The sequence below is a fragment of the Lathyrus oleraceus genome, chromosome 2 (assembly GCF_024323335.1).
Source record: "Lathyrus oleraceus cultivar Zhongwan6 chromosome 2, CAAS_Psat_ZW6_1.0, whole genome shotgun sequence".
In the NCBI taxonomy this organism is placed as follows: Eukaryota; Viridiplantae; Streptophyta; class Magnoliopsida; order Fabales; family Fabaceae; genus Lathyrus; species Lathyrus oleraceus.
In genome coordinates, this window is record NC_066580.1 from 266,923,977 (window position 1) to 266,996,065 (window position 72,089).

The 72,089-nt window shown below is 40.8% G+C and overlaps 1 protein-coding gene and 2 long non-coding RNA genes across 4 annotated transcripts; 2 read left to right on the forward strand and 1 right to left on the reverse strand.

Annotated features, from left to right (window-relative positions):
• Positions 1–21,025: 21,025 nt before the first annotated feature.
• LOC127119104 (uncharacterized) lies at positions 21,026–22,485 on the reverse strand. Its single transcript, XR_007802630.1, has 2 exons — positions 21,909–22,485; positions 21,026–21,828 (listed from the first exon to the last, which is right to left on the reverse strand). It is a non-coding gene; the product is annotated as an uncharacterized LOC127119104 (long non-coding RNA).
• Positions 22,342–28,014, forward strand: LOC127119105 (uncharacterized). Its single transcript, XR_007802631.1, has 3 exons — positions 22,342–22,480; positions 23,275–23,341; positions 25,876–28,014. It is a non-coding gene; the product is annotated as an uncharacterized LOC127119105 (long non-coding RNA).
• Positions 28,015–28,334: 320 nt separating this feature from the next.
• LOC127119103 (uncharacterized) lies at positions 28,335–55,652 on the forward strand. 2 transcript variants are annotated; one of them, XR_007802629.1, is made up of 2 exons: positions 28,335–39,627; positions 53,576–55,652. XR_007802629.1 is itself a non-coding variant. In XM_051049303.1 (2 exons), the coding sequence occupies exon 1, from the start codon at positions 47,003–47,005 to the stop codon at positions 50,207–50,209; it is 3,207 nt and encodes a 1,068-aa protein (XP_050905260.1). In that variant the 5' UTR covers positions 46,497–47,002; the 3' UTR covers positions 50,210–53,016; positions 53,576–55,652. The 2 variants fall into 2 exon arrangements, 1 of the variants encoding a protein (XP_050905260.1); XM_051049303.1 differs by lacking the exon at positions 28,335–39,627 and adding an exon at positions 46,497–53,016.
• The last annotated feature ends 16,437 nt before the right edge of the window (positions 55,653–72,089 follow it).

The following is a 72,089-nucleotide window of genomic DNA, read 5'->3' on the forward strand; positions in this document are numbered from 1 at the left end:
GGGTTCCTGAAATCAGACTGTTATCAAGGAAGAACCCAGAACCCGCAGGCATTCGCTAGCACCTCGCTAGGTGAACATGTAGCGAAGCTTCGCTAAGCCTTCGCTAAGCGAATCAGTAGCGATCGTGACAGTAGTTTTTTTGTTTGCTCTCTAACCTGTTTTGCGTTTTGTTGTGACATGTTTTCTATTGCATCCATGCGCTGTTTACCTGAGACTGTTATTGCTATGATTCTCTTGTTTGGTGTAACTCTTGATTGCACCCCGTCTTGTTATTCTAACTTGTTTGTTGAGTTTTTGTGAGGGCTCACATGACTCTTGAAGAGATAGGTTGCTTGGTATTCCACTTTATTTGTGGGATACCATTTGGAGATTTATTCTGATTGCTTTGCTGACTTGTTTTCTTTGATGGTGCTAGCCTGAGAGATCTCCGGGTTTCTTATTTCTTTAGTTGTTGTTACTTCGGATCTTTATCCGTGTGGTAGATCTCTTGATCCCTTTTACATCTTTCTCGTATTTTACCGCTTTCTTAGCTGGAAGACCTCGATAGGAGGCAATGTTTTTGCGTGTTTACTTTTGTGCCCAAAGACCTCTAAGAAGAGGCAACAGTGCTAAAGACCTCCATGAAGAGGCAATTGACGGATAAAAGGGATTAGTAGTCAATCCCCCTTTATTCAGTGTGTCGTTCTCTATGCTCACACTACGAGTCGATGCTTAAGAACAAAAGCCCAAGATCTTTTGTCCGGTCAGTCAGTGGAGAGGGTTCCATCTTCCTGAATCCCAACTTTTTGTCATGAGCTCACCCTATCCAGGGTTAAGAGCTATGAGGTCTTATCCTCATTACCCGTTTGATCTGCTCACCCTAACGTTCAATGTCAGTAGTTAAGAGCCCATTTGATTACCTTTCCATGGCTTGTTTATCGAGGTTGATATGACCCCTCTTGACTAAAGCCCTACCCACGTATGTTTGAGCCCCCTTGTTGGCGTGTTTACTTTATGCATGGTTGTTTTGTATGGTGTGATCGTCTCGCCATAGGATGGCTAGGCTTCGTATAGTCTCTCGTTTGCATGTCAATTAAGGTAGCACGGTTCCTTCGTCTAGGACTTCCTTTTTTGCATGAGCATTCCTAAAACATAAACAAACTCATTGATTTTTCTTCTCCTAAGAACACGTTAACTCTTTCTACTACAGGCGAGCAAGTCTCTAAAGGTCGAGCATCCGGTAGATTGCGTAGTAACGTCGTTCACCTTAAAAAAACACAAAACAAACAAATAGGTCAGCCGAGCTACGAAGACTCTGATTCTCATATTTAGATGAGATACGTATACAGTGGATGCGACATCCGTGCGAGTCATTTTCTTTTGACCCCTCTTTTAGTAAATAGTACACTAGATAAACCCACACCCTTTAGACAAGAACAACAAGAGTGGATCCCGTAGAGTACTACGGATGCGTAGGGGTGCTAATACCTTCCCTTCGCATAATCAACTCCCGAACCCAAGATTTGGTTGCGAGACCTTGTCTTTTCCTTTCCTTTTTCCAGGTTTACTTCGAGCGTTTCCTTTCCCTCCTTTGGGATAAATAACGCACGGTGGCGACTGTTCTGTCATTTCTTTTCTTTTTTCGCCGGTTGTTTTTTTTCGCATTCCTTTTTTAGGTTGCGACACTAAGCTCCCTGGTTAAAAGCGCAATGATAGTGGCTCAGGAATTTGCGAAGGATTTCTTGGATGGATTAGATTCTTGAGTACGAAAGACGGGTACAATTCTGCATATGTCATAGGAATAGGGTCAAAAGAGACCTTTTTCCTTTCGAAGTTTTGTTGGTGATGATTATTTTTGTTTTAGTTGGTTCTTTGTTGTGGTTGTTGGTGATGTTGTTTTTGTTGAATTGGAACTGATTGATTGTTGGAATTGTTGGAAAAAACCGCAATTACTGAGGAAACTTGATGCTGATGTTGACGAGGTTGAGAAATCTTTCTGACATGAGGCCTCATCTGCCTCCCTACTGATACTTAATTAGTTTCTCCCTCCTTCCTCTTGGAGAAACTCCCACCATATTTCTTTTTGGATGATGCTTCTTCTTTAGAGAAACGTCCTTCACGGACTCCTTCTTCTAGCCCCATCCCCATGTTTACCTTTCGGTAAAATTATTGGGGGCACTCGCAATCGTGCATTCGTAGTAAAACAAACTTAGCGTCTTCAAGAAGATCTTCTTCATTTATTTCTCTTCAAGAGGTGGAATTATCTGGGCAGCCAGTTCTCTCTATCTGCTTAGCAAAGGCCTCACCTAAGTCATTAAGTACATATGCTTGCACTGTCTAAACCCATGTACCACCTCAAGGAAGCTCCAATTAAACTGTCTTGGAAATAATGAATCAACAACTAATCATTATCAATCTGAGTAGACATTTTTCTAGCATACATAAAAAGATGGCTTGGCGGGAAAGTATTCCCTTTGTACTTTTCAAAGTCTGGGACCTTGAATTTCACCGGGATCTTAACATTGGGGACCAAGCAGAGTTCAACAGCATTCTTCCCAAACAAGTCTTTTCCTCTCAAGGTCTTCAACTCTTTATGCAGCTCGAGGAATTGATCTTTCATCTCATCCATCTTCTCATATACATATGGGCCCTCAGACGGCTCAGAGTGGTAGATAGGTCCTTAACACGAGGAAGGGTATGAACAATCGGAGGAGGCACTAATATGACTGGGCTAGATGCCTACAGAGAAACAAAGGTGGGTACATATCCTTCTGGCATAAAGTTTGATGGCATTCCCCAAGGGAACCCAGCAGGCACAGAAGGAATGGATTGACTGAAAGCAGCAATAGGAATAGTTGAGGTAGCAACCTCAGAAATAACTGTCCTCTGGGAAGAGTTGCAGGAGTTGGTGAAGATTGATTTTGTGCTGCAATGACAGATTCCATCATAATCGTTTATCTGGCGATCTCATCCTTCAGCTCTCGGTTCTCTTTCTCTAGATGCTCCATTATCTTCGGTTGATTAGCGAGGGTGTTATAGCGGTGAGTCAACTAGACTGAATCATAGAAGAAGAACTGATAAGACATCTGGCGGAAGAAAACCTGTTATGCAAATGATGCATGAAATGCAATGTTTTTGTTTGTTTTTTTAATTTCAAGGAACATATGAAGTCCTATTTGCAAATGTATATTTAAATAATAACAATAATGATAATTTGACCATACAATCTCTTTTTATTCATAATATTTGGAAGGATTACACTGAGTACAATTTCAGAAACCAAAATACAAATACAAGAGAAAAGGAAACTATTATCCTAAGGATCCCTAACAACTACATCGGATGATCTGGCTACGGGTGCATACTTCCTTCGGATGTGTCGAATCTCGGACTCAAAGGATGTCTTCATCTGAGCCTTCTCAAGAACTAACTAATCAGCAATCTTCTTCCAAGCACCAGAAGGTTGAGGCATACTAGAGGAAGGTAGACCCTCTGGCTTTCTCTGGCTCTTCACTGCTTGGTCTTCAAGAATCTCAATAAGCGTATCTTTGTCTTTCGACTAAAGTTACGACTCTTCATGCTATCGGCTCAAAGCATGGAATCGCTCTTCCCACATATCTCTCTCTTGCTTCATCTTGGTGAGTGTGTCTTCCAAATCCTCTACATCTTGGTTAGGTAGAGTTGATAGCTCATCCATGACCAAAGACATAGGTATTTTATAGCCGTACGACATCTTCAGCTCCACAGCTCACTTCTTCACCCAAATAGTGTAAGCTTCCAAAGCTACACAGTTGGTGGACCAAGCTCGGATCTTCCTTTCCTATGCATATTATGCCAAGCATATATCATCCTCTACTTCAAATGTTTGGGATCTTTACCCTCTTGAAATAATAAACTCTCTAACTGAGTGTTATTAGGTTTATCTCTCAAGGGGAACCCAAGTTGACGACGAGCCAAAGTAGGGTTGTAGTTGATTTGTCCTTGCGTACCAATGAGAGGAACATTAGAGAACTCTCCACAACTATAAATAATGTCCACACTACTCAAAGCAGAATCATACTAAACAATATCATCATGAGTCAGAGGCATGTGTCTCTGAGACCACCGTAGATATTGCTTTATCTCCACGAAAGTAGGCGTCTGAGGCAAGTCCAAAATAAACCACTTGCACAGGAGAGGAACACATCACAAAATAGTCTCACCACCTTTAGAACTTCTCAAGTGCAAATAGAAATATATGTCACCCAACAAAGTCAGAACAGGATTCCCAATCAAGAAGATTCTAATGGCGTTAACATCAACAAAACCGTCAATGTTAGGGAACAAAGTTAAACCATAGATGAGCAATACAAAAATGGCTTCAAAAGCATCCATACTACTGGCTTGAGCAAAGACATTAGCTTTTTCAATGAGGAACTCAGAAGTCAACCCAAGAATACCTCTTTTATTCACCAAATGAGCATCAATCTTAGATTTCTTCAGATAAAGAGCTTCAGCTATGATATGAGATCTGGGAATCTCCTCTAATCCACTAAAAGGTACTTTGACAGATATGGGTATACCCCAGAGATGGGCATACTATTCCAATGTAGTCACAAGCTGATAATCAGGAAAAGTGAAGCACAGGTAGAGAGGATCATAGAACTGAACCAAGACACTCATAAGTCATTCAACCATATCAGCAGATAATACAGACAAAAGCTTCCCATAACGTTGCTTAAAGTCCAAGGGATCTAGTACAAAAGATGACGACTTCCTTAGCTCTTTTAAATCATGATATCTAAAATTGTACTTCTTAGTGTTCCTTCTTCCATAATCCATGGTCTGAAAATATTTGCAAACAAGACCTCAATTTCCTTGAAATTCATTTTTCTGTGATGAATGTTATGATGTGCATGTATGCATGAATACAACAATCACACACAAGGGATCACACACAAGACAAACACAAACAAAGGTTAAGGGTGTAAGAACAAAATTAGTTCTACAATAGTATTCCAGGATTTTGATGATAACAAAGGATGAAACCAAAAATGGCACCCTAACGAAATTTTTCTAAGTGTGCAGGACTCTGAACAGCAACAAAGGATTCTGATCGTTTTATCAGATACTAACTTTGATCAGATACAAAGTACTAGAAAATCAGACGCATCTGAGGAAGAAGTGCGCCCAAGAAGTTCTGAATATGAGCAAAGCAAGACAGTAGAAAGAACCAGAAGCTCTAAACATCCACTGGTCTTAGTTCTGATGATCTAGAAGACTGGTACTCTAAGAAGCTCTGATGTAACTTCAACATAATCTCCTTCTGACGGATGACTCCGAGACAACAGAGACTCTGATGAAGATTCCCCAAATCCAGAAAGAGTAACGGAAAGAAATTCTCATTATGGAAATGAAGTATTTTTAGAAAGAAGTTATTCAGGGAGACAAATTGGTTATGGCAAGAAACACAGAAGTAATGACATTGAATGCTCATCAAAGACCAATATTCTGTCATCACTCCAACGGTCCTTCTCACTACTATATAAAGGACAGCCTACCTCATTGAGAGACACACAATAACGCACAGAAAAATCCTTTACTTTCTCTCTCAGTTTTTCACGAGCTGCTGCTCCTACGTGAAAACTCTTGCTTAAATATTCTGCTGTAATACTTGATTACTCTTAGAAGCACTTTCTATTACAAACTTATTTTGCTAAATTGCTTTTGTTCCTCAAGTGACTCTGCATAGTCTGTATACTTGAGAGGACTAAGATATCATTCGCTTAGACGTTTGGTTGTATAAATCTTTCAAGATTAGTGGATGAAGTCCTTTTTGAAGGCGAAATCACCTTGGCCGGATGGACTGGAGTAGCTTTGTTTTATAAGCGAACAAGTATAAAATTCTGTGTGTTCTTATTTTTGAAAAAGCTTTTAATTTCTAAAACAATTCAAACCCCCCCCCCCCCCTTTCTTGTTTTTTCTCACCTTCAGTTGGTATCAGAGCTCCGACTCTGTTATTGATTTTCTAATCAAACACTTAACAGTGTAGAGAGATCCAGAACGAGAAAAACTATGGCCAACACCAATGAAAGAGATAGTTACAATGCTAAGCCTCCAGTCTTTGAATGAGAGAAATTTGATTATTGGAAAGATAGAATTGAAAGTTTCTTTCTGGGCTACGACGCTGATCACTGGGACATTGTCACAGTTGGATACATACCACCTGTAACAGATGCTGGAGTTGCCATCCTCAGAAGCAAAATGACAGATGATCAGAAGCGCGAATTTAAGAATCATCACAAAGCCAGAACGATACTTCTCAATGCCATATCCTACAATGAGTATGAAAAAATCACCAACAGGGAAACAACTAAAGAAATACTCGACTCCCTGAGGATGACTCATGAAGGAAACTCTCAGGTCAAACAAACAAAGGCTCTGGCTCTAATCCAGAAATATGAAGCCTTCAAAATGGAGGATGATGAAGTTGTAGAGGTAATGTTTTCTAGATTTCAAACTCTAATTGCAGGTCTCAAAGTGCTAGACAAAGGATACACAACTGCGGACCATGTCAAAAAGATAGTCAGAAGCTTGCCAAAGAAGTGGAGACCCATGGTCACAACCTTAAAGTTGTCAAAGGATCTAAACAACATCAGCCTTGAAGAGCTTGTCATCTCTCTCAGAAGTCATGAGATAGAACTAGAGGAAGATGAGCCTCAGAAGAAGATCAAGTCTGTTGCACTAAAGTCCAGATCTGAAAGGCGCAAGTCTGACAAAAACAAAGCCTTCCCGGCCGAAGCAGAAGACGCTGATGACTCTGAAAAAGAAGATTATGACGATGAGGGAGAATTATCCCTTCTGACCAGAAGAGTAAAACAACTCTGGAGAAAAAGGAATAATAACTTCAGAAAACCAAGATCCAAAGGAGATCGATCAAAATCAACCTCAAAAGGTAAATCTAACAAAGATGTTATGTGTTATGAATGTAAGGAAACCGGTCATTACAGGAACGAATGTCCCAAGTTGAAGAAAGACGGTTCCAGAAAAGAGAACTTCAAGAAAAATTCCTTCAGAACCAAAAAGGGACTGATGGCTACATGGGACGACAGTGAATCTGACTCATTAGAATCAGACTCTGATGAACAGGCAAATGTGGCACTCATGGCTACCAAATCCAAGAATACTTCAGACGAAGAATCTGAATTTGAAGAGGTATTTTCTGAACTTTCTCGATCTGGCCTAGAATCATGTATGTCTGAAACTCTAAACTCATATCAGAAACTCAAACAAAAATTTAAAGCTATAAAAGGTGTTCTTGAAGAAACATTAGAAGAATGTGGCAAACTTGAGACAACAATTTTAGAACTAAAAGATGAAAACAAAACTTTGATTTTAGAAAGAGATTCAACAAAGAAAAATTGTTCAAAACTTGAAGAAGCGTTATCTCAAGCTCCACAAACTTCAAACACAATAATTTATAAATATGAAAAATCTTTTCAAAAGTTTCTGAAAAATGGGATAGAGAGGAGCAGAATGGCATCCATGATTTATGGGGTCAGTCAGAACAATAGAAGAGGAATTGGGTATGATCCTAGTGAAGATAAAACTTCTACTAATGACCAACCTTAATCTCCATTTTCATATCACTATACATATACACAAGCACAACAATTTAATAATGCTAGAAAACCCAAAGTAATAAGAAACTCTGGGAAAACTAATCACAAAGGACCCAAAAGACTCTGGGTACCAAAGGATAAGATTGTTTATGTTGCAGATATCTTATGCAGCAAAGTTAAAACACCAGTCATGGTACCTGGACTCTGGATGCTCGCGACACATGACGGGAAGAAAGTATATGTTCCAAAGCCTGGAACTTAAAGACGCTGGATTCGTAGGCTTCGGAGGAGATCAGAAAGGAAGGATCAGAGGCTCTGGAACTATTGGTAATGGTACTCTTCCCTCTATATCTGATGTTTTATATGTAGAAGGATTAATGCATAATCTGTTATCAATAAGTCAATTAAGTGATAATGGATATGATGTAATCTTCAATCAAAAAACATGTAAAGCCATAAATCAAAACAATGGTTCTGTCCTATTCACTGGCAAGAGGAAAAACAATATTTATAAAATAAATGTATCGGATTTAAAAGAGAAAAATGTAAAATGTTTGATGTTTGTTCACGAAGAGCAATGGGTATGGCATAGACGCTTAGGCCACATTAGCATGAGAAAGGTATCTCAGCTAAATAAACTCGAGTTAGTCAAAGGTCTACCTAAGCTGAAGTTCTCTTCAGATGCTCTATGTGAAGCATGTCAGAAAGGAAAATTTTAAAAATCATCCTTTAAAAAGAAAAATATTGTTTCTACCTCTAAGCCTCTGGAACTTCTTCACATTGATTTATTTGGTCCTGTGAAAACAGCATCAGTCAATGGAAAGAAGTATGGACTATTCATTGTTGATGATTTTAGTCGCTGGACATGGGTAAAATTCTTAAAGCATAAGAGTGAGTCTCACTCTGTATTCACTAGCTTCTGTTCCAAAGTGAAAAACGAATTTGACTCTAAAATCATCAGAGTCAGAAGTGATCATGGTGGGGAATTTGAAAATAATTTTTTTGAGGAATTATTTGATTCTAATGGAATATCCCATGATTTCTCCTGCCCTAGAACTCCACAACAAAATGGAGTTGTAGAGAGGAAGAATAGGACACTCCAAGAGATGGCCAAAACCATGATCAATGAAACAAATATGGCTAAGCACTTTTGGGCTGAAGCTGTAAATACAGCGTGTTATATTCAGAATAGAATCTCCATAAGACCTATTCTGGAGAAGAATCCCTATGAACTGTGTAAAGGAAGAAAACCCAACATTTCCTATTTTCATCCTTTTGGATGTTCCTGTTTTATTCTAAATACTAAAGAACATCTGAACAAGTTTGATTCTAAAGCACAAAAAGGTATTATGTTAGGATACTCAGAACGCTATAAAGGCTATAGAGTATACAATTCAGAAACCAAAAAGGTGGAAGAATCAATTCATGTCAGATTTGATGATAAGCTTGACCCTGAAAAGGCAAAGCTAGTTGAGAAACTTACAGATCTGGAGATTACTCTTGTAGTTTCTGACGAGAAGATCAAAGCTCCTGAAGCAGCTGCCACTCAAACCTCATAAGGAACTAAATCCCCAGCAATCCCAAAGAAAGCTAAAAGTCGCCTCAACATATCTGAAGAGTTGATTCTGGGAAACAAGGATGAACCTATCAGAACTAAGTCTACCTTCAAGGCACCTGAAGAAACTCCTCTGGGACTAGTATCTCTGTTCGAGCCTACTTCCTGTGATGAAGCACTTCAAAATAACGATTGGGTTCTAGCCATGCAAGAAGAGCAAGATCAATTCACATAGAATGACGTCTGGGATCTGGTTCCTAAACCTAAAGGCACTCACATTATCGGAACCAGATGGGTGTACAGAAACAAGCTGAATGAGAAAGGAGAAGTAGTCAGAAATAAAGCTCAGCTGGTGGCTCAAGGTTACAGTCAACAAGAAGGCATTGACTACAATGAAACCATTGCCCTAGTCGCCAGGTTAGAATCTATTCGCTTACTTGTCTCATTCGATGTAAATCACTCTATCAAACTATATCAAATGGATGTCAAGAGCGCATTCCTTAATGGTTATATATCAGAAGAAGTGTATGTCAATCAACCCCCAGGTTTTGAAAATTCAAATTGTCCAGAACATGTTTTTAAACTTAAAAAATCTTTATATGGACTAAAACAAGCTCCCAGAGCTTGGTATGAAAGATTAAGTAATTTTCTCCTGGAACATGATTTTATTAGAGGGAAAGTTGACTCTACACTCTTCTGTAAAAACAGTAATAATGATCTCATGATATGCCAGATATACGTTGATGATATCATTTTTGGTTCAGCTAACGCCTCTGTATGTCAAGAATTCTCTGAGCTTATGCAGGCAGAATTCGAAATGAGCTTAATGCAAGAACTAAAGTTCTTTCTAGGAATTCAGATCAATCAAGCTTCAGAAGTCACCTACGTTCATCAAAGTAAATACATAAAAGACATTCTGAAGAAGTTTGAAATGGCTGAATGCAAACCTGCAAAGACACCCATGCATCCAACTTACGTTCTTGAAAAAGAGGAAGTTAGTCAAAAGGTTTGTCAGAAGCTCTATCGTGGTATGATAGGCTCTCTTCTCTATCTAACTGTTACTCGTCCAGATATTCTATTTAGCGTGTGTCTATGTGCTAGATTCCAATCAGATCCCAGAGAATCTCATTTAGCAACAGTTAAGAGAATTCTCAGATATCTGAAAGGAACTCCTAACCTGGGCCTGATGTATGAGAAAACATCAGAGTATAGACTTTCTGGTTTTTGTGATGGATATTATGCAGGAGACAGAATGGAACGAAAAAGTACATCTGGAAATTGTCAGCTCTTGGGAAAGAATCTGATATCCTGGGCCAGCAAAGGACAATCAACCATAGCCTTGTCTATTGCAGAAGCGGAATACATCTCAGCATCACTGTGCACTACCTAGATGCTCTAGATGAAGAATCAATTAGAGGATCTTCAAATCTTTGAGAGTAACATTCCTATCTTCTATGACAATACTGCTGCCATTTGTTTAAGCAAGAATCCTATTCTGAACTCCAGAGCTAAGCACATAGAAATAAAACAACATTTCATTAGAGACTATGTTCAGAAAGGGGTAGTAATGCTGAAATTCATTGATACAGATCATCAATGGGCTGACATCTTTACAAAACCTCTTGTTGAAGATAGATTCCTCTTCATCTTAAAGAATCTGAACATTCAAAGTTGTCCTGAATAAAATGTGCCTCTGAGTGAGCAAAATAAGATTTTGATGTAAACAAAGTGGAATCTGCATCTGACTCTGATACTCCTACCAAGGTAGAAGTCATCTGAGTTTGAAATCACCAGGACCCAACCCTTTGGTATTCCTGAAGATCAGATAAAGCAAACACGTGGAGCACCTTGCGTCTGACCTTGGAACTTCTAGACAGCTGTCTAGCAGTAATCAAGGAACAATCTCTTGAGATCTCCTCGAGCAGTGTACTGACTATTGGGATTAGACATCATTTATGAGCTGTAATCATTTTCCCTCTAACGTGCTTACTTGGTTTTTGTGCTAAACTCTCTTTTGTGTGTCGTTTTGCATGCACCCTAATTTGGGTATTTAATCACTTCTCTTCACACATTGCACACTTTTCACTCTCACAAACACTCTCAACCCTCTGCAAGTTACTCCCTCCCTCAAGGCATTCCTGCAGCGTGCATTCTTGTTCTTCATCCTTCAACTCAGTTCATCAACAACATTCATGGATTCCCAACAACAATCAGTGTACAACTTCTCTCAACAAATGGATTCCAACGAACAAGCTCCAAGTTCAGGCAACCAAAACCCAGCAGTTACTGGTGTCGTCTCAACTCCCATCTACAAAGAGCCTCATATTCTTGATCGTGAGCCACACATCAACCTTGTAACTCCGTTTGAGAAACTGGAAGTCTTATGTGAATCTTTGGTGGACTTTGAAAACATGCACAAAAATGGTATTGACCTCACTGAAGAACTGAAGAATCAAGGTTGGGGAACCTACTTCCAACGTCTGTATGGTCCTGTTTACACAAACTTAGTGAAGGAGTTTTGGAGATTCGCTGACGCTGACGACCACTACATCATCTCCTATGTTCTGGGAGTCAAAATGGTGATCACTGAGAAGTCCATTGCTGCTCTTCTGGGCATGGAGAAAGATGGAGGAAGAAGGATCTACAACATTAATCCTAGGGAAAAATATCTGTCCCATGAGATTAATCCAACTATCTTCAAACAGAACGCTGAAGGCAACCACTCCAAGAACAAGGAACTACATCAGAACCTCCGGGTCTGGCTGAAGATCATCTTGGGCACCATCCATCATCGCCCAGCTTCAAACTCCTCAAACTACATCAACCATACCAGAAGTGTATTCTGCACTGCATCCACAAGGGTCTGAAGCTCTGCCTCCCTGCTCTTCTTTTCAAGTACCTCAGAGACTCTGTAAGGGACACAAGAAACAACATGAAGCCCAGAAACTACATCCCTCTAGGAAGGCTGATCTCTGACGTTCTAATAGAAAGCGGTCTCGTGGATCACTTGATAAAGTTCAGACTCATGGAAGACGTGATGATCGACACTGGAAGAGCTCTAAACGCCAAAAATCTAAAGAGCATGGGGATTCTGGATCAAGTAAGGGCCAAACCCACTCTGGACACCTCCTGGGAAGCTCTCAAAGATCAGAGGAAGATCCCAAATGGACTCTATCTGTTCTCAAAGATCGACCCTCCAGAGGTAATCCTATATTACTTAGATGATCTGCGAAAACAAGGGGTAGATATCTCAGATTTCAACATAAGCCAGCTGCCAGATGAGCCTCCAAACTTCATGAAGCGACCACGAGGGCCATCTGAGAAGGCAAAGCAAGTGAAGAAAGCAAATCTAGGAGAATCCTCCGGGTCAAGACCTCCAGTACCTCTGACTGGATCTTCTGGTAAGTCTGTCTCTCTAGCTCCTTCTGTACAACTTCATCATCTTGCTTCCTCTCTCCATTAACCAACCCTCGTCTATACAAATTCAGAAACTCCTCCCTCAACCACCAAACCATCTAACCAACCATCTCGGAAATTCAAGCTTGCCACCACAACCTTACCTGTTTTAGAAGCAGAAATGTTGAACGAAACCACTTCACCCTCTTCATCTTCTTCTCCAGAATCACCCCCTACTACAACATTTCCACGGATACTAAACCATCTGACCCTCCCTCTCCAACTCTGGCCCAGCTCCAAACTCGTGCTCTGGCCTCACAACAGCCAACACAATCCACACCTAAACCAGAAGTCACTTCATCTCCCACAGAACAACCAAACCCAACCACATCTGACCCTCCACCATCTGAAACAACTCACGTTGAAACTCAACCAAACACCTCTGACAAACCCCCACCAAATACATCTGCTGAACCACAAACTCCCACACTCAACCTAAGCCCTCCCACTTCTCCACCCCCAGCCTCTGAACCAGAAAACACCCTGCCAACCCTTGAGGAAGCAATAATGTTGTTTGCAGAAGCTTCAGTTGACAAGGTCAAGTCTCTGACCATCAACTCTGGCATCAGTGATGATCCTTCAGCTATAAGGACACACTGGAATAGAGTGATTGGCTGGATGACCGCTAAAGCCTTCAAGCTAAAGGGCCTCTCTGAGCAAGTTCGTAACGACTTCATTAGAGACGCTGAGATAAGACTACAGGAGCGCCTAGCCAGAGAAGTTGAGGAGCGAGCCCACAAAGAAGCAGAAGAGAAAGCCAGGTAAGAAGAACTGCAAAGGGTCAAGGAAGCTGAAGCCAAAGCTCTAACTAAGGTTGTTGCTGCTGCTGAAGCTGAAGCCAAAGTTGCCGTTGAAGCTGAAGCACGCCTTGCTGAAAAATCTGCCACAAGGGTAGAACCGGATTCTCTGACTCAGAGGGAGTCTTCCACTTTTGTCCCTCTGGTTCTAAAGACACTTGAAGATCTTCAGAAAGAGTAGAAGGAAGTCCGAGCCAGATTGGATCAACATGAATCAGTTAATGTCAACATTCAGAATCTGCTGACCCAGCTGCTCCAGAGGATGCCTCCACCTCCAAACCCTTAGGCACCTAGGACTTGTTTTCTTTTTTCTTTTGCTTATTGCTCTGATTTGGTTATTGCCTTCTGCTTTGTGTGTTTTGCTTTCTGTTCTCTAGCTCTTACTTGCTGTCTGTGTATCTGGATTTTGTGAATGTATATATATATATATATATATATATATATATATATATATATATATTATATATATATATATATATATATATATATATATATATATATATATATATATATATATATATACATATATGTCTTTTTGCCCGTATTTTTAGTCTTTTTGATTCTGACAAAAAGGGGGAGAACTAAAAACAGCTCTGATGAAAACATATCTAACTCCTATCAGTACTCTGCAAACATTGTTTCTAATCCTTTATCTTAGAAATTTGCAGGAGAGTATCTAGACACACCATATCATGGAAGGTCCGGTAAGAACATCCGAACTCCCAGACTCATCTCAGGGGGAGCTCACTTCTATCTGATCTAAAACTCTTATCTAAGAATGTTTCATCTCTGAATTAAGATTGTTATGTCATCATCAAAAAGGGGGAGATTGTAAGACCAAAATTAGTTCTACAATAGTATTCCAGGATTTTGATGATAACAAAATATGAAACCAAAAATGGCACCCTAACGAAATTTTTCTAAGTGTGCAGGACTCTGAACAACAACAAAGGATTCTGATCATTTTATCAAATACTAACTTTGATCAGATACAAAGTACTAGAAGATCAGACGCATCTGAGGAAGAAGTGCGCCCAAGAAGTTCTGAATATGAGCAAAGCAAGACAGTAGAAAGAACCAGAAGCCTTAAACATCCACTGGTCTTAGTTTTGATGATCTAGAAGACTGGTACTCTAAGAAGCTCTGATGTAACTTCAACACAATCTCCTTCTAACGGATGACTCCGGGACAATAGAGACTCGGATGAAGATTCACCAAATCCAGAAAGAGTAACGGAAAGAAATTCTCATTATGGAAATGAAGTATTTTTAGAAAGAAGTTATTCAGGGAGACAAATTGGTTATGGCAAGAAACACAGAATTAATGACATTGAATGCTCATCAAAGACCAATATTATGTCATCACTCCAACAGTCCTTCTCACTACTATATAAAGGACAGCGTACCTCATTGAGAGACACACAACAACGCACAGAAAAATCCTTTACTTTCTCTCAGTTTTTCACGAGCTGCTGCTCATACGTGAACTCTTGCTTAAATATTCTGCTGTAATACTTGCTTACTCTTAGGAGCACTCTCTATTACAAACTTATATTGATAAATTGCTTTTGTTCCTCAAGTGACTCTGCATAGTCTGTATACTTGAGAGGACTAAGAGATCATTCTCTTAGACGTTTGGTTGTATAAATCTTTCAAGATTTGTGGATTAAGTCCTTTTTGAAGGCGAAATCACCTTGGGCTAGTGGACTGGAGTAGCTTTATTTTATAAGCGAACCAGTATAAAATTTTGTGTGTTCTTATTTTTGAAAAAGCTTTTAATTTCTAAAACAATTCAAACCCCCCTTTCTTGTTTTTTCTCACCTTCAAAGGGATGGATCAAGTCATCATCAAGATCAATCATCCATTTTGGTGGATTATGGTTTTCACCTTATCAACACCCAAGTTCCATTGATATTGACAAGACTTGATCGGATCAACCGAGAATCAAAGGGGTTGTTGTGAGTCACGAGCATGGAGTCAGGTTAAGAACCATCCCAAAGGAGTGTACTAAGGATAAAAACCTGTAAATCATGTTCTAAAAAGTTCCCAGAGTCTTAATCCAATCTGTCGAATATTATAAGTTAGGATGACGGACTCATCAACCCATAATATTCTCAAGAGAAACTCGTCTGAGTGTAGTATCGCGTAAAAACTGTGATCAAGTCTACACCTGAACAGTCTCCGCACTACATCCTAAATAGGTCAAGTGGGGTTAAATGTTCTACGGCCCTGAGCTTCTCGGACCCCAAATCAGAGAAAATAATGCATATCCACAAATAACTTATGTGACATCAGTAACTCCAAAAAGGTCTCCACTGAGTAGATGGGTCTCAAGCCAACTTGTTAAGGACTACTCCAAACAAGTTGAACATGACTATACCATCCTCCTATCTTAATTGCACTAAAGTTCGGGTTAGAACTTATCTCACCACTCAGAGATCACCAAGCACAACAGACAGATTATATCACACAAACAACATACAAACATCAAATATACAAATATATACACATAAAAAAGTATGTTAAACCCACTGAGGACTACTCCGCAGCAGAGTCGCCACTTAATTTATGTAGCGGTAAATTCATGACCATCAAGCCATGGATAAGCTTAACATCAATAAAACCAGAGTCGCCACCGCGCTTTTATTGTTTCCAAAGGAAAATGGAAAAGTATGAACAAAACCCAAAGATAATAATTTTTCAAATCAAAACTAATAAAATGCCAGAGATTACAGGTAAGAGGGTTGGTTACACAGAGGGAAGGTGTTAGCACCCAAAGTGTCCTTGGTACTCCTCGGGAGCCCTTTTTTATGTATGCATATGTGTTTAGTATAAAAGATGTTTGATAAAAATAGAGTGTGGGGATGAGAAAAGAATCCATTGATTATATTTTTGTGTTTGACAAGACCTTCGGTCTTGTGCCTACGTACCAACATAAAATGAAGATCAAAACCTCGTAGTTCGTAGTAAAAATTTCAAAGTTGGTGAATTTCTTTTAATAAAAGTTTTAAATGAAAAGGCACAAAGGGATAAAAGTTTGAATGTTGTTGTTTGTTCTTTTTATCATTTTTTAAAATTTTACGTCAATATGATTCAATTTATTTACTAATTTGGTTTAAGAAAGAGTGTGAAAGTTCATTGGCATAAGGCCAAAGTTTCTATCATTAAAATAAAGTCTAAGTTTAAAATCACAAGCAGAGAAGTTTTGAAAAGAGGGAGAGATTTTGAAATTTAAGAAGTGGGAAGAGATGAAGAGACTCTCCTAAGCACACATTTAAAAGTTAAGGGTTGAAAAGAACTGACCAATGGGATGCAATTCAATAGACAAGAATGTCATATAGAAACCAATTTTCCCTTGGACTTTGAATCAAGTAATAATTAATAAGCAATTGGAAATATCTAGACATCGTGAAGATTAAGGCATCAAATAAAGATAGCCATATCCAAGCAAGCAATTCCCATAGCTAGTAGTCTTCTTTTGTCTTCCAATGTATCAGATGAGATATTCCTTGATCAACTCAGAGCAAAGCATCAGACACAAGATCAAAATAACAATTAAGTACAAAGACAGAGTAATAGATGGATTCAAACAAATCCCAAAACTTGTATCAGATGAAGGCTCGGTTCAAGATAGCTTAGTCTCAGAATGTTGGCATTGGGCAAATTCTTCTTGCATAGGGAATGTTTCCTAATCCTAAGTCCAGAAATTCAGATCAAGTTCAACAGTCAAACATATGTTTTTTAGTGTTTTTGTTGTTATTAAGTACTTTAAGGTCCTAAGACCACAAACAAAATCAAAACACACAAACAAATATATACAATCACAAGATATGGCTCAAATGAGCAAAGTGAAAATGACATAAACATAAACAAGTTATATAAAATATAAATGGCAATGAATGATAGATGACTAGAATTTAAATTGCATAATAGTAAATGACTTGAAAATAAAGCAATATTAACAAGAGTTAGTCATATGTTATTCAAAATTTAGTCAAGTGTTAGTGGTGATTTTATTTAATTGATTAAGTCATTCTTTGGAGAACACTCAATCATTCATTCACAAGTATGAATCTTTAACCCAAGACATCTTCTATGAGAAGGGCTCCAACTTGGATAATTCAACAAGTATGCCACTATCTCCCATGAAAGGAAAAAAGGTCAAGTCTCCGTACAATTCCATGAAGAATGGGAGTCTTGCAATCTCACTTACTAGAATGTTATGGCTTGAAGGTTAAATTTATATCTATGTTAAGCAATCGTAATTGGACTTGTGTAGAAGTCACAACTATCTGAGGTCGGGCAATAAAAATTTAGGTGTTAATGCATCTTAGAGATTTGGTATGAAGAATAAAACTCCTAAAACATACCACACACTAAAAGAAAAGTCAAAAGGTAGGGACCTATCTCAGTCATACTTGTATTGATTCATCTGACATAAGGTCATTGATGAATCAACTAGCCTTTAGACATTAGAGATTTCATTGGTCAAATGAGGGAATGGGAAAGAATATGGATAAAGATGAAAAGGGAAGGGAAGATAGAAACACATATTGATCATGGGAGGAATTTCATCAAATCAAAACCATTCATTCATTTTGGGAGATGAAATATACATTTCATCAATCCCCTAAATCCAATGGTTTTGATCCAACAAAAGTCAAATCAACCTTGACCAAGGCCCAAACAGAAATTCAAACATCACAAGACCATAGCAATGGCTCAACAATATTTCTAAACATTTAATCAATTAAAATTAAATTTAAAAATGAATTAAAATACATTTTACTTTGGTCAAAACCTAAAATCCCTTCAAAACACCAAATAAATGACCAAGGGATTTACCCTAGGTCAAATAAGGTCAAAGGACCTTAGACAAAAAAATTCACTATTTTTGAAAAGTCTAAAGTATTTTTAAACAATTAAAAATATGCACAAAAACATTCAATTCATGAAAAATTTCAAAATTAATCTAAAAAATAATTTTAATTCAGAATATGGAAAAGAAAAGTATTTAAAGGTTTTTGGTGAAAGTCCCATACTTTTTGGATTAAAAATGAAATTCCTATGAATTAAATAAAATAACGGGATTAAATGAAAAAATCAGAAATTAAAAAGAAATTCAAAAAAACAAGGGCCATCAGATCTCTCTCATTAATTGAGGTGGCAGATCTGATGGCCACGCGCGTGCAATCCTTGTTGGACTCAAGTAAATGCAACACAGCTTGGTACTTAAAAGGAATGACTCATATTAAAACAAATTAACAATATCAAATGGTTGTGAGGCATGCCAACACATCACCGGAGATAGGGCTCCGGTCATCTTCTCCAGTGGACCTCACCGGACTGGTCCACCTTCAACTTAATACAAAATGAAAAACAAGGACACTATTTCAAAGAGAAAATGCTTAGGAGTTCGAATCTGGCTTCAATTTTGTCCAATTCCAAGTATATTGTAAGATACAGGAATTTGAATTTTGAGGATCATGAACTGAGTTGCTTCGATTTGACCTCAAAGCAACGCAATCTTGTTGTCTACATTGGTAGGACTTCAGCCAACCAAAAATCAAAGAGAATGGTGAAGAATTGAGAGAGAATCGAAGAGATGAAGTTTCTGAAAAATCACTTTGAGGAGCTTGAATCTTGCTTGATCTTGCTTCCAATTGGCCTTGACTTGACTTCAGAAGCTTGCAGGAGTTGAATTGGATCAAAGAATGGTTTGGATTCTTGGAGTTTCAACTTCAAAACAGAAGTGAAATTGAAATTCGATTTTCAATTGAAAACCTTCAAGTTTATCCTCTAATGGTGAAGGGTAGGTTTGCAGGATCAAAGCTTGGGCAAGGTTTCCATAATTCTGAGCATGAGGCAATGTATTTATAGGCTGAACAATTCATTTCCACACACGTCCATCGAAATGCCAAAAATTGCAATTCTCACTTGCATTGATGCATGGGCATGTGATAGGCCCATGAAGTGATGTCAAAAGGTCCAAAATTTATCATGAACAATGTTGAAAGTGTGTCATGAAGTCATGCATTTGGAATTGGGAAATGGTAATGAGATCCATCCAAATGAAACCTTGAAGAAAAGCCATGCGCAAGTCATTCAATCCTTGGCTAAATGAAGTGATTTTAGACTTTTTGGAAAGGTGAGATCAAGGAGAACAACTTTCATGTTGAACACTTTTCCATTTGAAGCATGGATCATGATGAAGATTGAGGTGGAAGTTTGGAAAATCAAACATATTTTAAAATTTTCAAAGTATTAAGTCAAATGTTCACTTCTTCCACCTTAAATAACTTTTGCTATGAGCTTCAAATGGAAAAAGTTCCTTCATCAAAGTTATATCTATTTCAAACCTATTCAATTTGGTCACAAATATGAACTCATTTGGATTTGGCATGAAGGAGTTATGCATTTTAAAAGTTGAGGAAAATCTCTTGTTCAATGGTAATGGCCCAAAATGATCTATAATGTTTCCTCTTGGAACGTGCCCTTGAAAGTTGAATTTGAAGTTTCTCAAAGAATAAAAGTTGTAGAGGACATATTGAAATTGATAATTAAACTTTGATGGTCTTTGTAGCACCTCAAATTTGCACCTCCCATTTGTACATACATTTCATTTTTAGGTCATTAACATTGCATTCACATTGCATGTCATGTTGCATTTCATCAGTCAAGACTGATCAGGAGATTCAACTGTGCAAGGCAACAAGAGCATTTTTCATGAGATCAAAGCCCTAGGGTGGTTCCAATGAGCTTACATGACCCAAGGATCATTTGGAAGCAATTTGGCCAAGTGTTGAAAGCTCAAAGTCCACAATGCAGTTTCAGGTCATCTGGGACCCACAGAAGTCAACTGCAAAGTCAACTGAGGGCTAGGAGGTGGAGAGATGGTTTGAGACACTTCCTTCATGTCCCAAAGAAGTTCATTTGCCAGTACAAATACTTATCTTGAAGAGTTTGAGGTCAGATCAGAAGTTTCCCGAAATGGAAAAGTTTTGGTTCAAATTCAACTTGATTTTACATCCTCAAAGAAGATTCAAATGAAATTTTGTCCAACATGAAAGTTGAAGATCTTTCTCTCCCATTTCTAAAAAGTCCAAGATCATGAGCATCTGGTGAATGGTTGAGAAGTTATAGCCAGATGATTGCACAATGTCATACCCTGAAATTCGCCCCGCCCTTCAATTTGATCTTATAGGTCACTAATCCCAAATATTTACATATCATCCTCATTCATTCATTTCATTGAATAAGCATGGTTCGCCACAAGCAGGCATCCTCTTGGCATCATGTTAATAATGGTTCTGATTAATTATAACTTCGTGTTGATTTCAATTTCAAATTAACGTTTGAAGTTTGAATTATTTTGGAGTTAGATTTGATCTTTGAAAATAAATTTGGTTTTAGAAATCATTTCGTTCCTTTTTCGAATTAATTTTGGGAATTCAAGTTGAGTTGGACGATCCAAGTTAATTACTGAAAAGTTGATTTGGTTGTGGAAATTTAATCGTGATTGCATTAAGCCCATTCTTTTCTTTTTTTGTTAAGTCCATAAGTTTGGTCCAATAACCATTTTCCAAATTAATCCATGTTTCTTAATCCATTTTTAAATCCTTAACCATTTTTACCACATATCCAAATTCATTTTCTAATAATTCAATCCATATTATCCATTTACAATCCATTATCCATTTCTACAATATAATTCATAACCTTTTTTTTCATTAAGTAATAAAAAGAAGAATGATAAGGAGGTGAGCTACAAGCTTCTAAAGTTGCAGTACAGGCTACGGTAAGCGGCAACACGCTTCCAAAAGCTGCAACAAAATAACAACAAGCTCCGACCTGCAGAGCGCAAAATGGCACCAAACCAAGCCTGAAGCGGTGCAAAACGACGAGCCACCAAGCTAGAACAATGATTCAAGCCACAAGCTTCAACAACAGCTTAACATATTTTTAAAGACGGCAAGGTGAGCCAAACAGCAAGCTTCAAAAAGCTGCATAATTCCAAAGCTTCGAGCCAAACACAGGCCACAAAATTGAAGTGCAACACACCAGCCGAGCCAATACCAAAACCTGCATGACGAGCGGCAAAAGAAATTGAATAACAGAAAAAACAAACTTCTAATCTCACTCTCCATCACTCTATAAATTCATCAATCTTCACCTATCTCAAGTTTTTTTTCTTCCAGCTTCTTCTTCAACCTCAATTCTTCAACCAAAACCCTCTTACAACCTCCATAACCGTAATTTCCATTCCTTCAACCTCAATTCTTCAACCATTGCGAATCCGTAACCGTAACCGTAATCTCCATTGGCCAAACCTTCAACCATTGGGAATCCGTAACCGTAACCGTAATCTCCGTTCACCGAACCATCTTCAACCTTCATCTTCCAATCTTTGATAAATGAAATAGTCTCCAATTCGTCCTCCACTGAAACCACAATCCTAACGAAATCAAACACGCCATAACAGAAAGAGAAGAAATCGAAAGTCATTTGGAAAATTCGATACCTATTCAATTCGGTGAGTCTTCAAGTTGCTTGCTATTTCATTTTTGTTCCGGATCGTTCACACGATAACAGATCGAGTCGAATTTGATGCTATGAACTTTGAATCCGGTAACTGATTAACGAACGAATCATCTGTTGAATGTTATTGAACCGTCGCGAGATATGGATGAGCGTGGCGCTTACCGATGAAGAAACGTGTACGGACGGATTTCAAGATGTGGAGAATTGTCCGATGAAAACGGACGTTAACGATCTTGTGACGAAGGTGAAGAAGTTCATGAGCAAATCCTATTGCGAAGATGAAGGAAAGGCGAGCGAAATCGTGACGAAAGAGCCGTCTATCAAGCACTCGCCGTGTCTTGTTTTCCTTTGGATTTGGCTTAAGCGAGCCTCGACGGCGGAAGCTAGGGAAATGGAAGCACGTTTTCACGGTGGCTTCTGTGTTTCGCTTAACAGGAAGAGAATTTGGGAGCAGGTTTCCCTTGGTTCGGTTTGGGCCTTGGGTGGTCAAGGCCTGGAGTCTTAGGAGTGACCATACACCACCTCCGAATCCAGTACACCCCCACTGAATGGGTCTGGCTTCAATCCATCTCAGAACCCAATTGTTTCTTTTTCTTTTTGTTTACTAATTAACTTGTAATTACTTTACTAGAATATTTAGTTTAGGAGCATTAGAATTAATCAGGTATTAGGATTCTTAATTAGTCATTAGAATTAAATAGTCTTAGGAATATTAAACCTTGATTAAACTTTTAGGATTTTAGAATATTGATTAGATTAGTCTAATAGAATTTTAGATAATTAGTTTTTTTAGAATTTTAATTGGGTACTAAAATTTGGTTAGAATTTAATTAGAAAATAATTAGAAATAATTCTAGGATTAGAATATGTTAGAAATAATTTTAGAAATATTAAATCTAGTTTAGATATAATTAGAATTTTCATGTATAGATATTAATCCATAACTGTGAAATGACTATTCTACCCCTAGGCTTAGAAATAATTCAATCTTGCATGCTCCCTTAATTTTAGGACGTGTTATTACTTGATTAAATGAGCTTCATGTGGAGTATTAGGTTCTGTTTTGACTTTTTAATCCCTTTTGACCCTAGGCTTGGACCTAGTGGTTTGTTGCTTACATTTGAGTTGTGGATTTCAGGTTCAAGTGTGCATCTTCACGATTGATGTTGCTCCCTCATTTGAGCTTGATCATTTGTTCTTGTTGGCTAACATTGCTTGTTTTGTAGGCTTTGAGGACAATTCACTTATGTTTGCTCATTGTTGCATGATGATTTGGGTTGTCTGTTTGATATTGATTGTTAACTGTTTGTCTGGATTTTGTACTGATTGGTTGGTTGTTTACACAGGTACTTTAGCCGCTTTAACTCATTATTTGAGTTGCTTTGCATTGCTTGTGGTTTGCATACCACTGAGGTATAATTCCTTGATCTTCATGTAGTCTGGAAGACCTGTCATGTTATGTTGGCAGGCACCTGTCTGAAGCCCTCCCTAAGAGGCAATGCTTGTGTTTGTTTAATTTTGTGCCAAGCAGGTAAAGACCTCTCAAGAGGCAATTGGCAGATAAAAGGGATGTGCAATCCATCCTCTGCTATTCAGTTGTGTCATTCACTTTGCTCACACACCATGTGTTGATGCATTGTGAATAAGAACCCAAGATCTTGTTGTGTCAGTCATCTGTGGAGAAGAGTTCCTACATTCTGAACTCCCATACTTTCTATTTGAGTCAAGCTCTCCCAGGCCAGGGATAAGAGTTGTGAGGTCTTACCCTCACTTCCCATTTCATCTGCTTCACCCTAACTCTCGATGTTGGGGTTAAGAGCTAACCACACCCTATTCCAGTTGGCTTGTTTGTCGAGGTTGACATGATCCCTTGACTAAAGCCTAGCCTTGTGTGAGCCAATTGTTTGCATATAGTGTGTGTGTGCTTGCTCTTGTGCTTGTGTTTGATGATTGTGCTGTTTAGGCTAGCTTGCTTCCTGTGCAAGTTAGGATAGAGACCTCAACATAGGGATCGTATGCATGACAACTTCTAGGCTCGAGTCGTAGTCTCCCTAGTAGTCTGTTATCTCCCTTTGTCTCTGGTTAGGTTAGAAGTTCTTTCCCTGTTTAGGGGAACTACGTCGCCCTGATCCTCATGCCAGATGAGGTACGTAGGCAGGAGATGAGTTGATCTCTCCGGGCGCCCTTTTCATTTTCAACCCCTCTTGTGTGTGTTGGAGTCTGACGTAAGTCCAGCGATTGGCAGTCGGTTTCCTGTGTCTTGTTTGCTTGTTGGAGTCTGACGTAAGTCCAGCGATTGGCAGTTGGTTTCCTGTGTGTGTTTGTTGGTTCGGATTCTGATGTAAGTCCAGCGATTGGCATTCGGTTTCCATGTTTGCCTGTTTGTGTGGAGTCTGACGTAAGTCCAGCGATTGGCAGTCGGTTTCCTGTTTGTGTTTTGTTTGGCGTGCATTAGCCGAGCTACGAGTGCTCTGATTCTTCTCTAGTTAGAGAAGATAAGTATGCATAGAATGCGACATCCTAGCGAGCACGTTTCCCCTGTCCCGAACTACGTCGACTCTGATGTCTGTGCTTGACAGACTACGTAGGCCCAGGATGCGATATCCTGCCGAGTCCTCTTCTTCCGTCTTTCATCTGTGTTTGCTTCCAGCCTTGTGCAGTGTTTGAGCAGTCTTTAGCAACCTTTCTTCTATTCTTTTGTGCGTGGATCCCGTCGAGTACGACGGATGCGTAGGGGTGCTAATACCTTCCCTTCGCATAACCGACTCCCGATCCCATCTCTCTCTGGTCGCGAGACCGTGTCTTTTCCAGGTTTACTTCGAGCGTTTCCTTTCCCTCTTTTGGGATAAATAACGCACGGTGGCGGCTCTATTGTTTCGTTTTCCCGCCGGTTTTTCGCGTAATGCGACAGCTGGCGACTCTGCTGGGGATTAACAATCTTCTGAGAAGTTGACCTCTTGCTGGTCCATCTTCCCTAAGCGAGTCAGTACTAGCGCTCTGTAGGATGGGGTTTGGTTGCTTTTACTGCTTATTTATTGCATTTATGATTATGATGTGATCGTTTATGTTTACATTTATGTTTGCATGCATCATATTTTCATTGTGCTGGTTGTGTCTCTGTTTCTCTGTTGGGTGGGAGTTACAAGAGGTAAAAGGCCCAATACCCAGGCTATGAGTGAACTCTAGGACACCTAGGATTAAAGTGATTCATGGGAAGCGGGTGGTATTGCGCCACTTAGCGGAACATGGTATCACGAGCAGTTCAGATCCTGATGGGGTATTATCGGTGCATACATCTGGTGTGTACATGATGATATTCTTGAAAGGGTTGTTTATCCTGCGTTTCTCTTGACCTTAACCTGGCCTAGATGACACCCGTGAGTGGGGCGGGATTGAATCATTTGCAGGTACTGATAGTGACTATGGTTCAGATGGACTTATGGGTACTTACTTCTGACACGCCGGAGTTCTGTTCGTGATATCTATCGGCGGGTTCCGTTTATTTTGGATCCCCGGGTTGAATTTGAGGATAATTGTTCAAAGGATCCGGTTGTCATCCGTTCAGTGGATTTCTTGTGATGATAGTGATATATCCCCGGTTCCGTTTATTTCGGAACTCCTCAAGTTGGATTTATGGTTACATGGACCCGCAGATGACTGTGACTGGTTCAGAGACTTGATGGGTCTTCAGATGATTTGGAAGATGGCACAGTGACCTGCCTGCATGCATTTGCATCATTCCCATTTCGCATCCATCTGCATTTAACCCATGTCTATCCGTACTCAGGGTCCATTTTTTGATTGGGATTATGGTCGAGAGACATTCGGATGTCAGAATGTTGTTGATGAAATATTATCCGTCTCAATGAAGCTAGAATCAAAGAATATTCCTAGTACGGATAGACATTGCATGCGTGAGTCATATTAACCTGTTTTCTGTTTTGTAGGTGTCAGTATCTAACCGGTGCGCATAGCTATTCCGTTCAGATATCCAGCCAGACTCAACAAATCCAAGCTGATGGATTCACCCAACGCCGATATTCTGGAATTGAAAGAGATGATGGGGGAATTGTTCAAAGTCGTGAAAGGGCTCGCCTTGGGGCAGAAAGCAATGGCTGAGAGGTTGGAAAGGATTGAAGGCTGGATGATAAAGGAGAAAGTTCAGGGAAAGGCTCCGTCATCCGTAGTAAAGAAGCCCTATGGCAATGGTCAGCTCAAGAAGGAGGTTGAATCAAGTGGTGTGCAGGCAAAAAAAGAACGCGGTCAGGATCGTTACCACCCTTATGCTGCCACTGTAACCACTCCTGTTGGTAATCCACCTGCACCACAGCAACAGCAGCCACCTCAACAGAAAGCATAGAAAGCTAAGAGCCAAGTGAAGAAGGGGACGGATCGTCAGTTTGATAAGCCATCCGTGACTTATACCCTTCTGTTCAAGAGGTTGAGGGATCTTGGGTTAGTTCGGCCAAGGATATTGGTTCCTATAGAACTGCATCGGAGGCCTGCAAACTACGACGAGAATGCCAGGTGCGAGTTCCATTCTGGGGCACCCGGACATAGCATTGAGGGTTGTAGAGCTTTTAAGCATGCCGTCCAAGATATGGTGGATTCTAAGGCCATCAGTTTGGCGCCAACACTAAACATTAACGCTAACCCTGTGCCAGGTCCCGTGGGGGTGAAGGTGATGTCAAAGGACAAGAGAGGAACAGAGGTGACTGAGGGGGGTCAGTTAAAAACTCCCATGTCTATGGTCCCAAAACATCTGATGAAGAGTGGAGCATTCCCTAGTTTTGATAACTGTTGTGCGGCTGTCGCTGCCAATGGGTGTGCAATGATGAGGGAAACGATCCAGAGAATGATGGAAGTAGAAATGGACGCGGTGAAAAATTCGAAACACCCAGTCAGGCAGTTGAAACCGTCAAGGTAGAGGATGCCATTCTAGCTGAGAAAGAGAAGAAGCTGTCCATTTCTTCTTACAAACAGGCCATGGAAGTGGTGAAGAACGGAGAAGCCCTAGGCTGGGGAAGGATCATAGACATTGTGGTGAAAGCGGATATGTTCGGGGTTGGCTATCAGCCAGATCAAGACTCGTCTGGGCAGAACAGAAGACGTCGTCAACCGTTCACATTCATCAGTGCCGGAATGCTGGATCCAGGTCACGCCTATATAGTGGGTGAAGAGATTGACCGTGACCGCGAGCTTGAGTCGTGGATAAAATCGTGCGTACCAAGGAAACTGGAAAGCCTCAAGGATCATCACTGTCACTCATCCTGAAGAGTAGTATTTCTGTTTTTCAATTCTGTTTGCATGAAAGCCATACGTTTTGCCCGAAACGTAATGGTCCATTGTAAGGGCCATCTCATGTGTTTCATTGTGCATCATTTTGCATAATTAATAAATGGATGTTTTTGTGATTAAAAGCGGTGTTCCCTGTCTTTCATTTATTTTTGCAGTTTAAAAATAGAAAGTAATAAAAATGGCAACGTTTGTTTTCATTTTCTTTCCTTTTGATTCGTCTTGTTCCGACCTCAAAAGTGACTATCCTCCTTATCTCATTGATAACAATTCGGTTACACCTCTGTATGACTTCGACAATCCGATCTATCATGCCGAAGAAGAAGGCGAAGAAGATTGTGATCTGTTGGAATTAGCCAGGTTGTTGAAACTAGAGGAGAAGGTGATTCAACCGCACGAGGAGAGATTCAAGATTGTTATTCCAGGCACCGCCGAGGTCAGAAAGGAAGTGAAAGTTGGGGCCGCTTCAGGGGCTAATATAAAGAGCAGAATGGTAGCACTGTTAAAAGAGCATGTTGTTAATACCTCAGGATTGGCATTAATTTTAGAAAACAAATAATGTAATCATCTCTGCTGTTTTAATATGTTGGGTTGAAGAAATTCAACATCTGGACCAACATGTCATGTACGATGTCACGACATCAGGTCTGTGACATCGCACATGTGTAGGAAACTGAATTAATTAATTCAGTATATGTTCTGGGATCAGCAAGGATATCTGGTGAATATCCTAACTCCCAGGTGGAGGTCTTGAAGACTAAATCAGAAGATATATAGGCTCAAAATATGGAGATATATATGGAGAGAGTTTAGGAACTTGAAGACCTTGTTTGTAGCAGAATTTTTCTGCTGAAGTTGCAACAGCAAAGAACAAGTCTGCTGCAACTTTCTGAAGGCCCAAATCCAGTTGGGTGATTAGGTTATAAATAGCTGATTGTAATCTAGTTTTTGTAAGCCTCTTAGAATGAATTTTTAGGGGTGTGTGTAAGGTAAACCTCCCAATCTGTGGGAAGGTTACCATGTGTTTCTCAGTGGTAAACCTGAGAGTGTTTGTCACTCAAAGCCTGTAGGCAAGAGTGATTATGTTCTTGAATGAAGCTGTGAAGCAAGTTCAAGGTGTTTGCACATTACATTGTATTTGTAGTGATAGGAATGGAAACTGGAGGTTTCTATCTAGGAGTTCCTAGGTATAGATTGCATTGGGTAGGGATTAAGTGATGAGTTGTAAACGGGGGAGTTTAACTCTGAATTGATACTACTAATAGTGGATCTTCTTCCTGGCTTGGTAGCCCCCAGATGTAGGTCATGTTGGACTGAACTGGGTTAACAATTTCCTGTGTTGGTTTTTCCTTCTGTATGATATAATCATGTCTGCCAAAACTAAGCAGGTAATTCAGTCTGTTCAGCAAGATAATATCAGATCTGATACATAGCCTTCTGTTGGAATGTCAAGCAGAATGTTTTGACATTCTCCAACAACAGCACATACTGTTTAATAAGCTGATGAATTCAGTTCAGTATGTAGTGAAGTCTGGATTTAAAAAGCATCACAGACCTGGCCATAAGATCATTGTGAAACTGTCAAACTGGGTGTCTTGACAGTTCTTCCAGTAAGCTGATACTGAAGTATAGACTGGTTGGTCTTTTACAGTACAGCAAATTTAGCCCAGTCTGTTTTCAGGAACCAAACAGACTTAGCATATGGTTCTGGACTTGGATGTCAAACGGGATGTTGTGACATTCACTCCTGACTGCATATGCTAAATTGTTGGATAGTTAGTTTTTCTGTTTCAGGATTTTTCTCAGGCTATTCTTCAGGAATCCACCAGCTGAACTAAAATCTAGGAAACTAACAACTAAGCTACAATTAATGAACCTGGCAAATAATATATTTGTTAGCTCCTTAATAAGTGGAGATTAGTTTAACTTGTTACAACCTTTAATTTAGGAAATACAAGTACATGACCAACAAACTGGAACAATGTAACAGATGATATCTGTGTAGGAAAACAACAGAAGTGAAGGTTATGGTACACATAACAAATTGTTCCTCCTCTATAGGATGACATAGAAGGAGAGGTTGTGACACTGTGAAAAGGTGCACAATAGTACAGAGTGTAATAACTGTCTAGCTGTAATAAGTACAATGTTAGATCAGATGTCATGACTTGAAGTAGAACATCTGAATACTGACTACACCAGAATTTCACATGTGGATACCTTCGCCTGGTTGTATCAGGATATGCCAGGGTCGGATACCGATGTCGTGGTGCACAAGCTACCATGGAGAGAAGAATGTCCTCTAGTGAAGCAGAACACCGGTGCCACGTATCAGAGTGACTTTGTTTCATGATATGATTCATCGTGGAATCAAATGATATGTTGATGACATGATAGCAAAGTCCCAAACAGGAGGAGGGCATCCGGTAGACCGGGGCAAGTTTTCTGACCGGTCAAGACAACTCAGACTGAGGTTGAGTCCGAATTAGTGCACTTGGGGAGTGCTGTCCGGTAAAATACTGAGGCTTATTGTGAGCGAATAAGAGGAATCGAGGTTGATCCTGCTAAAAAAAAGAAAAGAAAGAAAAGAAAAAGGAAAAAAGCAATACAGGAAATGCCTGAACCGAAAATAAAAGAAGGTTCGTGGTTTCTTAGATAGATTGAATTGCATTTCACGGTTCATATCTCATCTGATAGCCACGTGGGAACCCATTCAAGAAAAAAAGGAACAAACGGTCAGGTGGAATATGATTGCCAAGGGGCATTGAAAGGTAAAAGAATAAGTTGCAGGAACCTCTGATTCTGATGCCTCATGTGGAAGGAACAATTGTTAATCTGGTACTTGACAGCCCTCGAGGGGTCTATGAGGTGCGTATTGTGTCAGCATGACGAGTCTGGTCGAAAAGAGCATGCAATTTACATTACCAAAATGTTTATCGATTGCGAAACAATACATTCACTGCTCGAGAAAACTTGTTGTACTTTGGCATAGGTTGCTCGCCGACTGGGACAGTATATGCTGGTTCATACCATTTTGTGGATGTCCAAGATGGATCCGATCAAGTATGCGTTTGAGAAGTCAGCATCGACCGGACGGGTGGCGAGAGGGCAAATGATGTTGACTGAATACGATATTCAGTATACCTCTCAGAAAGCAATCGAGGGGAGTGTATTGTCCGATTACATCGCCTCGCAACCCATTGAGGATTATCAACCAAGGAAGTCTGAGTTCCCTGATGAGGACATCTCGAGGTGCTCAAATCGAAAGATTGTGAGGAACCGATCCCGGAGGAGGGGCCTGACCCTGAATCCGAACGGATTCTGATGTCTGATGGGGGGAGGTTAATGTGGATGAGTTAGTGTCGTTTTGGTTACGCCGAAAAGATCCCACATTCCTTTTGTTGCCCGGATAACATTTGAATGCACCAACAATGGTGGCTGAGTACGAAGCTTGTATCCTGGGTATTGATCTTCGGTGCGTACGTCTACTGGGGCAACGCCGCGCTCGCTCGTGTATGGGATAGAAGTGGTATTACCTACTGAAGTCTAGATCCCATTGTGGAGAGTTCTGATGGGTGAGAAATTAGAGAAGGCTGAGTGGATATGGACTCGGTATGACGCGTTGAGCCTGACTGAGGAAAAGAGGATGGCAGTTACTTGTCATGGGGCATTTGTACCCAGTGAATGAAGCCTGTTGTTGACCGAAAAGTGCGACCTCGTGCGTACCCCGTGGGAGAGCTGGTACCGAAAAGGATCCTTCCTCCTCAACGATCGTAGGGGCAAGTGGACACACAATTATGAATGCCCACTCGTGGTCAAGAAGGCGTTCTCTGGCAGAGCCTTGTTGTTGACGACCATGGATGACGAAGATTTTCCATCCCTTGTGAATGCGGACGCAGTTAAAAAATACTTCGTAAAAATTGACCCGCTGGACAAAAAGAATAAAAGAGTCCAGGCAAAAAAGGGCATCCCGGCGAACCAAGAAAAAAGAGAAAAGGTTCGGGAAAAAGTTAGGGATAAAGAATGAAAAGAATTTGTACACCCGGCAAGTCGAAAACCCCACAAGGGCGGCTTGGGCAAAAAAGGGTATCCCGGTGGATCGAAAACCCGAAAGGGCGGTCCAGGCAAAAGAGGGACTGAAACGAATAACTGCGTCCAGCACGATCGTTTGTGCTTGAGATATGACTTGGATAATCTCCGACAGAGATCGATCGGAAGCGTCTTGTTCAGAAGACAGAAAGTGCGGAAAGTCTTGAGGACATAGGGGGTGTAACCGAGTTGAAACCCGATGAGATCACGGTTTCACATTGCCATTAGGATAGATTTTTCCTTTTGTGCGCGATCACCTCTTTTCAGGGATTGCTTCCTGTGTTGCTCGGTCATGAGCCACCTTTTTTTTCAGTCAATAAATGCATGTTCAGTCAAATAATTTTGTTTTTGTCTTCATTACCTCTTTGATTGCGAAAACATCCGTTTATTTTTTATAAGAATATTTGCATTTTGAAACATAGAGGTCCCTTCCGATGCATGCTTATAAGATTGGAATCTGGAAATCTTATTCGGAAGTTCGAGTGACCTAGGTGTCGAAATGTTGGCACGCCTGGGGCACGCTTTTATCTAACGATCTCTTGTGCAGGTGCTGTTAGATATCTTCATTCACTTGTAGATTGTGATGGGTAACATTTTGATAAAAGATCCCTGCAGAGTCCAACCAGGGGCAAGGGATAGAAGAACGGTGAAGACGGTGAAAGAATTGCGACTACGATCCTAGAGGGTAATCAAGAAGACTCTTCAAAGTCTGAAGATTGGAGAGTTTGCCCGGATCCGAGGAGATCAATTGTCTCGAAGCAAAGAAAAGACAAGAATACTGGGTGATGGATCAGAAAAGACCGGACGAGTCTGGGAGTCCTCAAAAGTGGGAAGTTGACACTATGGTTGGATGGTAAATGCCAAGGTTAGACGAATCGATGAGCGTTCCATGGTCGTATCTCCCCAGTGGGTTGGGGAGTGTTATCTCCCTAGCAGATTCGAGATCGGTGTCTCCTCAGCGAGCCTGAAGGTTGCCATATCCCCAGTGGAAGGGTCGGTGGGTAGATTGTTCCTAAGGGTTCAGGATGTTTCCCCAGCAGGCTTGGAAGGGGCTGTTTCCCCAAGCAAGTCTGAAAGCTGTTAGAACTGTTATTCCCCAGTAGTCGGGTAGCAGGATCAAAGGTTATTCTATCCCCAGCAGGTCTAAGGATTTTTAGTTCCCCAACAGGCCCGGGAGTTGGTCTGTCCCCAGCTAGTCTGAAGGCTGTTGGTCTCCACTAAGTCTGAAGGTTGTATCCCCAGCGGAGGTATCAGTGAGTAGTTTGTTCCTCAGTAGCGGGGTATGAAGTACTGTAATCCTCAGCATAGTCGTGAATGCCTTTCCCCAGCAGGGTTGTGATATTCTTCCCCAGCAATTTTGAAGAGGGTAGTTGTCTCAGCGGAGGTTTGTGTTGATGGTTTTCCCCAACGAGTTCCCCAAGTGGATCAGGGTCGGAGAATCCCCAGTAGAGTTAATCCTGCATGTGGATTGGTCGCTGTCCTCAGCAGAGGTGAGCATTGGTTGTTTCCCTAGCAAAGTCCCCGAGCAGATTGGATTCAGTGAAGGTTGTCCCCGGTGGGGTTCTTTCTCCAGCAGCAATGCTATTCGCCAGCACGGTTGAGAAGTTGGCGTGTTCCTCAGACAGAGTCTCCCCAGAGTTGACTTGGTTTCCTCTGTCGTCCCCAGAGTTTCAGATCAGCAAAGCACCCCCAACAGTGCATCTCCCCACAGAGTTGGAGAATCCAATCAGAAGTGTGCGCTCAGGAGAGCGATCCGTTGGCTCCCCAGCAGGAGTTTTCATCATTTTGCATCTTGCATGTAGTAATCATTGCATCCTCAAAACGCGTAGCATTTCCGTTCAACATGGAGCATTACGCCATAGAAAAATTCAAACATATGCATTCATGTGTTAAACCTAATCAGACCATATCCCCGGCAGAGGCGGATCATTGTTCAACATCTGTACGGCACATTTGCTACAGTTGCTCTTGACAGACAGCATTCAAGGTTGTTTCTCCCCAGTGGGCTCCCCAATGAGATCCCCAGCAAGTGTTTAGCCTTGCCTTGACATATGTAGATGTCATCCCTGTGATACCAGTAAGTGTCATGTCAGCACCCGTGTGTGTCCTTTTTTTTTGGTGTCGGTAAACACCATTGTTTCGGTGTCGGTAAACATCGAGTCTCATTCCAGTCATCGGTAAATGTTTGATCGTCCTTTTTTTGGTGTCGGTAAACACCATTGTTTCGGTGTCGGTAAACATCGAGTCTTTCTCCCAGTCATCGGTAAATGTCTGGTCTTGATTCACTTTTGTACGCATCATCTTTCGATGTCGGTAAACATTGTATCTCTTCCCAGTCATCCGTTGATGTCTGGTCACCTCTCCGTTGGTGTCGATAAACGTTGAGCTTCTCCCGTTCGTCCGTTGACGTCTGGTCGAGTCTTCCCGGTCATCCGTTGATGTCTGGTCACCTCTCGTTGGTGTCGATAAACGTCGAGTTTTTCCCATTCGTCCGTTGACGTCTGGTTGTATCTCTTCCCATTCATCCGTTGATGTCTGGTCACCCTCTCCGTTGGTGTCGATAAACGTCGAGCTTCTCCCGTTCGTCCGTTGACGTCTGGTCGAGTCTTCCTGGTCATCCGTTGATGTCTGGTCACCTCTCCGTTGGTGTCAATAAACGTCGAGTTTTTCCCATTCGTCCGTTGACGTCTAGTTGTATCTCTTCTCAGTCATCCGTTGATGTCTGGTCACCTCTCCGCTGGTGTCGATAAACGTCGAGCTTCTCCCGTTCGTCCGTTGACGTCTGGTCGAGTCTTCCCGGTCATCCGTTGATGTCTGGTCACCTCTCCGTTGGTGTCGATAAACCTCGAGTTTTTCCCATTCGTCCATTGACGTCTGGTTGTATCTCTTCCCATTCATCCGTTGATGTCTGGTCACGCTCTCCGTTGGTGTCGATAAACGTTGAGCTTCTCCCGTTCGCCCGTTGACGTCTGGTCGAGTCTTCCCGGTCATTCGTTGATGTCTGGTCACCTCTCCGTTGGTGTCGATAAACGTCGAACTTCTCCCGTTCGTTCGTTGACGTCTGGTCGAGTCTTCCTGATCATCCGTTGATGTCTGGTCACCTCTCCGTTGGTGTCGATAAACGTCGAGTTTTTCCCATTCGTCCGTTGACGTCTGGTTGTATCTCTTCCCATTCATCCGTTGATGTCTGGTCACCCTCTCCGTTGGTGTCGATAAACGTCGAGCTTCTCTCGTTCGTCCGTTGACGTCTGGTCGAGTCTTCCCGGTCATCCGTTGATGTCTGGTCACCTCTCCGTTGGTGTCGATAAACGTCGAGTTTTTCCCATTCGTCCGTTGACGTCTGGTTGTATCTCTTTTCAGTCATCCGTTGATGTCTGGTCACCTCTCCGTTGGTGTCGATAAACGTCGAGCTTCTCCCGTTCGTCCGTTGACGTCTGGTCGAGTCTTCCCGGTCATCCGTTGATGTCTGGTCACCTCTCCGTTGGTGTCGATAAACGTCGAGTTTTTCCGATTCGTCCGTTGACGTCTAGTTGTATCTCTTCCCATTCATCCGTTGATGTCTGGTCACGCTCTCCGTTGGTGTCGATAAACGTCGAGCTTCTCCCGTTCGCCCGTTGACGTCTGGTCGAGTCTTCCCGGCCATCCGTTGATGTCTGGTCACCTCTCCGTTGGTTTCGATAAACGTCGAGCTTCTCCCGTTCGTCCGTTGACGTCTGGTCGAGTCTTCCCGGTCATCCATTGATGTCTGGTCACCTCTCCATTGGTGTCGATAAACGTCAAGTTTTTCCCATTCGTCCGTTGACGTCTGGTTGTATCTCTTCCCATTCATCCGTTGATGTCTAGTCACCTCTCCGTTGGTTTCGGTAAACGTCGAGTTTTTCCTAATCGTCCGTTGGCGTCTAGTTGTGATTTCTTTGTTCCCATCCATCATCCTTCGATGACGGGTCGTGGTTCCTTTTCTGAAAAAAATCAAAATCCCTAGTGGAGTCGTTGGTGGACGTCTTGTCGGGTCCAGTGATAAGTATCATATCCTAGTGGAAGTTGTCGTTGGTGAACTTTCTTTTCTTGGATCACCGCAGAGTGCAAATTTCTACGGTTCTTTGGTATTCAATCCCTGTGTACCTTGAAGGCCTGACACCCGTTGCTCTCATCCGTTCAGGTTCCCATGTGATTGAATAGGGGCAGCTGTAGCACCTCAAATTTGCACCTCCCATTTGTACATACATTTCATTTTTAGGTCATTAACATTGCATTCACATTGCATGTCATGTTGCATTTCATCAGTCAAGACTGATTAGGAGATTCAACTATACAAGGCAACAAGAGCATTTTTCATGAGATCAAAGCCCTATGGTGGTTCCAATGAGCTTACATGACCCAAGGATCATTTGGAAGCAATTTGGCCAAGTGTTGAAAGCTCAAAGTCCACAATGCAGTTTCAGGACATCTGGGACCCATAGAAGTCAACTTCAAAGTCAACTGAGGGCTAGGAGGTGGAGAGATAGTTTGAGACACTTCCTTCATGTCCCAAAGAAGTTCATTTGCCAGTACAAATACTTATCTTGAAGAGTTTGAGGTCAGATCAGAAGTTTCCCAAAATGGAAAAGTTTTGGTTCAAATTCAACTTGATTTTACATCCTCAAAGAAGATTCAAATGAAATTTTGTCCAACATGAAAGTTGAAGATCTTTCTCTCCCATTTCTAAAAAGTCCAAGATCATGAGCATCTGGTGAATGGTTGAGAAGTTATGGCCAGATGATTGCACAATGTCATACCCTGAAATTCGCCCCGCCCTTCACGTTGATCTTATAGGTCACTAATACCAAATATTTACATATCATCCTCATTCATTCATTTCATTGAATAAGCATGGTTCGCCACAAGCAGGCATCCTCTTGGCATCATGTTAATAATGGTTCTGATTAATTATAACTTCGTGTTGATTTCAATTTCAAATTAACGTTTGAAGTTTGAATTGATTTTGGAGTTAGATTTGATCTTTGAAAATAAATTTGGTTTTTGAAATCATTTCGTTCCTTTTTCGAATTAATTTTGGGAATTCAAGTTGAGTTGGATGATCCAAGTTAATTACTGAAAAGTTGATTTGGTTGTGGAAATTTAATCGTGATTGCATTGAGCCCATTCTTTTCTTTTTTTGTTAAGTCCATAAGTTTGGTCCATTAACCATTTTCCAAATTAATCCATGTTTCTTAATCCATTTTTAAATCCTTAACCATTTTTACCACATATCCAAATTCATTTTATAATAATTCAATCATATTATCCATTTACAATCCATTATCCATTTCTACAATATAATTCATAACCTTTTTTCCATTAAGTAATAAAAAGAAGAATGATAAGGAGGTGAGCTACAAGCTTCTAAAGCTGCAGTACAGGCTACGGTAAGCGGCAACACGCTTCCAAAAGCTGCAACAAAACAACAACAAGCTCCGACCTGCAGAGCGCAAAATGGCACCAAACCAAGCCTGAAGCGGTGCAAAACGACGAGCCACCAAGCTAGAACAATGATTCAAGCCACAAGATTCAACAACAGCTTAACAGCTTTTTAAAGACGGCAAGGTGAGCCAAACAGCAAGCTTCAAAAAGCTGCATAATTCCAAAGCTTCGAGCCAAACACAAGCCACAAAATTGAAGTGCAACACACCAGCCGAGCCAACACCAAACTGCACAAGCCAATACCAAAACCTGCATGAAGAGCGGCAAAAGAAATTGAATAACATAAAAAACAAACTTCTAATCTCACTCTCCATCACTCTATAAATTCATCAATCTTCACCTATCTCAAGTTTTTTTTCTTCCAGCTTCTTCTTCAACCAAAACCCTCTTACAGCCTCCATAACCGTAATTTCCATTCCTTCAACCTCAATTCTTCAACCATTGCGAATCCGTAACCGTAACCGTAATCTCCATTGGCCAAACCTTCAACCATTGGGAATCCGTAACCGTAACCGTAATCTCCGTTCACCGAACCATCTTCAACCTTCATCTTCCAATCTTCGATAAATGAAATAGTCTCCAATTCGTCCTCCACTGAAACCACAATCCTAACGGAATCAAACGCGCCATAACAGAAAGAGAAGAAATCGAAAGTCATTTGGAAAATTCGATACCTATTCAATTCGGTGAGTCTTCAAGTTGCTTGCTATTTCATTTTTGTTCCGGATCATTCAAACGATAACAGATCGAGTCGAATTTGATGCTATGAACTTTGAATCCGGTAACTGATTAACGAACGAATCATCTGTTGAATGTTATTGAACCGTCGCGAGATATGGATGAGCGTGGCGCTTACCGATGAAGAAACGTGTACGGACGGATTTCAAGATGTGGAGAATTGTCCGATGAAAACGGACGTTAACGATCGTGTGACGAAGGTGAAGAAGTTCATGAGCAAATCCTATTGCGAAGATGAAGGAAAGGCGAGCGAAATCGTGACGAAAGAGCCGTCTATCAAGAACTCGCCGTGTCTTGTTTTCCTTTGGATTTGGCTTAAGCGAGCCTCGACGGCGGAAGCTGGGGAAATGGAAGCACGTTTTCACGGCGGCTTCTGTGTTTCGCTTAACAGGAAGAGAATTTGGGAGCAGGTTTCCCTTGGTTCGGTTTGGGCCTTGGGTGGTCAAGGCCTGGAGTCTTAGGAGTGACCATACACCACCTCCGAATCCAGTACACCCCCACTGAATGGGCCTGGCTTCAATCCATCTCAGAACCCAATTGTTTCTTTTTCTTTTTGTTTACTAATTAACTTATAATTACTTTACTAGAATATTTAGTTTAGGAACATTAGAATTAATCAGGTATTAGGATTCTTAATTAGTCATTAGAATTAAATAGTCTTAGGAATATTAAACCTTGATTAAACTTTTAGGATTTTAGAATATTGATTAGATTAGTCTAATAGAATTTTAGATAATTAGTTTTTTTAGAATTTTAATTAGGTACTAAAATTTGGTTAGAATTTAATTAGAAAATAATTAGAAATAATTCTAGGATTAGAATATGTTAGAAATAATTTTAGAAATATTAAATCTAGTTTAGATATAATTAGAATTTTCATGTATAGATATTAATCCATAACTGTGAAATGACGATTCTACCCCTAGGCTTAGAAATAATTCAATCTTGCACGCTCCCTTAATTTTAGGACGTGTTATTACTTGATTAAATGAGCTTCATGTGGAGTATTAGGTTCTGTTTTGACTTTTTGATCCCCTTTTGACCCTAGGCTTGGACCTAGTGGTTTGTTGCTTACATTTGAGTTGTGGATTTCAGGTTCAAGTGTGCATCTTCACGATTGATGTTGCTCCCTCATTTGAGCTTGATCATTTGTTCTTGTTGGCTAACATTGCTTGTTTTGTAGGCTTTGAGGACAATTCACTTATGTTTGCTCATTGTTGCATGATGATTTGGGTTGTCTATTTGATATTGACTGTTAACTGTTTGTCTGGATTTTGTACTGATTGGTTGGTTGTTTACACAGGTACTTTAGCCGCTTTAACTCATTATTTGAGTTGATTTGCATTGCTTGTGGTTTGCATACCACTGAGGTATAATTCCTTGATCTTCATGTAGTCTGGAAGACCTGTCATGTTATGTTGGCAGGCACTTGTTTGAAGCCCTCCTTAAGAGGCAATTCTTGTGTTTGTTTAATTTTGTGCCAAGCAGGTAAAGACCTCTCAAGAGGCAATTGGCAGATAAAAGGGATGTGCAATCCATCCTCTGCTATTCAGTTGTGTCATTCACTTTGCTCACTGTCATACCCCAAAATTTGCCCGTTGGCATTACCAAACATTTTCCAAGACCCTCTGACTTGTTCTGCAAGGCACCGGTATCAAATGGACAAAAGCCCACTCACATAAGGCCCAATCCACAGGCGGCCCAAAACATCTGGCTCGCTAGGCGAGTAGCTCCTTCGCCTAGCGAACATTTCATCATGTCCCTCGCCCAGCGAAGCATTGGATCCAGGAAGAAGCCCAGACCTAGTTTGCTCGCTAGGCGAGCAATTCCTTCGCCTAGCGAAGCTTGCGAAGTTTGAGATTTTTGGACCTCATTTTAAGCCCATTAGGTCACCACTACCTCTACTATAAATACCTACTTCTCTGCCACGAAAAACACACACACAGACGGACGAAGACGGACGGAAACACGCATCCAGAGGGAGAAACACAGAAACCCTGCTGATCCAAAGAATTCAGAAGGCGGAAACCCTGAAGGCCGCTTACTCGCTCCGAAGCTACCGCCGTCCAACTCAATCCGACTCGCCAATTCAAGGTTACAACTTGATTTGCAAACAGGTTAGCCTCACTATTATTCGCTTTAGCTTCTTAATTGGCATATGATTAATTGGCATATGACTACCATTTGGTGTCCTTATTTTGCATGTGGTATCACTTTAGTATCTTAATTTGCATGTGATATCGTTTTGTATTCTCACTTGGCATATGATACCATTTCATGTTCTTAATTTGTGGATTATAATTGAATTCATAAACATTTTGAAGTCTTGCATGAGAATTTAAATGTGTTTGCCTATTGTGAAACTGAACCATATAATTGTATGTTGGATGCCATAAGCCATGCTGCAGGTTGAGGTCATAATGTTCTCAAATTTCAAACCCGTGGCCGCTCGCTAGCTCATCGCTAGGCGAGCCCGCAGCGAGCCTTCGCTGAGCCTTCGCTAGGCGAAGCAGAGGCGACTGGGCCAGGGGCTGCTTTGCTTTTTGCTGCCTATTTCATGTTTACCTAATGATGATTCTGCATTATTTGGCCTAAATTCTTGGCTGCTATATTTGTCTTATGATGCAATTTCCAATTGTATTTTTATGCTTTAATCCGTGTGTTCATGGTGTAAAGGCTAGCATACTTCCGAAGAAATAGCCGGTTAGGTACTCCGCTTTACGCATGGGAAGCCTTCATGGAGGGGGATCCTAAATCATTTCACTTTAATGTGAAGATCCATATTGATTGCCTAATTAATTTTACTATATTAATTTTTAATGTAATGTTGATTTTAATGTATTGATTTAATGCGGTATCACCATAATTACCTAATGGACTTAAAACATGGACTTTAAATAAATGACATCGGACCTCTCTTTATTACCCCACGATTACATAATGCGGTCATGTCCCGCGAATATGGGGATATCCTTAGCAAAGACCCTTCGGTAAAATCATCATAGTCCCTCGGATGTTGCCTTCGAACATACGATTTTGTCCCTCGATGACCCTTCGGTGTAGCCTACGGTTAAATGATGATAGTCCCTTCGAATGCTAAGGTATCCTCACAACTGTTGCCTTCAATGACCTATCGATGACCCTACGATGACCCTTATACATCCCCAGGATAAAACTACTTACTTCTCAATAGTAAGGACAGTTTTACCCTCATAAGGATGGGAAATGCCCAGAAAGACCTCGGACAGGTATAACCTTAATTGCTCATTCATAATAGAAAAATGCTTTTCACACCCCACACCTTTCAAATATCTTTTGGAAAATCACCACTTAGCATACATCCATACTAGGATCATTGCCGAGTTATATTTTTCTAAACTACTTTCGAGAAACCAAACGAGATAACCACTTTGTATACATTCGTGCAAGAATCATTACAAAGTTAAATTCTCATTTTCAAAACATTTTTCACACAGTTCTCAACCACCTTTTTCAAACTAGAAAACATAAATGATTGAGCAATTAAGAGCCCATGGATAACCATGGATACAAAGGGTGCTAATACCTTCCCTTTGTATAAAGTACCTCCCGAACCTAAGAATTTAAAATTAAGGTCTTTCCTGTTCTTTTCCACCTTTCCTTAAGGGATAAAAGAAAAGTCGGTGGCGACTCTTGCTAACCGCGACATTGCGATTACAAATCCAATAAAGTCCAGTTCACCGTATGACAGAACTGGCGACTTTGCTGGGGACTTAAAGAGAGGTCCATCTTTGAAAAAATCATTTATGTTTTTGGATTGTTCCTTCTTTTAAGGGTATTGTTGAGTGAAAGATCCTACACCCGGATCTAGTGTACCTTAGGTAAGTAGCAATAGATCATCGCGACTATCCGGCGTATACTGGAATGGTTAAAATGATAGCTACGGTTAATGTGACACTTTGGTTGTCCTGATGTTCCTCATGTTACTTGAGGAAAAATTTGGCTTCCGCGTGGTGTCATCAAAGCATTAACCAGACCTTTAGAACCCTAATTGACTTATCCTAGCCATTAGAAAGTAGTGAGATAACTGACTTCGGTTCCGATTGAGGTTGGTTGATACTCGATACTACACTATTTGAGATTGGACTTTAGGGAAGCTTCGGTCAACCACTTGGTGTTGCACTGAAGTGGACCTAAAGAAAGGTCGATGATCTGAGATCCTTCTAGAACCCGGTTACTATTCTAGGACAGGTTGAACCAACCAAACTTCAGTGGGGAGGGTACTTACCTATGGAACTCATGCAAGCCTTAAAACCTAGGAATAATTGTTGTGTGACATGCTTGTGCTTGCATAACATCATAACATCATAACATCATAACATCATCATACTAACCATTTCAAGGATTTAGGAATTTAGCTTTGCTCTTTGAACGGGTTATGGCTTCCAGGAAGACTATCCGGATCAATCTTGTAGCAATCTCTCCTCAACTCAAGGATTTGGTGTCAGAACTCCCCGATCATGCTCAGTTCAACAAGAAACATGGTCATCTCCTCAATCTGGTTACCACTGGTTTCAAAGAAGATATGATGAGAGTCCTATTCCAGTTCTTCGATCCTAAGCATCATTGCTTCACTTTCCCAGATTGTCAGTTGGTACCCACGTTAGAAGAATTCTCCCAGCTGCTTGGGATACCTATCCTGGATCAAATACCCTTCAGCGGTTTAGAAAAGATGCCAAAGTATGAAGAAGTTGCCGCAGCTTTACACATGACGAAATCTGACATTGAGACCAATTGGGTGACAAGAAGTGGAATTAAAGGTTTACTTGCCAAATTTCTGATAAGTAAGGCCCGAGAATTCCTAAAAGTTATGAATGTCCATGCTTTTGAAGATGTTCTAGCATTGTTAATCTATGGTTTGGTGTTATTCCCTAATCCAGACCAATTCATAGACATGAATGCTATTAAGATATTCCTCACTCATAACCCTGTGCCTACCTTGCTTGGAGATGTCTTGCATTCCCTTCACACTCGTACTATGAAGAAGCAAGGGACTCTCATGTGCTGCGTACCATTGTTGTCTAGGTGGTTTATTTCGCACCTCCCTCAATCAGTCTTGAAGAATGATCAAAATCTGAAATGGTCTCAAAGGATAATGACACTCTCCCATTCAGACATCCGGTGGTGTTCTAACCTCAGAGAAAATGTTATCATCATCGACCGTTGTGGAGAATTCCCTAATGTACCCCTCATGGGGATAAGAGGAGGTATTACTTATAATCCTGCCTTAGCCCTACGTCAGTTTGGGTATGCCCGAAGAGATGGTCCACATGAAATGATTATTCAAGGTACAGTGTTCGACTATGACAATGACCCTCAAAATCTCCGTCAAAAGTTTGTACGAGCTTGGGGCATGGTGAAAAGAAGCGATTTAGGCAAGAAAAATTCTATTCCTATGGAGCCTTATCTCAGATGGGTCCGCGCCAGAGCTCGTGAACTTGTCATGCCATATCTTGCAGTCGGACCATTGATTGTTGAATCGGAGGTCGAAGGAGGTACTTCCCAGATCATTTCTTACCCAGATATGCCTACTGATGTTGAGGAATTGAAAAGATCCTGGACCCAGTTGAGAGAGGAGAGAGATACTTTCGAAGCTCAGTTCAATGCAGAAAGGAAGAAAGTATTAGAGCTCACCAGTCAGCTTAATGAGGAACGAAGACTCAATGCATATCTTCGCCCAAAAAGAAGTCGCCCCTGGGAGATTTGAGATGTCATTGTATTTTACTATTATTCCTTTTGTAATGAACATTGATTAAAAAAGTAGCAATAAACATTTCTCTCTTGTTGGTGAGTTATGCAAAGTTAAATTCCAAAAGTCCTTGAAAACATTTCATGCATTGCATCACATAACATAACATTGCATAACAGGTATTCTAAAGGACCATATTCTCACGGTCTGCCTCTTAAACAGAAAAATGGATCTCGAGCAAACTGTCAAAGATCTCCAGACTCAGAATGCTCATTTCAAGGAGATGATGCTAAGCTTATCCAAGGGGCAGGAGGAACTGAAGGCTCTTTTGGCCGAAAAGAAGAAGGACAAGAAAGCTGTGAGCTTCATTAACCCGGGCAGAAGGCGTAAAGGACAGGCTACGGGAATCAAATTTGGAATCCCGAATGGTCCAGAAGAGGGGGCGGAAATTGATTCAGAGGAGGAGAATCCTGAGTTCTCTAACCCTGAGGATGAAGATGAAGAGTATGAAAATGAACAGTACTCTCCAAGAGATGATAAGTACAAACTGCTGGAAGAACGCATGCTAGCCATGGAGGGTCAGAAGACACCTGGTCTGGATTTCGAAAGTCTGGGTCTGGTCTCCGATGTGACCATTCCCCGCAAATTCAAAATCCCCACTTTCACTAAGTATGATGGTGCGTCTTGTCCTCAGATGCATCTAAGGGCCTATGTGAGAAAGATTCAGCCGCATACCACTGATAAGAAACTGTGGATCCACTTCTTCCAAGAAAGTCTGTCTGGCACTCAGTTGGAATGGTATTATCAGCTCGAGAGCTCTGACATCCGCACCTGGACTGATTTAGCAACGGCTTTCTATAAGCAGTACCAGTACAATTCTGAATTAGCACCTACTCGGCTACAGTTGCAGAACATGGCCATGGGATCTAAAGAAAGCTTCAAAGAGTATGCTCAGAAATGGAGAGATTTGGCTGGCAGAGTCAAACCCCCTATGACTGACCGAGAATTAGTAGACCTGTTCATGGGTACCCTGACTGGCCCATTCTACAGCCACCTACTGGGGAGTTCTTCATCAGGTTTCACTGAACTTATACTGACAGGCGAACGGGTGGAGAGCGGCATTCGGAGTGGGAAGTTACAGGCAGCTACTTCTACAAGCAGTAAAAAGTCCTACCATGGGAAGAATGAATCGAATGCGGTGTATGGTCAGAAGAATCATAATAAGAAAAATGGTGACCACGCCGTTGGAGCAGTGACGATTGCCGCACCGCCATCTCAGAACTTCCAACAAAGACAAGACAGACCAAGAAGGCAGTTCACCAGGATCAATATGACCGTGGCACAGGCACTGCAGGGAATGCTAAAGGCAAATTTGATCACCCTCAGAGATCCTCCTACAAATCCCAACACTTCCTCTTCTCGTTATAATCCCAATGCCAGGTGTGCGTATCACTCCGATAGCCCCGGGCACGATACAAACGATTGCTGGCCATTGAAGAATAAGATTCAGGATATGATCGAAGCTGAAGAAATTGAGTTCGAGCCTCCGGAGACTCCTAATGTCATCACTGCTCCTATGCCTAATCATGACAAGGCTGTTAATGCTCTCAATGACGATTCTCTCATCACTACTGTAGCGGACTTAACATCTCCTCTCCCGATCATAAAGCGGAATTTATTGCAAGCTGGTTTATTTCCAGGTTGTACTGAAGATTGCAATCTCTGCATACTCCGGCCCAAGGACTGTCTGAAGTTGAAGAATGGTATCCAACGACTGATGGACGATCGTACAATCCTCTTTGAAAGGGTTTCTAAGGCAGAAAACCCTATTGAAGAAGTATCTGTGATTGCGAGGTCCAAAATTCCAGTGAAGATTACTGCTCCCAGAATACCTGTAAAGATTATTGCTGAGCCCAGAGTAGCTCCCCTGATCATTACTGCACCTGGCCCGATCCCGTATTCCTCAAGCAAAGCTATTCCGTGGAATTATGGAGGTGATGTTTACATCCATGGTGTAAAGCAAGTTGGCAATTCTGCTAATCCTAATGACATTGTTGGGACTAGTAAAGTTACTCGAAGCGGAAGGATCTTCTCTCCAGAGATCTCACCTCCGGTTCCCGAAAACCGAGGAAAAGAACCAGTCAACCCTTCTCAGTCAGAGACACCGATCGAAGCTACTACTGAAGATGTTGCCAAACGAGAAATGGAAGAAATGCTGAAAATCATCCGCAAGAGTGATTTCGATGTGGTAGAACAGTTGGGGCATACTCCTTCCAAAATCTCGATGTTGTCCTTGTTGTTATCCTCTGAATCTCATGCCCATGCTTTGATGAAATTCCTGAAGACTGCCCATGTACCTCAAGAGACCTCCGCCGATCAGTTCGAAAACTATGTTGCTAACCTGACTGTTGACAACGGCCTAGGTTTTTCCAATGCTGACCTGACACCAGCAGGAAAAGACCACAACAAGGCCCTGCATATTTCTATTGAGTGTAAGGGAATCACTTTGGCTCATGTGTTGATTGATAATGGCTCTTCCTTGAATGTGCTACCGCAAGTCGTGCTCGATAAACTTGACTGTAAAGGCATTGAATTGAAGCCTAGTGATATTGTGGTACGTGCTTACGATGGTGCGAAGAGTGTTGTCCATGGCGAAGTAGTCCTCCCTATCAAGATAGGGCCTCAGGTTTTCAATACTACCTTCCATGTAATGAACATTCGTCCTGCCTATTCCTGCTTACTGGGACGCCCTTGGATTCATGGGGCAGGTGCTGTAGCTTCGTCTCTCCATCAAAAGTTGAGATATCCGATAGAGGGTAAGATTGTCACTGTGTGTGGGGAAGAAGAATACATTGTCAGTAGTGTGCATACCTTCAGATACGTTGAGATGGATGGTGAATTCTTCGAGACTCCAACTCAGTCATTTGAAGTGGTTTCTCCGCCCGATCCTGTCCTTAAGCCAACTCCCTGTGTGCCCAAGGTTATTCGTGCTCCTCCTGCTATGATTTCTCTGAAAGATGCTCAAGCTGTGGTCGAAGATGGTGGCTGTACTGGCTGGGGTCAACTGATCAACGTACCGTACAAGTCTGACAAAGCTGGTCTGGGATTCACCTCTGAAAAGATGGTCAAAGATCAAATCAATGCTGTAGAAGATGCTGACAGTGATGGCGACCTGGATAATTGGATCTACCCAACAATGGGCGACGGACTCAATAATTGGAAGGCTGAAGACACTATCCCGATTTCCTTTAGTCAGGAGTAATTGTTATTGTCCATTTAGTATTGCAAATCTTTATTTTTCGATTGAACTTCTTAAAGCATTGTGTCTACGCCCGGGGCACTATAGCTAATTTGTTAAGGGTTTTGTCATTTCATAAGCATATTCATATTCAATAAATCAATGGACTTTTTCGTATTCAAATATTGCGCTCTTTATTTTTTCCTGTCGTCTTTCGAACAAGCTATGCTTTCTTACACACACTCACGTAACAAATTGCAGATCCGTATCCACTCTGGATCCTATTGATAATAATTCCGCTACTGTTCATTATGACTTTGAAAATCCGATCTACCAAGCCGAAGATAGAAGTGAGGAAGATTGTGAAGTCCCTGGAGAGCTTGCCAGATTGTTACTGCAAGAGGAAAGGACTATACAGCCGCATGAAGAGTCCCTCGAAATCGTAAACCTGGGTACTGAGGTAGACAGAAAAGAAGTCAAAATAGGAGCAGATTTGGAAAGTAGTGTGAAAGTAAGGTTGATCCAGATGTTGCACGACTATGTGGAGGTTTTTGCTTGGTCTTATGAAGACATGCCCGGGTTGGATACTAATATAGTGGTGCATCGGCTGCCTACGAAGGAAGACTGCCGTCCTGTCAAGCAAAAGGTTCGCCGCATGCGTCCCGAAATGTCTGAGAAAATCAAAGCCGAGGTTATGAAACAATTCAATGCCGGTTTCCTAGCCGTTACTTCTTATCCTCAATGGGTTGCTAATGTGGTGCCTGTGCCAAAGAAGGATGGTAAGGTGCGAATGTGCGTAGATTACCGAGACCTGAATAAAGCAAGTCCCAAAGACGACTTTCCGCTCCCGCACATTGATGTTCTGGTAGATAACACCGCTCAACACAAAGTATTCTCATTCATGGATGGATTCTCGGGTTACAACCAGATTAAGATGGCGCCTGAGGACATGGAGAAGACTACGTTTGTGACGCAATGGGGCACGTTCTGTTATAAAGTAATGCCATTTGGTCTAAAGAACGCCGGGGCAACGTACCAGCGTGCTATGGTGGTTTTGTTCCATGATATGATTCATCATGAGATAGAAGTATATGTGGATGACATGATAGCTAGATCTCATACTGAAGAAGAACATCTCGATCACTTATACAAACTGTTCGAGAGGTTGAAGAAGTACAAGTTGAGATTGAATCCAAACAAATGCACTTTTGGAGTGAGATCCGGTAAACTCTTGGGCTTTATTGTCAGCGGTAAAGGAATCGAGGTTGACCCGGCTAAAGTGAGAGCTATTCAAGAAATGCCAGTTCCTCGTACGGAGAAAGAAGTCAGAGGTTTCTTGGGACGCTTGAACTACATTGCTCGATTTATCTCCCACTTGACCGCTACTTGCAAACCCATCTTCAGGCTACTGAGGAAAAATCAAGAGATGATATGGAATGAGGAATGTCAAGAAGCTTTTGACAAAATCAAGAAATATCTCCAGGAACCTCCGATTCTGATACCACCAGTTGAAGGAAGACCTCTAATCATGTATTTGACCGTGTTAGAAAATTCAATGGGGTGCGTATTGGGGCAACATGACGAGTCTGGTCGAAAAGAGCATGCCATATACTACCTGAGCAAAAAGTTTACCGACTGTGAAACAAGATACTCACTGCTCGAGAGAACTTGCTGTGCTTTGGCCTGGGCTGCTCGCCGACTAAGACAGTATATGTTGAATCACACCACTTTGTTGATTTCTAGGATGGATCCCATCAAATACATGTTCGAGAAGCCTGCCCTCTCCGGAAGAATAGCGAGATGGCAGATGATATTAACAGAGTACGATATCCAGTACACTACCCAGAAAGCAATCAAAGGAAGCGTGCTGGCTGATCATTTGGCTCATCAAGCGGTGGATGATTACCAATCTATGAATTTTGAGTTCCCCGATGAGGATGTCATGTTTGTTACTGATAATGAAAAACCTAAACCAGATGAAGGACCCGAGTGGGGATCCCGATGGACTATGGTCTTTGATGGATCTTCTAATGCATTGGGCCATGGTGTTGGGGTTGTACTCATTTCTCCCGGAGGTTACCATACACCTCTCACTGCTAGACTATGTTTTCATTGTACCAATAATATGGCTGAGTATGAAGCATGTATTTTTGGACTCAAAGCTGCTATAGATTGGCGAATCAAGTTTTTGAGTGTATACGGAGATTCGGCCTTAGTAATCAGTCAGATCAAAGGGGAATGGGATACTAAACATCCAAATCTCATCCCTTATCGAGAGCAGGTGATGACATTAATCCCATACTTTGAAGAGATAACATTTGGACATATTCCACGAGAGGAGAACCAGTTGGCAGACGCATTAGCTACCATGTCATCTATGTTCAGAGTCAGATGGGGCAGCGAAGCCCCCATGATTACCATTGGACGGTTAGATGAACCAGCATACTGTTATGAACTTAACACTGAGAAGGTACCGGAGAAACCTTGGTTCCACGACATAAGAAGATATTTGGAAGCTCAGGAATACCCTGAAGGGGCATCCATCAATGACAGGAAATTCCTGAGGAAGTTCTCCGCTAAATTCTTTCTGAGTAATGGAGTGTTATACAAACGTAATCATGACTCGACTCTGCTTCGCTGTGTGGATAAAAAGGAAGCAGAAAAGATTATGGAAGACATGCACGACGGTATTTTTGGGACTCATTCTAATGGACATACAATGGCCAAGAAGATTCTGAGATCAGGGTATTATTGGTCTACCATGGAAGCTGATTGCCACCATCATTCCAGAACCTGTCATAAGTGTCAGATCTATGCGGACAAAGTACATATGCCTCCTGCTCCATTGAACGTGTTGACAGCACCTTGGCCTTTTGCAATGTGGGGCATTGATATGATTGGAGAAATTAAACCTACGACTTCTAATGGACATCGCTTCATTCTCGTCGCTATTGATTACTTCACAAAGTGGGTAGAGGCAGCCTCATTCGCTTCTGTCACCAAGAATGTGGTGGCACGGTTCATCAAGAATAGTCTTATTTGTCGATATGGCATCCCTGAAAGAATTATCACTGACAATGGTACTAATTTGAACAACAAGATGATTACTGAACTCTGCACGCAGTTCAAAATTAAACATCACAACTCTTCTCCGTACCGACCAAAGATGAATGGCGCTGTAGAAGCTGCTAATAAGAATATCAAGAAGATCATACAAAAGATGACGGTAACGTACAAAGACTGGCATGAGATGTTACCGTTTGCCCTTCACGGTTATCGCACTTCAGTACGCACTTCGACGGGGGCAACTCCTTTCTCTTTGGTCTATGGAATGGAAGCCGTTTTACCAGTGGAAGTTCAGATTCCCTCTCTACGAGTCATGAAAGAGGCGGGCTTAGATGAAGATGAATGGATTCAGACTCGACTCGACCAGATAAACTTGATCGATGAGAAGAAACTTGCGGCTGTTTGTCATGGGCAGATATATCAGAAGCGCATGACCCTGGCATTTAACAAAAGAGTCAAGAGACAGGTGTATCAAATTGGTGACTTGGTGATCAAACGTATCATTCTACCACAAGGTGACCCCAGAGGCAAGTGGACTCCCACATACGAAGGGCCATTTGTGGTTAAGAAAGTATTCTCTGGTGGAGCCATGATACTTGCTACAATGGATGGCGAAGACTTCCCGCATCCTGTGAACGCGGACATAGTTAAAAAATACTACGCATAGCAGAGACCCGCTAGGTCGATGTACCTAGGCAAAAGTAAGGGCATCCCGGCGAACCAAAAGGGTTCGGGCAAAAATTAGGGATAAATATATAAAGACGTATACCCGGCAAGTCGAAAACCTGAAAAGGCGGCTTGGGCAAAAAAGGGTATCCTGGTGGATTGAAAACCTGAAAAGGCGGTCCAGGCAAAAATTAGGGATTAAAGCGTATGACTATGTCCCGTTCTCTGTCAGCTTCAACCAAGTTCAAGGAACTGAACAAGCCAATCACTTCTATCCGCCAGCAGGAGATGAGATGCTCGAAGACATGATGACAATAGTGGAATTAAAATCAATAGGACTTTCTCGGCATAGCTTTCTCTTTGTGTTCTTGACAATTTCCTCTTACTAGGATTTTTGTCTCCTTGTACACAGATTGCCTGTTCATAGGCCCTCTTTCAAAAATCAATGCAATTTTATTTCACTTTTACTCTTCTGTTTTGTTTGCATAAATGTCCATTGATTTGATTTGAATTAATATATGCATTTGAATATGATCAATGTTTATCAAAATACATGCATGGAATGGCAATAGCAATTACTACCCGAATTTAGGATCAAGGAGAAGGTCTAACCATGCTTCCAATGAATCCGCTACCAATCTTATTCTCACCAGCAAGCTTGTTTTTCCTCAGGAGAAATTGGCATTATTCCCCGGGCAAAGCCAGCTATTTCCCAGAAGAAGTCGATATCATCAGACAGATTGATCCTCTCTTCCATCCCCAGCCAGGCTCTGTTGAATATTTCCACCATCAGACCGAAATCAACAACCCTCTGCCAAGAAAGGGTCATCATTACAAGTATCTCCAATCAGTAGATGGGGATTTATTTTCCCCAGTAGAGGCTCCAAGCAGAACTTCTCATACGCATAACTCATTCATTACATCATTTCACATCATACGCATGCATACAACATTCGCATTTATTTTCGAAAGCATAAAACATCTCATGCATCATGACATGGCATAAAGCTAACCTTTCTTTGCAGGTTAATTATCCTCCTGATATAGTCAAAGTAAAAGGCTCATCCAGGCAGACGCCTTTATCAATCACAGACAAGATTCAGATACATATTCCAGATGCAATTCACGGGAACATTCATTCAGACAGACACCTCTATCAATTATGTACAAGATCCAGATATGTATCTCAGATACAATTCCCGGGACATTCATTCTGACTACAGTTCAGTATCTTCCTAACGATGGCATCTTTAAGCCCATCCCAGACATTTATTGCAAGTACAACATGTACAGATATTATCAGATACAGCCTAACATACGGTTCATTCTGATTCAGCCCAACATATGATTCCTTCAACTATTTCAAGACGGTCTAATGTACGACCCAATTAGACTTTCGTCTCCTCAGATGCTACCTAGTGTACGGTACATTTCTGAAGTGTAGTCTAGTGTACGACTACCCCCTTTTTATCATCAGATTCGGCCTAATGGACGGCTCATTCTGCTCTGATACGGTCTAATGTACGACCCAATTAAGACCTTTGTCTCCTCAGATGCTACCTAGTGTACGGTACATTTCTGAAGTGTAGTCTAGTGTACGACTACCCCCTTTTTATCATCAGATTCGGCCTAATGGACGGCTCATTCTGCTCTGATACGGTCTAATGTACGACCCAATTAAGACCTTTGTCTCCTCAGATGCTACCTAGTGTACGGTACATTTCTGAAGTGTAGTCTAGTGTACGACTACCCCCTTTTATCATCAGATTCAGCCTAATGGACGGCTCATCCTGCAACTCCAATACAGTCTATCATAAGACCCATTTGGATCTTCAACTCAGGTACAATCTAGCGTACGATCCGTTCTGATTTTTCATCCTCAGCAAAGTCATCTGCCTAATGGACAGCCCACTCTGGTCTTCAGACACGGTCTAATGTATGATCCATTCTGATCCCTTATCCCCAGCAGTATAGCATACTCTGACTCCCCGACGAAGTCAACAGCATAATGGAGGGTTCACTATACGGTCTGATGTATGACCCGGTGTGACACCCATGTCTCTAGATATCGTCTAATGTACGACACAATCTGGAAATCTCCTCAGCAAGTTTCTTGGATGGTATCTTTAAGCCCATCTCCGTCAAGATAAATGAACAAGTGCAAATTTTTGGGGCATTCTAAGTGTTCAATAATCTTTCACCTCCAGACCACGAACGGCGCATGCCATTCTACTCTCTCGGTTCGAGAATATTGAACAGGGGCAGCTGTCATACCCCAAAATTTGCCAGTTGGCATTACCAAACATTTTCCAAGACCCTCTGACTTGTTCTGCAAGGCACCGGTATCAAATGGACAAAAGCCCACTCACATAAGGCCCAATCCACAGGCGGCCCAAAACATCTGGCTCGCTAGGCGAGTAGCTCCTTCGCCTAGCGAACATTTCATCATGTCCCTCGCCCAGCGAAGCATTGGATCCAGGAAGAAGCCCAGACCTAGTTTGCTCGCTAGGCGAGCAATTCCTTCGCCTAGCGAAGCTTGCGAAGTTTGAGATTTTTGGACCTCATTTTAAGCCCATTAGGTCACCACTACCTCTACTATAAATACCTACTTCTCTGCCACGAAAAACACACACACAGACGGACGAAGACGGACGGAAACACGCATCCAGAGGGAGAAACACAGAAACCCTGCTGATCCAAAGAATTCAGAAGGCGGAAACCCTGAAGGCCGCTTACTCGCTCCGAAGCTACCGCCGTCCAACTCAATCCGACTCGCCAATTCAAGGTTACAACTTGATTTGCAAACAGGTTAGCCTCACTATTATTCGCTTTAGCTTCTTAATTGGCATATGATTAATTGGCATATGACTACCATTTGGTGTCCTTATTTTGCATGTGGTATCACTTTAGTATCTTAATTTGCATGTGATATCGTTTTGTATTCTCACTTGGCATATGATACCATTTCATGTTCTTAATTTGTGGATTATAATTGAATTCATAAACATTTTGAAGTCTTGCATGAGAATTTAAATGTGTTTGCCTATTGTGAAACTGAACCATATAATTGTATGTTGGATGCCATAAGCCATGCTGCAGGTTGAGGTCATAATGTTCTCAAATTTCAAACCCGTGGCCGCTCGCTAGCTCATCGCTAGGCGAGCCCGCAGCGAGCCTTCGCTGAGCCTTCGCTAGGCGAAGCAGAGGCGACTGGGCCAGGGGCTGCTTTGCTTTTTGCTGCCTATTTCATGTTTACCTAATGATGATTCTGCATTATTTGGCCTAAATTCTTGGCTGCTATATTTGTCTTATGATGCAATTTCCAATTGTATTTTTATGCTTTAATCCGTGTGTTCATGGTGTAAAGGCTAGCATACTTCCGAAGAAATAGCCGGTTAGGTACTCCGCTTTACGCATGGGAAGCCTTCATGGAGGGGGATCCTAAATCATTTCACTTTAATGTGAAGATCCATATTGATTGCCTAATTAATTTTACTATATTAATTTTTAATGTAATGTTGATTTTAATGTATTGATTTAATGCGGTATCACCATAATTACCTAATGGACTTAAAACATGGACTTTAAATAAATGACATCGGACCTCTCTTTATTACCCCACGATTACATAATGCGGTCATGTCCCGCGAATATGGGGATATCCTTAGCAAAGACCCTTCGGTAAAATCATCATAGTCCCTCGGATGTTGCCTTCGAACATACGATTTTGTCCCTCGATGACCCTTCGGTGTAGCCTACGGTTAAATGATGATAGTCCCTTCGAATGCTAAGGTATCCTCACAACTGTTGCCTTCAATGACCTATCGATGACCCTACGATGACCCTTATACATCCCCAGGATAAAACTACTTACTTCTCAATAGTAAGGACAGTTTTACCCTCATAAGGATGGGAAATGCCCAGAAAGACCTCGGACAGGTATAACCTTAATTGCTCATTCATAATAGAAAAATGCTTTTCACACCCCACACCTTTCAAATATCTTTTGGAAAATCACCACTTAGCATACATCCATACTAGGATCATTGCCGAGTTATATTTTTCTAAACTACTTTCGAGAAACCAAACGAGATAACCACTTTGTATACATTCGTGCAAGAATCATTACAAAGTTAAATTCTCATTTTCAAAACATTTTTCACACAGTTCTCAACCACCTTTTTCAAACTAGAAAACATAAATGATTGAGCAATTAAGAGCCCATGGATAACCATGGATACAAAGGGTGCTAATACCTTCCCTTTGTATAAAGTACCTCCCGAACCTAAGAATTTAAAATTAAGGTCTTTCCTGTTCTTTTCCACCTTTCCTTAAGGGATAAAAGAAAAGTCGGTGGCGACTCTTGCTAACCGCGACATTGCGATTACAAATCCAATAAAGTCCAGTTCACCGTATGACACTCACACACCATGTATTGATGCATTGTGAATAAGAACCCAAGATCTTGTTGTGTCAGTCATATGTGGAGAAGAGTTCCTACATTATGAACTCCCACACTTTCTATTTGAGTCAAGCTCTCCCAGGCCAGGGATAAGAGCTGTGAGGTCTTACCCTCACTTCCCATTTCATCTGCTTCACCCTAACTCTCGATGTTGGGGTTAAGAGCTAACCACACCCTATTCCAGTTGGCTTGTTTGTCGAGGTTGACATGACCCCTTGACTAAAGCCTAGTCTTGTGTGAGCCAATTGTTTGCATATAGTGTGTGTGCTTGCTCTTGTGCTTGTGTTTGATGATTGTGCTGTTTAGGCTAGCTTGCTTCCTGTGCAAGTGAGGATAGAGACCTCAACATAGGGATCGTATGCATGACAACTTCTAGGCTCGAGTCGTAGTCTCCCTAGTAGTCTGTTATCTCCCTTTGTCTCTGGTTAGGTTAGAAGTTCTTTCCCTGTTTAGGGGAACTACGTCGCCCTGATCCTCATGCCAGATGAGGTACGTAGGCAGGAGATGAGTTGATCTCTCCGGGCGCCCTTTTCTTTTTCAACCCCTCTTGTGTGTGTTGGAGTCTGACGTAAGTCCAGCGATTGGCAGTCGGTTTCCTGTGTCTTGTTTGCTTGTTGGAGTCTGACGTAAGTCCAGCGATTGGAAGTTGGTTTCCTTTGTGTGTTTGTTGGTTCGGAGTCTGATGTAAGTCCAGCGATTGGCATTCGATTTCCATGTTTGCCTGTTTGTGTGGAGTCTGACGTAAGTCCAGCGATTGGCAGTCGGTTTCCTGTTTGTGTTTTGTTTGGCGTGCGTTAGCCGAGCTACGAGTGCTCTGATTCTTCTCTGGTTAGAGAAGATACGTATGCATAGGATGCGACATCCTAGCGAGCACGTTTCCCCTGTCCCGAACTACGTCGACTCTGATGTCTGTGCTTAACAGACTACGTAGGCCCAGGATGCGATATCCTGCCGAGTCCTCTTCTTCCGTCTTTCACCTGTGTTTGCTTCCAGCCTTGTGCAGTGTTTGAGCAGTCTTTAGCAACCTTTCTTCTATTCTTTTGTGCGTGGATCCCGTCGAGTACGACGGATGCGTAGGGGTGCTAATACCTTTCTTTCGCATAACCGACTCCCGATCCCATCTCTCTCTGGTCGCGAGACCATGTCTTTTCCAGGTTTACTTCGAGCATTTCCTTTCCCTCTTTTGGGATAAATAACGCACGGTGGCGGCTCTGTTGTTTCGTTTTCCCGCCGGTTTTTCGTGTAATGCGACAGTCTTCATATCATAAATATTGAGCAAGTTATGGTCCTTGTAAGTTGACCTCTTAACTAGGGTTCAGATAAAATGACCTATAATCTTTTACCATAAAAATGACTTTCCAGGAAAAACTAGCTCTTGACCTCAACATGAAAGTTGTTTGGAATGTCATAAGGAGTAAAAAAAATCTTGGAATCATTTTCATATGATAAATATTGTAGGAGATAGGGTCTAGGGAACCCTAGTTTTGACTAGTTGACTTTCAATGGTCAACTTCTTTGAACCAACTTGAAAACTTGAAGTTATATTGATCTTTTGGACTAATTAAGGATCATATATGCATAAGATGATATATAATGAAGTATCCCTTTTAATATTTGATTAAGTGTTGAAGAAACTTGTTGAGGAAGTCACACAAGATACCCAGATGATTTAGGGCTTCCAAGGCAAACAAGCATCAAACTCTTGATGAATTATTGATCAAAATGATAAATGAAGATCATAGAGATCCATATATTATGTATATAACCAATATGAACCATCTCTTGATTGATCTACTTGCATTGGGGCCTCAAACCCTAGTTGTGAGCTTGCTGAGGCATTGGTGGATGCACACACTACCTACAAAAGAAACAAAGTTATACATAGACATATTTTTGGTATTTTGGTTAGTAAGTAATGAAAAAAAAAGTATGATACAATCAAATGTGCTTGGTGATCTCTCGAATGCAAACCCAATGAATGAGGGGTAAGGAGGATGCTAAGATGTGATCCCAAAGCCAATGCATATGATGAGATAGCATGAGGGATCTTAGGGTCAGAATTGGGGTCTTATAGTCAGCAAGATGAATCCAGGAAGAAAGAATATGCAATTTACTACCTCATTAAGAAGTTCATCGACTGTGAGACTCGATATTCTATGCTTGAGAAGACATGTTGCGCACTGGCTTGAGCTGCTAAGCGTTTGCGCCAGTATATGTTGAATCATACTACTTGGTTTATATACAAAATGGATCCAATTAAATATATTTTTGGGAAGCCTGCTTTATTTGGGAGGATTGCTTGTTGGTAGATGTTGTTATCAGAGTATGATATTGAATATCGATCTCAAAAAGCTATTAAAGGTAGTGTCTTGGCTGACCATTTAGCTCACCAACCTATTGAATATTATCAGTCAGTGCAGTATGATTTTCCTGACGAAGAGATTTTATACTTGAAGATGAAAGACTGTGATGAACCATTGCTGGAAGAAGGGCCAAAACCTGGTTCCCGTTGGGGCATGGTATTTGATGGAGTTGTTAATTCTTATGGTAATGGAATTGGGGCAGTGATTATTACTTCTCAAGGCACTCATTTTCCATTTACAACTAGATTGACCTTAAAATGTACAAACAATATGGCTGAGTATGAAGTTTGCATTATGGGGCTTGAAGAGGCCATTGGTCTCAGAATTAAATATCTTGACGTCTATGGAGATTTAGCTTTGGTGTGAATCAGATCAAAGGTGAATGGGAGACGAATCAACCTAGTTTGATACCATATAGAGATTATGCGAGGAGGATATCAACTTTCTTTACAAAGGTTGAGTTTCATCATATCCCTCGAGATGAAAACCGGATGGCAGATGCTCTTGCAACCTTAGCTTCCATGATTATGGTGAAATGTTGGAATGAAGTTCCTAATTTATCTGTGATACGTCTTGATAGGCCAGCTCATATATTTGTTGTTGAGGAAGTCAAAGATGAAAATCCTTGGTATTTTGATATCAAATGTTTCCTCCAAAGTCATATTTACCTGTCAGGGGCATCTTTTAAAGATAAGAAGACTTTGAGGAGATTAGTTGTCAACTTCTAGATGAATGGAGATGTGCTTTACAAGAGAAACTTCGATATGGTTCTACTCAGATGCATGGATAGACACGAAGCAGACCTGTTGATGAATGAAGTCTATGAAGGTTCCTTTGGTACTCATTCCAATGGACATGCTATGCCAAAGAAGATGTTGAGAGCAGGTTACTATTGGGTGACAATGGAATCTAATTGTTACAAGTTTGTCAAGAAATGCCATAAGTGTCAAATTCATGCCAATAAAATTCATGTTCCTCCGGCACTGTTGAATGTCATTTCCTCTCAATGGCCCTTCTCCGTGTGGGGAATTGATATGATTAGCATGATTGAGCCCAAAGCTTCAAACGAACATCGTTTTATTCTGGTGGTTATTGATTACTTCACAAAGTGGGTTGAAGCGACATCGTATGCAAATGTGACCAAGCAAGTTGTTTTAAGGTTTATAAAGAATCGAATTAGATGTCGTTATGGTGTGCCAAGTAAGATCATTACTAATAATGGATCAAACTTGAATAATAATATGGTGGAAGCTCTTTGCAAGGACTTCAAGATTGTGCATCATAATTCTGCTCCCTACAGACCCAAGATGAATGGGGTTGTTGAAGCTACGAACAAAAATATCAAGAAGATCATCTAGAAGATGGTTGTAACATAAAAATATTAGCATGAGATGCTCCCATTTTCTTTGCATGGGTACCATACATCCATCCGCACTTCAATAGGGGCAACCCATTTCTCTCTTGTTTATGACATGGAAGTTGTTCTCCCCCTAGAGGTTGAGATCCCATCATTGTGTGTGTTGATGGAAGCCAAGTTGACTGAAGTTGAATGATGTCAAACCAGATATGATCAGTTGAATTTGATTGAAGAGAAGAGATTGACTGCCATGTGCCATGGTCAGTTATATCAGCAGAGAATGAAGAAAGCTTTCGATAAGAAGGTTAAGCCTCGTGTGTTCAGAGAAGGTGACCTCATGCTCAAGAAGATTCTATATGTCAAACCTAATGTTAGGGGAAAATGGACTCCTAAATATGAAGGCACATATGTTGTTAAGACAGCCTTTTTAGGCGGTCCTTTAACTTTAACAACTATGGATGGTGAAGAGTTCACGCGTCCTGTGAATGTCGATGCAGTCAAGAAAGGGAGACTTAGGTAAAAATGAGCGTCTCGGTGGATTGAAAACACGAAAGGGCGGTCCAGCAAAAGTTAGAGACATAAAATAGAAAATTCATCCCGGTAGATTGAGTAGCCCACCTTGGGGAAATCTAGGCAAAAATAAGGGATTATGGCAAGTAACTACATTTGGCTGGTCTTTATCGTTGAAGCAGTTTTGAGCAATCATTTGGTTCTGATTCATCCTTCTCAACCGAAGACAAGCACATTGGATTTCGAAGTTGGTAGGGAGAGTAGTGGTCATTGTGTTCAATGTAGCCATTTTCCATATATATTACCATTTTTAAACTTTGTAAAGATCCATAGAGTCCCTCCATTTACGGACCACCATTCTATTAAATAAAGTTGAGCTTTTATCCAATTATTTGATATTCTTATTTGTTTCTATTTTAAAATTGAATTTTTATGATGATAATTTTGAAATAAATAAGTCAACGAATAATCATTTTTCTTAAAATAATAAGGAATTTACTTTATGAATAATCGATTTCAAAAGGGAATATCAATAGCAAATATCAAGGACGGTAAGTCTTGATGTATGAGGCATTGTTGGTCTTCCCCGAGCAGTGGTTTGTTGACTTTACCTCCACAACGGTTTGTTGTTCATCCTGAGCATGGTTGGTGGGTTTTTCGTCCCCGGAAGAGCTGATATTTTGTTCCATGTTCAGTTCATCTTTCCCCAGCTGAGGTGTTCATGTTTTTGCATTTCCAAGTTTGTGTATTGGTGAATGAACCCTGGATTATCTTGGAACCTTTATTTGGTCTCTAGATGCCCAACACCTTTATTTGTGTGTTGCGTAGCCGTGACAGTTTCTCCCCTATGTGAGTCTACAAATCCGGTTGATTTTCTGGTACCCTGGAATTGGTTTATCTCTCAATCTCCAAGAAGAGTCTGATGACTATTTGTTTACCTTTTTAAGGAAGTGTTTGCTGATATTTGTATCCTCGTGTTATATTTTGATGTATCCTGACATATTGTTGTATCCCAGTGAAGCCCCACAAATATGTTTTTGGATGGCATCTCGGGTAGATTGTTCGGTTCTTCTCACTCGGAGTTTTATCTATTGTTGTGACATGAGACCCCAACAGACTTCCATTTTTCTGATAGAGGCTCTTCTTCCATCCTCATTAGTGCTTGGTTCTGAGGAGTATTATTCGTGTCCCCCACAAGGTTGTCTCCCATTTGATATGGTGTTGACTTAAAATTCCCCGCAGAGTTGACTTGTTAGGATCCTTAGCAGATCCCTCTTTGTCCACAGCATTTTGGGTTGTACGCATGTTTGCCATGCCTTTTCCCATCTAGGGTTGATTGGAATATTATATTGAGTAGGATTTATATCCTTTATGATTTATGTTCATCCTTAGCGGGTTCTCCGGTTAGTGTTTCCATCTTGTTGATATTAGTCGAGTATCTAGTTATGATGATTCAAATCTTTGTTATTTATATCCTTCGTGCTCGTTTGTCAGCATAATCATATACACACTCATGCATAATATATGCACAAGGAACAACATCATATATTTCATTGTGCATTTTTATCGCATTGATCTTTCTTTTGATCCCCTGCTTTGGTGATATCATTTCCCCATGCAGATTTGGTGTGTCTTCCCTCCTTCAATGGTAGAGTGTCATCCCCTTTAAGCATAAAAAGTTTATATTTTCTCCTTCCCCACTGAGTTATTACCTCATGGACGATTATTATTTCAGTTTCCTCTCTAGTTCATTATTTGTATGGAACTATTCCCCTTGAGTTATATCTTCATTGGGTTGAGTCTTGTGTGACCGTTTCTTTCTAGTTCTTACCTAGATAGATCTTATGATCCCAAGAATATATTACCCGGTAACTGGTAATATTCTTCTTGGTATTGACTACTTTACCTGTGTTAATTTAAACAGTAATCGGTAAAAGTTAATGTGCCTCTTTGATTTTCTCCAGCAGATTCGTTTCTTTTCGTTTCCTCAGCAAGTTTATCCTTGATATGTTCACCTTCACCGATGACGGGTATTTTTCCTGTTTGGTATTCTATCCAATAACAGGTAGTTGTAATTCCTACTTTCCCCAGAAGAGTTTATCCTTGATATGTTCACTTTAACCGGTGATGGATTTTCTCTCTCTTTGCGGTCTTCTACCCAGTAACTGGTAGATATAAATCATATTCTCCCCTCTGAGTCTATCCTTGATATGTTCACTTTAACCGGTGACATATTTTCTCTCTTTTTGGTCTTCTTCTCAGTAACCGGCAGTTGTAATTTCTATTTTTCTAGCAGTCTATCCTTGATATATTCATCCTAACTGGTGACGGATATTCTTCCCTTTGAGTTTATCCTTGATATGTTCAGTTTAATCAGTGACATATACTCTCTCTTTGGTCTTCTGCTCAGTAACATGTAGTTGTAATTCTTATTTGGTTTCTTTTCCCTAGTAGTTCATTCTTACCCAGTAACCGGTAATGAATATGCCTCATTTTTCTCAGCGAGTCATCCTTGATATGTTTATTCTAACCGGTAACGGATGTCCCTCTTTCCGAGTATATTATCTTCTTACCTAGTAACCAGTAATAGATAATATATCTCTTTTTACTCATGTGTTCAGGTTTTTCTTCCCCAATTGAGTTTGGTTTCGTATTTCTTTGAGAAATCGTATCCCCTTTTGCGTGAATATTTCAGCTTTGTTCTGATTTATGCATTTCCCCAACGGTTGTTTCTTATTGAATTGGTGTTATCCCAAAACATGCAGATTTCCTTTTTCCCCGATCGAGTCTTTCCACTGATTTATTTTCATGGAAAATCCCCTTGTGTCTCCAGCAGTTTTCAAGTCGTAGCCTAGCCTACACATGGCTTTCATTCCCAAAGTCTTTGTCTCCCTAGTGATTCTTCATTCCGGAATACATTATGCTCCTGTGGACTTTCAGTCTCTCCGGATTCTTTTCTTTTATGGAAATATATTCCCCACAAAGATTATTTTTCCACACATACCATATGCATCATGAGGTCTCTTAGGGACCAAAATTTGTTTCTTGATGTTGTTATTTAAGTCCATTATACGGAGTTGATATGAAGATTTTAACCTTCACATCCTTAGATAGAATATCCTGAAATAAGGGCAGTTGTAAGACCCCAAATTTGACCCTAAGATCCCTCATGCTATCTCATCATTACATTGGCTTTTTGATCACACCTTGGTATCCTCGTTACCCCTCATTTATTAGGTTTGCATTGGGAGAGATCACCAAGCACTTTTTATTGTATCATACTTTATTTTCTTTTGTTTACTAACCAAAATACCATAAATATGTCTATGTGTGACTTTGTTTCTTTTGTAGGTAGTGTGTCTGTCCACCTGTACCTCATCAAGCTCACAACTAGGGTTTGAGACCCTCATGGCAAGATATCAATCAAAAAGAGGTCCACATTGGTTTTAAGTATCATATATGGATCCCCATGTTCTTTATTTGTAATTTTGATCAAGAATTCATCAAGAGTTTGAAGCTTGTTTGCCTTGGAAGCCCTAATTCATCTGGGTATCTTGTGTTACTTCCTTAGCAAGTTTCTTCATTAATTGGTCAAACATTTAAAAGTTCAAGATTCTTCCTTAGCAAGTATCTTGTGTTACTTCCTTAGCAAGTTTCTTCATTAATTAGTGAGAGGTACAAGTTATACTCATAATATTCGATTGCATTTTTTATGACCGTGTGTCAGGTTATGTTTTAGTCATGTTATGAAAGCTTATTGGTTCAAGATTAAAGGTTCAAATTTTTGAAATAAGGAATTTAAAGAAAGAGCATGCCACTTCCTATGAACTTCATACAAAAACATGTAGGAGAATATTTCTCTGGTTTTGAGTCACCAATTCCAAAGTCAAAAGGTTAAGTGTTCCTATCTTACAAAAATGCCGCACCAGAGTCTCATGGATGTTTGCTTGATTAAACTACAAATGCATTCGCCAATTCAACATAGTTCATTACAAAATTATGTTACAATTTGTAACGTGTTACAATGATGAATAAAAAGACAGTATAGCCAATAAGCATGAATATAAAGAAAGCTGAAGGAGGAATGGCAACAAATGGCCATGATAAAAAACAAAATGCATGCGTCGGACCCCTTGGCATGAGTGTTTTCTTTCAAGCTCATCTTCCAGCTTTTCAACCCTTCGGTTCTCGTAACACCATGGCATAGGGATCAGAGCTATTTGTTCATTACCTCAAGGCTATGGAATACACCATGTTTTAAGAAATCAATGTTTGTCAAGCATAAGCATGTTGGAACCACAGTCTAAGCGATCTTCAATGGATCAATGCATCGTTACCTGCTTACAACATTCAGAAAATCATGAAGCAATTACAAGACATTAAAATATATCAAGCATCACAACTACATCAAGTCTCGGAAGACCAAAGTATTCGTCCAAGAGACCATTAGTAGACCTTGCATCGACATGAGAAGCTTGCCACGATCATGAACCTGCTGCAGAACGTGTAATGCCGAAGACATTGAAGCGATGCATAGATGGGAAATGGGGATATACACAAGGCCTTGGAATTATCTGCTACAGGAGGCACACCAAATTACAACCATGATACATAACCTTCAGTTCTATATGCAAAAACAGGAGCCAATCACTCACTACAGCAGGAATTCTGTTGAAATGGCATTCACAAGGTTCAAACAAGTTATTTAAACTTTGTAGTGTAATCCAAAGACTTTGGCTCTTAATTCCTCTGAGAAATCAAAATCAAAAAACAACTATGAAAAATGCTATCACCTAGTACATCAGCCAACCTTAATATGGTCGAGGCATTGGCACAGGCTCCATCCCGAGTTAGTTCGACTCCCCAGGTGTCGGTGAAAACCCAAAGGCTCAAGGAGTTGGCTATCAAACAATCAAGAGAGTTGATTCCAGTAACACCACCTACGCCGGTTGCAACTTACCAATCTAGCTCATGACCATATCCTGGAAGTGCTTCTATCCATTCTACATCGGACCAGCATGGATGGCGCAACATCTTGTTACAAGCACAATAGCATCATGTTGCCAAGATAACCAAGAGAAATTACAAATTCTGGAAGTTGTGAGTAGGAACCTCTCTGTCATATCAGTTGACAGAACAGAAAAACATACCTGCAAAATAAGGAAAATTCTAATGAAGATTTAAAAGACAAACAGTAAAGAGAAGTCCCTTACCACTACACATGGATATTTCACGGCGGTAATTATTTTCCACAAGCAACGAAGTCCACATTTTAGAGTGGTAAGAATACAGTGAGTTACACATAAATTAATTAAGACGTAAAAAGACGTTTTTCGCTCACTACAGACAAAAGGCGTCGCTCCACTAACCAACCTACACAGAAATCGGTCCCCACCAAATCCAGAAGGGAATTTGCTCCCTAACAGAATGATTTTGTGTAGATCTGACAGCTCATGATTCAAGATAAGGAATTGAGGTTCTATAAATAAGCAGATGGAGTCATTTTAAGAAGAAAACCCTATTGTTACTCTGCGAAAATTGATTCCAAAAACATCACTCAAAGCTCTTTTTTTTCAAGGTTTTTGAGCTTTCACATTGAAGCTTAACCAACCTGAGCTAGGCCCTAGCTCACTCGAAAACCGAATCGATAATCACGACAAGAATCTAAGGTAGAAAGTGAAGATCTGAGGAAGAAAACAAGGAGAAAGAGTGCACCTGCGAACCCATCTTTCTGGTAAACGTTAAGGCGATTTCGTCTTCTTTTCGTCCCTAGCTTAATACACACATTCGAATACGATAAGTGATTTGTAAAAGCTTTTTTTGCCTTATATCTGCCAAACTGAGTATTAGCTTCTCGTTTACGACGTAAATCCTTACTATGCGGAATCTTGTTTCTCTGTGTATGTTGGATGTTAATGCGTTTCAACTGCTGTTTTGGGAACAAATTTATATGATTCCGGTTAATAAGGATTAGGATTAGGGTTCCAACCTGAATATTATGCGAAGATCTAAAATAAAACAAGGTTACATTTTCGCATTCTAAAAGAGGGGGGAAACTTTATTTAGTTTGGTTTGAGTGGAGCAGGTGGCGGCGGTCGTCGTGAGCCGCCGCGCTGGTGCGAGTCCATTGGACTCTTAGCTGGGAGGTTGTTGCGAAGAGGGGAGCGCATAAGGAAAGAAATTTTAAAAGAAGGGGTTTCCGTTGAAGTCCATTAGTGAATAAGTTCTCTTTTACCATTATTTAATATATTCATTGTTCTTTCTGTCTAATCAAAGGTCAGATTTTTTAATGGGATAGTGTTTGGTCTCCCCATGCCTTGGGAGCACGTGTACATGGAAGAGGAATGGGTGTGCTTTGAATTCTTAGGCTAGGTAATATTTATTAATTATCATTTTCTAAATCAAGTAATCAATGCCATGTGGAAAGGAGTGTTGATGGCTTCAAGAGGAAAACACGATATTCCCAATGACCCTCACTGTGTGCAGATCCGTTCCTCTTCTTCTTTGGGGATCCGCGTGGCCTTCTCTTGGTTACAAAAAAAGAAAACCTCTTGTTCTTTTTTTTGGGCACTTAAGGAAGATCCGATTGGGCTAGGCCTTCGACTCACCGTGGGCCTAAACAAATGACCCCTTATTTTCGCTTCTGTACACCCAATCTGAAAGAAATTTACATATTTTGTTCTTATTGCATTGCTTAATTGTTTTATTTATATTTAGATAGTTATGATGAAGATAAGTAGTCAAATAGGCTTTTGTTTTAATATTGATCTTCTTGATTTCCTTTAATTATGAGTTTCAACTCTTATTAGAGTATATGATAATTGAATGATTAGTTGAGTGTTAATAGATAAGTAAATACTTATTTCGTCCTAATTGGGATGAGGCATTGATCCAATACCAAATAATCCTACTCGAACCTAATTAATTCTCATGAATTCGAACTCAAATCCTTTTAATCAATATACTCCTCAAAACCCTTTAATTTTAAATTTTAGATGAAAAGGGGTATAGTAAGCGTCCGCTTCACTATCTCTCGAGTCTTCGAATAATTGGCGTTCGCCATATTGCTCGAATTCTCGTCGTCTAATTAAAACCCTAAACCACATAATTTTTAATATCTTTTCCAAAGCAAGTATAATGGCTAAAGACTTTATTCGTAGTAATTAATCTTTGAATGAAAAGGAGAATAGTAAGCATCTGCTTCATTACCTCTCGATTATTCGAATAATTGGCGTTCGCCATATTGCTCAAATTTTCGTCATTCAATTAAAACCCTAAAAAACTTATAAATTTAAATCATCTTCCTAAATTAATGTAATAATTTATTTTTGTTTATAAACTTTGAATGAAAAAGAGTACAGTAAGCATTTGCTTCACTGTTTTTCAAGTACTCGAACAATTAGCGCATGCCATATTGCTCGAATTCTTGTCATCCAATTAAAGCCTTAATCATACAATTTCAAATCATTTTTCCAAATTAAATATAACTTCTAAAGCCTTTATTTTCATAATTTATACTTTTGGATCAAAAGTGTATAAGAGGCGTTCGCTTCATTATCTCCCGAGTATTCTAATGATTGGCGTACGCCATATTGCTCGAATTCTTGTTATCCAATTAAAACCGCCATCATATAAACTCAAATCAGCTTTTATATCAAACATAACTTCACAAAAACAAACTTTATAACTTAAACATCAATTGAAAAGAATGGGAGGCATTTGCCTCACCATTTATCGAATAACTAAATGATTGGCGCCCGCCATATTGCTCAAATTATCGTCTGCCGGTTAAAACACGCTAAGTAAATTTGGATAAGGAATAGGTGGCGCACGCCTCATTATTCCTTGAATAAGTAAGTGGAAGGCGCACACGACACTACCGTGTGTACTCGATCTCCACAAACAAACTTTCAATAATAAGTTAAAACGAAAAAGGGAGTAGAAGGCGTCCGCCTTAGTATTCCTCGAAAGAATTGAATGATTGGTGTGCACCACGTTATCTTTTGTCGTTCTTCAAAAATATCTTAAACATATCAAACCTAATTTCTCGGCCCTGTGCGATCGAAACCAGTCAAATATCTAATATATTAATTCAACCTGTCACCTCGCGTGACCATAACTCTTTTCAAAAAGAACATTGTTAATCCTTTCTAATACGCACGACAAACTAGTGCTTAAGCCTCCGTCGAGAGTAGACAAGCCAGCGTTTAGCCGTTAGAACGCGATCTACACAGTTGTTCATAAAAAACACATCAACTAATTGTAGTCCCCGAACTACGAATGCTCTGATTTCCTTATTGCACTATAAGGATACGTATGCACGAGATTGTGAGTTCTTGGTGAGCACACTAATAAAAAACCTCCCTTTTCCCCTTTTGAGGTTACCAATCTTCTCTTTTCAATATTTTAATCACTCGAAGAAAACAAACAACATAAGTTAACATTCAAATTGCAAATTAGACTAAAAGGTTCCCGTTGAGTATAACAGACATGAGGGGTGCTAATACCTTCCCCTTGCGTAATCGACTCTCGAACCCGAATATGGTTGTGACGACCATTATTCTATAATTGAAAGGTTTTATCGATATTTTCCTATTCTTTCATTGGGATAAATAAAATTCGGTGGCGACTCTGTTCGAACTAATTTTTTCCGCGACCATCGCGAGGAATCATATTTTTCAAGATGCGACAAATGGCGACTCTGCTGGGGACTATAGCTCAAGGCTAGAGAGAGTCAAGCCTAACTTAGTTCAATTTGTTATGAATGTTAAATTACTATTTTTTTATTATTTGTTTATGAATATCTTGATGTATCATTTGTGCTATGTAACTTGTTCTGCTATTGTATCGGGTAATCTATGGTGTTTGACACATGTTGTGAGATAACCTCCGTACCCGAGCTTTGAGAAGAACTTAGAACCTGGAGTTGTGTAGTATTGAACCGAGGGGTATGCACCTCGTTGGGACAATACGAAGACTCCACCTAGAGTAGATCTGTTCGGAATCTCCATCATAATATGGCTAGCCCATTATTGCGAGGGAATTTTGAACATGGTCCATGACTCTAGGAACCTCATCTTAAACTGAAGTCCGTGTTCATGATTGGCGATCGTGTAGTACTGAACCGAAGGGTCTACACCCTGTTCGAATAATACGAAGATCCCACTTAGAGTAGATTGATTCAGAACTTCCATTTTGATGTGACTGGCCCATTATTGCGATGGAAGACTGAACTCGGTCCATGACTCTAAGTTTTTGTCATGAAAACGGACAACCCTAAGAGCAATCCTTTGTGTATGGGGTAGAGGACATAGAACCATCGTATAAGTTGAACCTTGTGATATATGTGAAACCTGGATCCCTGTCATTGCATCATATTGCATTCATTATGAGTATAACAAAATCATTTACACACTTTTTATTTTCAGGGAATTTCAAAATTTTCAGTTAATTAAGCATTCAAGAACAAATGGAGCCAGGAAAGAGAAAAACATTCCAAATCAAAGCCAAAGTACCATGTGTGAAAAGGTTCATTGCATTCAGAGATGGGTTGACTAATATCCGTCGAGACGCATTCACACTCAGATATGGGAAGATTCTACACTTGTTGTCCATGCCAGTACAAAAGGACGCCATTACCACACTAGCCCAGTTTTACGATCCACCACTCAGAAGCTTCCTCTTTAGAGATTTCCAGTTGGCCCCGACTTTGGAAGAATTCAGAAGAACATTGGACTCTCCCAAACAGAAGAAGGGACCATATAGGGGACTAGGTTAAATCCCAAAACCCAAAGAGCTGGCAGAAGTATTAGACATTCCAGTCGAAGATCTAACCCCTAACATCAAAATTTGGGGGAAGGTCTAAGGAATTCCTCAAGAGTACTTGCAGAAGTCTGCTCAAAGCTTTGCTAAAGCCCAGAAGTGGGAAGCCCATGATACTATTATGGCTTTACTTATTTTTAGATTGGTGTTATTTCCTAATGTGGAGAAGTTGATTGATGCAGCAGCTATTAGCGTGTTTTGGGCCGTCAAGGTTAAGAATGAAGATCCAGTGCCCGCACTTCTAGCAGATGTTTATCATACCTTGCACTTACGCTTCGAGAAGAAGTGAGGATTGATGTTATGTTGCATACCGCTTCTTTAGCAATGGTTCGTCTCTCATGTGTTCAAAGATGTTGATATGATTAAGGGGAGTGGTCTCAAAAGCTAGTAGGACTTACCAAAAATACCATTATTTGGTATCCTCATGGTTTGAATGTGGGAGATACAATTACCAATTATGGAGAATTTCCAAATGTGCCATTAGTAGGGTCAAAAGGGTGCATTAATTATAATCCGGTTTTAGCAGTGAGATAGTTGGGTTATTATATCGCATACAAACCAGATGATCAGTTGTTAGAAGGTTTTGTGTTCCATGATATGGAAGATCTTGTTATGCTGAGAAGGGTTATCCAAGCTTGGGAAAAAGTTCGCTTCATAGGACAAGACAAAGGAAAGGTTGTCGTAGGGGATAGAGAACCCTATTATTAATGGGTCACAAGGAGAAGTCAAGAGATCAAGCTACCATTCACCCTCGATCCTCCTACTCAACCTCCACCACCAGAACCCCTCCCGGTATCCATTGAAGAAGTGGAAGCATTGAGAGCTACTATAGCAAGACTCAGACGAGAAAATGAAGAGCTACAGATTAGCTTCTAGCAAGTTTCAAATGAAAGAAATGAGATAAAGTGGGAACTAGAGAGGAAGAAGGCTCAGCTAGAAGCGACTGAGGAAAAAGGTCGATAAGGAGGAACATAAGAGAAAGAAGGTGAAAGTAGGCATGGAACAAGCTGACCACTGCCTCGAAACCATTAAAGAGCAGCTGAAACAAGTTGAGAAAGAATGCCAAAAGAATAAATGATGGTGGCTACGAGCAACAAAGGAGAAAAAAGAAGTTAGAGAGACATTAGAGGCTAAGATACATGATCTCACTATCTCTCTTCATAATATTGAGACCCAAGATGAGCACGAGCGCCGACTTAAGGAAAGAGCCCTTGAAGCTTCTCGAGTCACGCCTACGACTTGGGCCGAGAATGTCAAGAAGCAAAAGATGCTAGAGAATTTGCTCAACATTGGAAAGATAGATTCGAGGCTTTCCATCAAGATAGTGTGATATGGCTAAGGGATAGAGAGCAAGTCATCGAGGATTACGACACCTTCAGAAAGACTATCAATTTCTTGCAAGAGGACAAAGATGGGTACCATACAAAGCTCAACACTTTTGGTAGAATTCTGCAACCGGACGACCCAAGAAATGCCTTGGAGGTTCAGAGAGGCAGTGGAAGGATTGGACCAACACGGCACGCATCCCGCTGTAATCAATTTTGTTATGATGTGTGAGGGGATGGTGAAGAGGTTCAAGTTTGAATTAGAAGAAATCATAACCTGAAAGATTGTTGTGTGATTTTTCTGTTTTTCTTGTATTCAGTTTATGCTTTCGCAAATGTTTAGTATTTGAGTTGTATCGATTTGGGCAGTTATGCCTCTATATTCCGTACTTTGACCATCTGAATGAATGAGGATGGTCCTCATTTTTATTTCCTGACATTATGTTATCTTCGAATGCTTAATAAAACTACAACCGTGATGAAAAACTCCCTGGAGATAAATAAATAAAAAAAGACATTTTTCATTCACATGCATCTACCCCATCACATATTTCATTTCAAGAAAACTTACCCAACCTTTTTACCCTCTATCCAGTAACGCTGACTAATCAACACCGATGTGAGACGCAGAGCAACTACAAGATGACATTAGAGCAAGGTAAGGCTAATCAAGTTACCATGAGGACATACATCACTGCGATCCAAGAGAAAATAGATCAACTGTTAGAAACGATGCTAGCGATTGCCCAAAGAGAGAGGGTTGTGGACGCAGAAATTGGGGCGAGGAAGAATGACAGCACATCAGGATTGGTCCAACAAAACGAAAGCTTCATTCACACTAAGAAGAGTCTAGTTCATATACCGGTAGGAAACAAAGGGGATGGAGATCGTGCACAGCCTTCTAATGTGTCTGCGCATTATGGGTATGAAATGGGAGATGACACATACGACACTTTCTATGTTCCTGATCAACCAAAGTCGAAGATACTTTCAAATCCTGCTGCGGATAAGCTTCGCGCTTTGGAAAAGAAGATCAAAGCTATAGAGGGGAATAATATCTTCGGCGCCGCTGCCATGAACATGCGTCTGGTATCAAATTTAGTCATCCCGGCTAAATTTAAAACTCCTGATTTCGAGAAATACAAAGGCCAGACTTGTCAAAGAATTCACCTGGTAATGTACTTCAGGAATATGGCTGCCCATACTGAAAACGACAAGCTGCTTATACACTATTTCCAAGATAGTTTAAGTGGAGCGTCTCTAAGATGGTACATGAGCTTAGAGCAAGGGCAAATTCAAAGCTGGGAAGATTTGGCTGACGCATTTCTCTGTTAATACAAATATAACTTAGATATGGCGCCCAACCGAATGCAGTTAGAAGGGATGAATATGAAGGAAAATGAGTCATTTAAAGAATACGCCCAACGATGGAGAGAATTGGCTGCTCAGGTAGAGCCACCATTGTCGGAAAAAGAAATGACTGGAATATTTATGGACACACTGAAGGACCCTTTCTTTGATAGATTGGTGAGTAGTGCAGCGTACGACTTTGCGCATCTAGTGACAATCGGAGATTGCATAGAAAAAGGGTTAAGAGATGGAAAGATTCAAGGAGCTGTGGCAGCCCTCAGCGCACCGAAAAAGTATTCTGGAGGCTTCCAGAAGAAAAGAGAAGGTGATACGAACGCTATATCCAGAGGCTACAAGGGGAAGCAACAGGCTTCATATGGCCAAGTCGTCGCCGTGGTACCCCTACCCTATCAACAACCAATACAACAACAACAAGTATATCAACAACAACAACAACAATATCGTCAACAACAGAATACCGCGCCACCAAGGCAATTCAAGCCAAGGCCCCCAAGAAGGCAACTTGACCCTCTACCAGTACCCTATTGCCAAATATTCCCATACTTGCAAAAGGAGGGACTTTTGACGTTGAGGGAACTAAAACCAGCTGTCTTTCCATATCCACCCAGATACAATGCCAACGCCCACTGTGAGTTTCACATGGGAGCGCCCGACCATACCTTGGAGAATTG

Excerpts from the sequence above, each read along its gene's own strand:
- LOC127119103 (XM_051049303.1), top strand. The coding sequence starts at position 47,003 with ATGTTGCACGACTATGTGGAGGTTTTTGCTTGGTCTTATGAAGACATG.